This window comes from Haemaphysalis longicornis, unplaced genomic scaffold, assembly GCF_048455015.1.
Source record: "Haemaphysalis longicornis isolate Haplotype H1 unplaced genomic scaffold, Haemaphysalis longicornis Haplotype H1 scaffold_91, whole genome shotgun sequence".
NCBI classification, from domain to species: domain Eukaryota; kingdom Metazoa; phylum Arthropoda; class Arachnida; order Ixodida; family Ixodidae; genus Haemaphysalis; species Haemaphysalis longicornis.
In genome coordinates this window covers 108,132-179,837 of record NW_027526462.1, presented here as the reverse complement: position 1 = coordinate 179,837, position 71,706 = coordinate 108,132, and the positions used below count along the sequence as shown (strand labels likewise).

The window sequence follows — 71,706 nt, the reverse complement described above, 5'->3', positions numbered from 1 at the left end:
GGAACCAGCTTAGCTCTGGGGCGATTGGTGACGCTGCGCCGGAGCCGCTTGATAAATGTACAAGTGCCACATAATGCGTATACCGTGTGTGTATCATTGAAGCAGCAGTAAGCATGATAATCTATCCTAGACAACCAGGAAAGCTAAGAATAACCAGCTGAACCTTAACGCACGCTACGTATATCCTGGCGTAGCCGAGCTAAGACACTGCTATTTTTTCACGACGAACCACACCTGACCAACAGCTGCACTCCAGGTTTCTTTGTTTCACTCTTAACGAATTATAGTGAGACTGGGCGTAATGATAGAGTCGTCTTAGCGGAAATGCCAGCCTAATTTTTTCCCAAGATACCTATATTAGATTGAGAGCTACAAAGTGTTTTAGACTATTTATGGAGACTAATGAACTCATACTTCTAGGGAACTTTAGCACAGGACGAAGAAAGAAAGACGAAACACACGCTAACACACTAGCGTGCGTTTCGTCTTTTCTTTCTTCGTCCTGTGCTAAAGTTCGCTAGAAGTATGAGTTCATTAGTCAGCAGCAACCAACTCGCCCAACTCTCCGCTTTTATTTATGGAGCTGGCGGGTACGACTCTGTCGACGGAACTGTTTTATACGGTTCTAGAGTGGACAGTTGTAAAGTGGTATAGTCGTTCATTCATCGGTGGCACACGCCGCCGCAACATTGTCGACGTAAAAGGAATGGTCCTTCTCGGTGATCACTTCTCTTGGGTGGCTGAATTCCTGGTCGCCTTTATATCTAATTGTGGGTTTCTGTACTCGCACAAGGTCACCAACATCTCCTCTGGTTTCTCGTACAGCCGTCGGATCGTCCGTGTATCGTTTGCTGCACTTTTGCTTTTGCCTCAGCCGCTCACAGAACCTCCGGAGCTACGAGTCAGGATCCCCAAGGAATGTGACCGATGGATGCCCGACGACATCCAACCGAGTTCTTGGCTGCCGTCTCTCTAGCGGAAGTGCTGGAACACTTGCTGTCGTAGCATGGGGTGTGCAGCGGTAAGCACCGAGGTACTCTGTTACCGCCTGACAGAAGGGTCTCTGCTCCAGAATAGCCACTTGAATGAAGCTTGTTCAAGCTTCTTCAAGCCCAACTCAAACTCTGTTCAAACTCTGTTCAAACTCTGTTCAAGCCCAACTCAGGGGACCATCCTCTCGCCACCTGGATATCGGCAAAACGACGCTTCCAAGTTATCAAAGGTGCCACGAACCTCTGCAGGCCTTTATATGTGGGAGCTAGTGGAGGAATGTCTCCGCTTACAAGTGAAGGTCCTACCAAGAAACAACCACGCGGAGTCAGCTGGTGCTCCTTCGGCTACGCAAGCGCCAGGGTCTCTATCGGCTATGCAGTCGCCGAGGTCGCCCCCTGCGGCGCGGTCACCCAAGTCTCCTGAGCATTAGCGCAGCAATGCAGGGAGCAACGACCAAGATGGAGAGAGAGAGAGAAACAACATTTATTCAGGCCTGCGTAAACCCGGTGGGTTACCTACTGGTGCTACTCGCCGGACCCCGTGCAAGGGGTGGCGGAAAGTCGCACTTTCGGCCGCTGGCGTTCGATGGCCGCGAGCGCGAGCTCGGCAGCCATCTTTTGGAGTTCGTAGTTGACGCTGGTGACCGCGTCCCTCACGCTTGGTGGGAGCGGATCATCGTCCTCCTCCGTTGTTGTTGTCGGTGGTTGATTGAGGCAACCCCACAGCATGTGCTGCATGGTCGCACGAGCGCTCCCGCACAGCGCACACTCGTCCGTTGGGTATAGTTCGGGGCACACGTGCTTGGCGACCACGGGCGTCCATATCGCCCGCGTTTGGAGCTGTCGCACGAGCACCCCTTCCCTCCTGGTGAGTTTACGGTGTGGCGGCGGGAAGGCGCGCCTAGTCTCTCTGTACCACGCAAGCACATCCTTGTAGGAGCTGACCGGGGTTGCCTCCTCTTCTTTCCTGTAGTAGTCTTCCGCGTTCGATGGAGTAGGAGGAGGGGGCAGACTCGCCTCGGCCGCAGCCGCCGCCCGAGCCGCCGCCGCACCCTCCGCGGGCGCAGCAGCAGCAGCCGCGGCAGCGGCCGCACCAACGACGGCGGCGCCATCGTGTCTCGTTAGCACGCGCGCCGCTCGGTCCGCCTCCTCGTTGCGGTTGGTGCCGGTCCCCACCGGTCCCACGTGTGCCGGGAACCACTTGAGGACCACCGGTAGCGTCCGTCGGGGCAGGGCCCCGCACACCCTGTTCGCGCACTCCGACACCGAGTTCCGAGCGTAGCTCAGTATCGCGTTTCGCGAGTCACTGATCACTGTCGCGCACCGTGGGTCCACTAGGGCCAGCGCGATCGCCAGCTCCTCCGCTTGCGTTGAGTCCCGGGCCCTGACGCTGCCCGCCGAGCACAGCTTCCCTGAGGTCGCTGCAATCACGGCCACGGCGTACGTGCCCCGGCGGCCTGGGTATTCCGCCGCGTCCACGTAGAAGGCGTTGGTGTCCGCCGCGTGCACGTCCGTCAGGGCTTTCGCTCTGGCCGCTCGCCGCTCTCGATTCTCTTCTGGGTCCATGTGCTTCGGCAGCGGCGGCACGTGCATGAGGGCGAGCAGCCCGCGCGGCAGCGACCGCGCCGGCTTCGGCATCGGCGGCCGGCTCGCCGGCCACCCCCCGCCTCCACCACCGCGACCACCGCCACCGCTCCCGCCGCCGCACCCGCCGCTCTCGCTTTCGCCTTCTCGCGTTAATTCCGACCGGTAGCCTACCCTACGTAGAATAGCCCTACCAGTTCTTGTCTGCGTAAGCCTCGCGATCTGTGCGGTGCCCTGGGCCTCGGCTATCTCGCTGAGGGTGTTGTGCACCCCCAGTTCGAGAAGCCTTTCTGTGTTGGTATGTGCGTATAGGCCTAGGGCCGTCTTATAAGCTTTGCGTAGCAGAGCGTCCACTTTCCCTCGCTCCGCCACCGTCCAATTGTGGAATGCAGCTACATATGCAACGTGGCTGACGGCGAACGACTGGACCAGCCTGAGGAGATTCGCCTCTCTCATGCCTCCGTGTCTGGACGCCACTCGTTTGATCAACCTCAAGGCCATTCCGACTTTTGATTCCAACTTGGCAACGGTGAAGCCGTTGTGTCCGTGGGCGTCGATGTGTAGTCCGAGGACTCGCAGCGTCTTCACCCTCGGAATGGCCGTCCCGTCCCGCGTCTTCAGGTGGATGTTATTGTTTCTTTCTTCTTCTCCTCTCTTGTGGCTTCCTCTTCTCTTTGGTGTTAGTACCAGCAGCTCCGACTTGGTCGGGGAGCACGTCAGACCCGTGTCTTTTAGGTGATCTTCGACTGCGTCGATGGCCTCTTGCAGGGACGCCTCGATCTCGCCGTCACTGCCGCCGGACACCCACAGCGTGATGTCGTCCGCGTATATGGTGTGTCCGACTTTCGGGACGCCCTGGAGGCACTGGGCGACCCCGATCATTACGATGTTAAACAGCGTCGGCGAGATCACGGCGCCCTGTGGCGTCCCCGTGCTCCCCAGACTCTTCTTTGGCAGCTCCATGTCACCGGCAACGATCCTCGTGGTGCGGCCCGAGAGGAAGTCGCGAATGTACGCGAACGACCTCTCCCCCATGTTGAGGCGCGAGACCTGGTCCAGGATGGCTGAGTGTCGGACGTTGTCAAACGCCCCTTTCAGATCTAGGCCGAGCACCGCCCGGTTGTCCATGGAGCCGGCCGGCCAGTCGATGACTTCGTTCTTGAGCAGCAACATTGCGTCCTGGGTGTTTAACTTGGCCCTGAAGCCCAGCATGGTGTCCGGGTACAGGCCTTCCTCTTCGAGGTATGTCTGCCACCTGTTGAGCAGGACGTGCTCCAGCACCTTCCCCACGCAGGACGTCAGGGATATCGGCCGCAGGTTGTCTATGCTCGGTTCCTTTCCCGGCTTCGGGATCAGGACCGTCTTTGCCTCCTTCCAGCTGACCGGGAGCTTGCCGGTTCGCCAGCACTGGTTGTAGTACCCCGTCAGCGATTTGATCGCCGCATCGCTCAGGTTGCGTAGCGCTTTGTTGGTAACCCCGTCCGGCCCTTGGGCGGACTTGCTGTTTATCGTTTGGATGACTGCCCGCACCTCCCATTCCTCGATGTCGGCGTCGAGCTTGGCATTGGCCTCGCCCGCGTAACTCGGGAGGGGGGTCGGCGGGGTGGACGGGAGGTACTGGTCGTTTATGCGCCGGCGGACCTCGGCCTCGCCGAGCTCCCTTTTCGCTTTGTGCAGCGTCCGTGCGAGGGCGTGATGTTGGGCCCCTTTCGTTTTGCCTTCGTCAAGGAGGTGCCGGAGCAGATGCCAGGTCCTGCTCTTATGGATCTGGCCGTCCGCTTCCTGACAGACCGCCTGCCACTGCTGTCGGCAGAGCACCGCGCTGTGCTTCTCGATTTCGATGTTTAACAGTGCTATTCTTTTGCGGAGCCTTCTGTTGTGGCGTTGCCTCCGCCATCGAGCCTTCAGCGAGTTCCTCGCCTCCAGCAAGTGCGCGAGGCGGCTGTCCAGCTGCGGGGTCTCTTCGTCGACCTCGATTTCCTTGGTGGCTGTTTTCGCGGCCGCGTTAAAGGCTCGCGTCCACTTCTCGATGTCTCCATCCTCTTCTTCCTGAGCCTGTCCGATGATCAGGGCGTCCAGCTCCGTTCTGTATTTATTCCAGTCTGTGATGGCCTGCTTGCGGGTGACCGGGGGTCGGCCGTGCAGCGGCACCGCAATTTCCAGGACGCAGTGGTCGCTGCCCAACGTCTCGCCCGTGTTCCGCCAGCTTACTCCCGCAGTGGCTTTGCTGCAGAAAACGAGGTCCGGATTCGTATCGCGCTGCACCGACGTGCCGTGTCGCGTGTAGATGTTCGTGTCGTTGAGCAGGTGGAGTTCCGCCTCGAGAGCCTCGTCGTGCAGATTTCGCCCCTTGGCCGTGGTCTTCTGGTACCCCCACGCCGTGTGCGGCGCGTTAAAGTCTCCGCACACGAGCGCGGTGTCGTCCCCGGCAAGCTGCTTCGTTCTTTGCATGAGTGATCTGAACTTTTGTTGGGATTGCTTGGGGTTACTGTAGATGTTGATTAAATACGTGCTTTCTTTCTTCTTTCGGCCCGTCACGACTTCGATTGCCAAGTGTTCAATGGTACTGTTCTGCAGTAAGCCGTGTTCTATGTACGTGATTCCTTTCCTCACCAGGGTACACACTCCCTGCCCCGCGCCTTTCCCGGCCTTTCTTGCGCTGGGCGGGCTGGCATAGGAGCGGTACCCCGGCAAGCCTGGGGAGGGGTCTTCCATGTGCGTTTCCTGTATTAATATGACGTCTGGTCTCTTGCCGACACTCTTGATGTATTGTTGTAATGTTGCCTTTTTTCCTCGCAGGCCATTCGCGTTCCACTGCCAAACCACAAGCTCGCGCGCTAGCGTTGTTCCGGCCATGTTGGGCGAGTGACGTTGGCCACCTGCTGTTGCTGCGGCGGCTGTGGTTGTGGCTGTAGTGGTTGCTGTGGCGACTGCGGCGGCTGCTGTTGTTGTTGGTGGTGGGTGATGTCAGGGATTCTCGCTAGTAGTTGTTGTAACAGGCTTTCCACATTCGCTATGCGGGTACTCATGTCCGCTGTCACGGCTTCTACTTTAGCTATGCGGGTGCTCATGTCCGCTGTCGCGGCTTCCACCTTTGCCAGCCTCTGGTTGATGGCTTCCAGCTCTTTTTCCTCGTGGTCGACGCGCTCCTCCACCCGCTGTTGGCGGCATTCGAGCGCTTCTAGCATAATAACCCGCCTCTTGGTTCTGGGGCTGAAGTCTTCCATCTCCTCCTCTTCCTCCTCTTCTTCTTCTTCTGCAGTTGTAAAATCGTTTCTCCTCTTCGTAGCTGCCATTACTTCTTCTTCCTCTCTTTCTTCTTCCTTCTCCTCTGTGGACCCCGCCGTCTGCAGGCCAGCCGCGTACTCCGGCTCCGACTCTTCCTGCAGCTGCATTCGTTCTTCTCGCGCGTGCGCTCGCCTGGGCGCCTGTCTTCGCGCGACCTGCGGTGGTTGAGTTCGCAACTGCAGCGATGGCTGTTGTTTCAGCTGACATTGTTGCCGTTGTTGTAGCTGATTGAGGATCATGTCCATTTTGGCACTGAGTTCCTGTATTTGCCTGTCTTTTTGCGCTAGCTGCGCCTTGAGACGTGCAACCTCGTTCGTCTCCGCCATTGGTTGATGTTGTTGTTGCAGTTGCCTTTGCTGTGGCCTCAGCTGCGGCGGTGCTGGCAGCGGCGGTGGTACCGCCGCCGCCTGTCCTGCCACTGTCCTGGCCCACGTGATTCCCTCTTGCAGCTGTCCGCCACCGCCGCTGCTGCTCCCTCCGCGGTTTCCCGCGTTGCCGGTTGACCTTTCCGCCGCCGGAGCGCTGCCATCTGTTGCGTTTGTCGTTGCCGTTGCGGCTGCCGTGACCTTTCGAGCGGGCTTCGCTCCAGCTGGCCCAGCCGCCGCCTCTCTGCCGTTATTGACGTCAGCCGCATTCCTTCGTGGATTCGACTGCCTTGGCTGCTGCATTTTCGCGCCTTTTTCGGGTGCGTGCTGCTGCTGCTGCTGCAGCTGCGGGAAGTCAGCTAGGCCTAACTTCGGCGCGTGTTGCCTTTGTACCTCCTCTGCACGCCGGCGCTCCCACCTTCGTTGCTTCACCAAATGGGGGGTCTTATATCGGTTCTTACAACCCGCCTCCCCGGTGGGGTGAGCCCCGCCGCATAGCTTGCAGCGGGGGTTGCATTCCCGCTCGTGCGCGGGGCCCGGGTTGGACGCTCCGCACGCAAAGCATATCTTAGTGTTTGGGTAAGGGCACACGTCCGCGCGGTGCCCCAACCTGCCGCAGCACCGGCACACTTCGTAGTGCTGCCTGTATAGACTGCATTTGGTGATTGCCACTCCGAACTTTATTGTATTTGGTACCTTGGTGCCCTCGAAGGCTACGATCACCGTGGTGGTGTTGCCTATTCTGTGCGCTTCGAGCGCCGTTGGATTCTCCTCGCTGACTATAATTTCCTGCAGGTCCTGCTCCGTATACACGGTCGGAATGCCCCTGATGACTCCTTTCACGGTGCCCTCGGGTGCCGGTGCGTACGCGAATACTTCGTGCATCCTGCCCGCTATCCTGAGCGAGCTGATGCTCGAGTACTTCTGAGCTCTCTGCTCGTTCGGAGTGCTAATGACTATAATATTCTGCGAGTCGTTGGTGCAGATCGCGTCCTCCCTAGACTCTTGCAACGTGGTACCCACCATCTCGAAGATGGCCTCCATGAGTAGCGGTGCCGCCGTGCGAGCTACGTTAAGCCCGCCACGTGGCCGGAGTATTACTCTAAAATCACCCTTCGGTAGCTCGCGCGGCATGCGCGCTGCCTTCGTTAGCCTGGCCGCGACCTGCCTAACGAACTTTGCCTGATTCTTAACGGGGGCTGCGGCGGGCGCGGGAACGGACGCGACCGCGGAAGCGGCAGAAGAAGTGGGGACCGACTTACCGCCGGCCGCTTCCTCCCCGGTCGTCCGCCGCCGCATCCTTCGCCTCGCTTCCTGCCATCTGCCTTCTCCGCCCTCCTTCGGTGTTGGATCCTCGCCGGCAACTGCGACCGACATCCTCCCTTGCGTGTAGTTGACTTGCATCGTTGGCGCTTGCCGGTGGTTGCCGTCCCTCTCGAACTCGGGAACCTGGGTGGTTGTAGTAGCGGTGGTGGTAATGGTAGTAATAGTAGCATTGGTGTCCTCGATGTCGGTGTCCATGGAGGTGGACATCTCTCCTTCCAGGATGGTCTCCGTCTTCGCCGCAGCGGCCGTCAGGGAGGCGCCAGAAAGAAGATCGGTTTGCGCCAGTGGAAGGGGTGCGCTAGCGGCCACAGCCGCATCACACGCACTGTCCAGCATGGGGCACGTGCCGTCGGGCGCGAGGCTCGTGCCGTCGAGCATGGGGCCACCTCAGCGCTCTGCTCACGTGCTGCAAGCAGCCGGCGAAGCTCCTAGGCCTAACCCACCGAGTGGGCTAGAACTTGCCCGGTAAAGCGTCTACTCACGTGAAACGTCCGGGATTCGGTGTCGAGGTGTGCACTAGACAACCGCGCACTCAGAAATCACGCGTACATGAGCCTGAGATGAAAAAGACCATTGAAAAAGTCAAATTCACCGGAGACCGATGTGAGCGCATCTTCACTTTCCTCGCCCCCTGGCGGGCCATCGACCAAGATGGAGACGGCCACCAGATCGCCATGGTGACCACCACGTGTAGTGCGCGAAGTTGTGCTGTAGCGAATGACACTGAGTCTTCTTGTCATGGGTGGATTTCTTTAGTGAATGTTGTGATTTTGCGTTGGCCTATAGCTATGTCCACAGTACAGTTTGTTGTTATAGCAAAGAGAATTTTGTGCTTATGTACTCACATCCTAACCAAATTAACATACTACATTACTAATAAATGTAGCTGTTTTATAAGGAAGGGAATATGTTGTAGATTTGTATCTTTGGTTTCGGCTCCGCGATATCTACCACTGGTTGTGCCAGTGTTGCTTAGGTATATAAGCATGTTCACGTTTTAATAAAGGAGTATTTGGTTATGATGTGATCTCAAGTGGTCTAATTGTATAATCATCGGCGGCACGCACCGTCACAGCAGAGACTATATAGAGGTTCAGCGCGATTTTTGTCAGAACCCAGCGCAAGGCAGCTTCGCTACAAAATGTTGCAGAACTGCAAAGTCAAGATCTCACTTGCAGCTATAGAATCATAAGCGTGAAATCAGGTTCCAGGTGAGCTACCAACTCGGATGGCTGCAAAAAATTCGCTGCGTATCTGCTCCTTTCGTTGGAAATGTCAACACAAGGCGATAATCGTTGTCGACATTTGCCAAGAAAGTGCCTCGCTTCGCTTTCCCGCTCACATCTCAGGATTTTGCTCTTCCGTCGCGCTCCTCCCAAGGCAGGCACACTAAAGGTTTGCTCAAGTCGGTTTAAATTTACCACGTTCCAATACTCCAGGCTGGGTTCCTCGAAGCCAGGACTGCCGTACGGCGGAGAGGCGCGTGAATCGAGGCGCCGTACTTCAACGTTTATAGGACCATGTTGCCCTACTCCCCGTGCGTTCCAAGAAGAAGGTGGAACCGATCTAGTGGAGCCTTTCGAAACTATTACCGCTTGATTTCTTGAAAAGCTGCCAGAAGCTAGTGGCGCGGGCGACAGCAGGCGACGATGCGAATTTTTTTCTTCCGAGGCTGTAGTATTTCGTTTCGCAAAATTCAAGCATCTATGATTTTTTTATACAGGAACACCGTAAATATCAATTATGTATAATATTCTGTCCTATAGTTACGTAATGTCTAGTTCTTGTTCAACAATGTTAACAAGTATAAAGTACAAAACCAGTTTTAGTCATTTAAACCGGTTTAGACATTGTATGCAGACACCGGTTTTAGACATTTAGATTTTGCTTTGAATAGATAAGAATATTTCGCAGATTTAGTTTACCTTTGGCGCGGTGGCTGAATCAAGTCACAGACAGACAGACAGACAGACAGACAGACAGACAGACAGACAGACAGACAGACAGACAGACAGACAGACAGACAGACAGACAGACAGACAGACAGACAGACAGACCGAAATGTCTGAGCTTAAGTAGCACTGAAAACACTATCGTCTTTGAGACACCGTCCTAATTACAATTGAAAAACCGCCCTAAATACGCAGTAGAGAGCAATAACCCAAGGCATCACTGCGGATGTCGTGTTTGTTGAAATGTCACGCAACGTGCATGCTCACATGTGAAAAAAAGAGATGCGGTCTAGTTTTACATCGCCTTTCACGAGCAGCCGTTTTTGCAGATTATGGTACACGCCGCAAGCCGATAATTGTCGCCTGAAAACCGCGAAGTTGAAGCAGCACAAATAATAACTGCGGCATTTTTGGCGAAAAATAACGTTTTCACGACATGTGGAAACGGTTCCATCAAAGACGATGCGAATTGAAATGTAAGTTTGATTCAAACGCCTAAACATCGCCAGAACTTCTGGTTGGTGCAATAGCAGTGCCTTTTTACTATTTCATTGTAATCAATGGTTATAATTCCATGGTCATTCCCGTTGTCTTGTCCGCGCCAATCTTGCATCGCACTTTCCAGCTTTCTTAAAGGGGCCATACACAAAATACAAGTTAGTATTATTATAAACATTTCGCGTTTTGTAGGGCCCCTAGCACTTGTCCGGAGGCACACGATACTTTATTCACTGAAAAATTAATCAATATAAGTTAAAATATTGATTCTCCCGCCAAATCCTGTTGTTTCGTGATGTCTACAATGACCTCATATGTACGGGGGTGGTAGGGGGTACTTGTTTACCGTTAGCCAACCTAGATGGCGTCATCATACAACGGTGGGCAAGTTTCCACCTTTGCTTTGTTTTTGACCGTATTTGTATCTGGCTTCTATTTGTTAAAGTATTGTGGTGTAAGGTATCCCTGGTGTGCAAAAATAAAAAGTAAACAAGGAAAACATTCTAGTTTGGCTTGTTTGCTCTAGATGAACCCAGCTGCCTAGCAAGCGAGCGTTGAATGTTTATTTCATTACAGAAGGGGTAATTCTGAAATAAGCAACTAGGCCGTTAGAATATTTTCATAAAACTTTAGAAGATTTTGCATTTGAGCACGACGGTTTTGAAGCCCGTGGGTCATGAACGAGTAAGTCCCATGATCATGTGATCAGAGCAGTCCCCCTTAAGTACGGACAAAGGTTTCTTAACGGTACTATGAGCAAGATCGCCGGACGCTAGACAAATAGGTTTGAAATGCCTTGAGCGTGTGTAGAAAAACATAAAGCATTAAGGAACTTAATTTTTATTGCGACGCTTCAGAGAGCAAACAGTTACCGCATACGCAACAGCGCCAACTGCAGGCACCATCTGTCGGGACGCGTGGAGTGCGGATTAATACTTTTGTTTGAGTCCATTTATCTGCACGCCCTCAATATCACGCCACAATGCGTCCTGCGGGCACACAGATTGCGGAACTCATTTTCTCCCATTGTTTCCGGCTGCGCCGTCGGACCAATTACCTCCGTGCAAGCGGAGTAACGCACGCACGGGAGTATCAGAAGACCGTTTAGCGGCCCTGCCAAACCGTTCGGGCGGAAACGCAGACAACCTTGGAACAGTTTGCTCTGTTGTGCCTACTGTTTCGCTGCTTATACTATTGATTATTGTGCCACAGCCTCAATCACACTTCCGAAGTTTTTAAATTGGCCCTGAATGACCGTCGGCAAAAAAAGGGGCACACGGAAGGGTGCAATCATGGCCGTAGGCGAGGGACCTTGAGGAATTGGTTGAAGCTATACTGAAACCATAAAGGGCTGTTGAGTACAAAAGGAGGCTCACCTATTGGCGCTGATGTCCGAGTAAGCATTTGTATACGGGGAAAACGCGAAGCAACGGTTACCTACTTAAGATAAAAAAAAAAGGAACAGCGCGAACGATTCAGCACCGAGGAACAGAAATACGTATTGCTATTCCTCGGTCCTGCTTCGTTCTCGCTGTTCCGTTTTTTTTTTCGGGAACATGAACCCACTAACTCGCACCAGAGACCTACTTAAATGCGGCGGAAACGCTTAGTCAATCGTGCCATATCTCATTTAGTATTTCTCTATAACATGGCAAACAAACGAATAAAGTCGGTGGCTTATGAAGTATTATGTGCGCGCAGATATCCTTATCTTCCCATTGCTATATGGATATCCCCAATACCCCTACGGAGGCATCCTCAACTCCCTCTAATCTTGGCAATTTCATTACTACGCACTTTTTGCTCGATCAAACGTTGGTTAGTGTACAATGAATTACGGCCATATAGAGATATACGTGTAATATTCTGCGTATTCCTCGATGACCCAGTTTTATGATGGGGATACACATCCTTTGGATATGGGCCGCACAGTGTTAAGCGTATTTTTGTGTTACTTATCGTTGAATGAATTGAAATATAATGAAATGCTTGGTACAGTGAAACACGAGCATTCAAACTGGGGTTAAAACCAATAGTGAAACTTTTTCTTTACGCCGCCTGCTCTCCTGGTTCACAGAACCTAGGCTTACGTTTTATCGTCATGGTTATTGACCATAAAGATTATGCGTCCTTTTATATAACGAAAATCGTATCTTAAACACCATGCGGTGGTATAATTTGCAAGTTCGTCTTGCCGAATTTCTCCGCCATCATTCAGTGAGTGTTCAGGTGTTTCGTCCATGCCTGCAGCATTCTGTGTCTTCAGCCCTTTTGGAACGCTTTACAATTCTCTATGCTTACTTTTGAAAGCGCGCATTCGAAGTATGTATCGTCAGAAAGCTCCCTTGGCCTACCACCACTAGCAGTGCGACGACACAACTGCCTCTAAAATGTATCTGCCGCTTTGCTGTTTCTATCACTGTTACTTTCAAATGACACGTTATGGTGCTTAACATGTCGAATATACACCTGGGCTATATTATGCGCCGTAGTAGACGGCTCCGTATTAATTTAGTCCACCCGGGGAAACTCAACTAACGCCAAAATGTCGGCGCACGGGAGTTTCCGCTTTTCGCTTCTACCTGAAGAGCAGCCACCGTGGCCGGGACTAAAACCGCGTCCTTGGGCTCGGTAAAGCTGTAGACTGGGCTAGTTGGTAATTCATAGTGATCAAATGCAGCGCAGCAGAAGCACACGGGATGGAAAGAACACACACGGACGAGCGCTCACTTCCGACTGATTCTTTATTCACAAGACGGCAAACATATATGCTTAGCCTTAGCAGGAACAATAAAAAGAGGAAAAAACAAAACAACAAAAAATAAAAAATACAAACTACTGACAAAGAAACAGCGAGTACACCGAACACGCGCCAAACATTTTGACAATCACAGTGTCCTGTCGCGTATGGCACCACATTGCAGGAAATGTAATCCACGGTCAGATAACGCGACCGACGGTTCGCTAACACAGTCGTTCCTTTCACGCGCCATCTGGGCTGCCTCTCTGATTAAGCGCGCTTGCTTGTCTTTAATTATCTCGACTACTGTGGTACTCAGCAACACAAAAGCTTAGCTCCTTAGCCACCGCGGCGTGTACATTGTTATTTTTACTTCTCAGTGGACACATTCAGCTTCTGCCAACAGACAAATTTGCCCACGTGCGGGGCCCTGACACCTGCGGAATTCCCACCTGAACGTCTTCCAGGCCCACCAGAACCACATTTTCGGCAGCCCGGACATGGGCCGCTTTAAATAAAGTTTGATCTCTCTCTCTCTCCCACCATTTTTTTCTAAACTTCTTCATCTCAGTGCTTTCACTGTACATGTCAGGTTGTAGGCACTAACGACGCTATCGCGCTTCTTCTAATCAGCAGGGTTTGTTGTTGGGAAAGTTGGTACATCAGTTATGAAACAGCGCTACACACGGGGCAAAGAGAAGAACAAACGGTACAAACAGCGTCTGTTCTTCCCTTTGTCCCGTGTGTCGCGCTGCTTCGTTAATTTTTTCTAATCAGTTTCAACGTATCCACGAATATAACTTCATCCCTTTAATTTGCTATTACGAAATATGAAACTAGCGCGTAGGACGTGTACAAATAAAGACAAGTAAACTAAATGAGCGCTACTTGTCCTGGCTCGTCCTGGAGCGCTCGACCGGTCTTCTTGTGTCCCTTTGGCTACGTACTTCGCGCTCGTTTTTGTTTTTTGAAGCCAATATACAGCTCGCCCAACAAAGCATTTTATTTGTTTGCCATAATCGTTTTTCTTACGTTTTACGATACAGTCATTCGTTTCATTACCCACTGAGTGTTTCTTTCTTTAAATTCTCTGATTTAAAGTGCATATTTTATTGCTGATTTCGAATCTTGTTGTGCTAGTAAGCAACTACTTGATGTTCGAAAAATATTTGCCCTTCGCAGTAAGTCAAATGGACACAGTAAAATTTATTTTTACACATTGCGTGTAAGCCCAGCCTCCAAGTGCTAATAAAATAACAGCCCCAATAAAACAGTCCCAAACGCCCCGTCGTACCCCACTTGTGTAGGTTAAACAAACGTTGGTTATTTCACTTCGGAAGCATCGGGAGTTCAGTAATGATTGTTGTCGGGCTAGTTGGTGTAACATCTTTTGAAGGGAAACTGCTCTCGGTATTGCTCACAAAGTGCACCATCTTCACGTCAAAGTGTGCTTTTTTTCATCGTCCGTCTTCGTGAGCAATACCCAGCGCAATTTCCTTTCAAGCATCGGGACTGTACTGGAAATTTCGAAGAAAAGACTGACACGGAGCGGCTTACGAGCACTACTAATGTTCGCTTCAGACCTCTCCTCAGCATAAACAGAACTGCTAAATTCAACGCCATCCTGGCCTTATTTGTTTCCAAAGAAAGATTTACATCGGCATACGAATAAGGCTGTGTCCAGAGTGCCATCAGACGGTACTACAAGCACTCCACTATAGCGATGTTCACCGCCGTTCTGATGAAGGAGTGATGCACCTGGAACCACCTCGCCCTTCTTTAAAGGAGCCATGAAGAGAAAACACGAGTTTGGTTCATTCGAAAGGTTGCCTCGTTAGAACCATAACGACACCACTTATAACGCAAACTTCGCTCAAATAAGCTACATAATTAGGAAAAAAAGGAAATGAGCATGCGACCCACCAGCTCATTTTACGCAACAGAACCTATGATGTCACTCGAGAATGTTCTGCTATTGGCGGAGGCCGGCAAAAGCAAACGCATGTTAGGCAGGGCTTACAGTTTGCATAGCGAGCTATATGCCCGTGAAACATACTGCACATTCTTATTATGACAAAGAACGGTGGAGTAAACGGTTAAAGTTCCGAACGAACACGCAAGCGTGTGCGCCAATGCGTGCGAAACTACCACCGGCCGATCTCGACATCTCGCCGTCGCGCAGACGAATTTTCGGGTTCGAGGCTCTTCGGGGCCCAACGAACCGTTCCAGCACGTACAGCCGCGACCTTGCTTGGTATCTTAATCCCTTGACAGGAGGTTGGCCGTCATATCGCCAACCAGCAAAGGTAAAAATAGAAACGAGGGGAGTAAGGAACAGCAAGAAGCGACGAGATAGTGCCAGTCGTCGCATAAGTTTCGAATGGTGTTGGCTTGCTGCTGTCGTTACGAGCTCGTTTCTAGTTTACAACCACTGAAAACTTCAGTTTGTTCGAGTACTTTACAATGAAATTTCGTTGCTGCGTTTTGAAATGCCCATGTAGTACGGGCAAATCGTCGAGGGAGTGCGACATCCCCGCCGGTGAAGAGATCTCCTTTCATGTGCTGCCAAACGACGAACCGCGGCGAAGCAAGTGGCTAGGTTTTGTGAACTTTGCAAACGGAGGAGAAAAGGAGCTAAAGGAAGTACGAGTGTGCTCGCTTCATTTCCGACGAAGTGATTACGGCAGGGACCCTTACGTTAGCTCACTCCTGGGACATGCTGGCGCTCGTCGCCGACTTCGTCAAATCGCCGTCAAAGCGCTCTGACCTTGGGGAAAAAAATGCCGTACACACCGCGCATTGACGCTCGTATCTCTCTGGTCGGAGCAGAGAGCTCGCGCGAACGGCTTTCCACACACGACACCGGCCAACTGGCATAAGCGATACTGCTACTGAAATTCAACTATTATTAACCGTAATAAAAATACGGCACATACGTACCAGTCTGTATTCGTCCGTCGCGACGGGGCTGACGAGGCAGCGGTGCCGACGGCAGGGCGTTCGTCTGTTCTGGCTATCGCGGAATGGTCGCTTTCCCGTCCACCGCGTATCCCACAACTCCTGCCGCTCGTGCACTTAGAAGCATTGAGCGTTCAAGTGGTGTGAGGTTGTTAAATGCAAGCCCTAGCTCCTCGGCGAGAGTTTTGTTCTCCGGGTCAGGCGATTCCATTACTAGGGCTGCGGGTGCACTAGGTTTTACTAGTATTTTTAAAATGGCCGCCATCTCGGTTTCGGCACGAGTTTCGGTTCCTGTCTGACTCCCGCGTGTGGGTGCTATATGGAGTCGACATACTAAGTATCTGTTTCATGGACCGGCTCGTATGACGCCATTGTTCACGTCACCAAATGTGCAATTTTAGCGGGAGATTTAAAATTTTGGCTTAAATAGCCTTATTTCTCAGTGAATAAAGCATCATTTGCTTCCGGGAAAGCTCTTGAGGTACTATGAAACACCTAATCTTTCGAATAAAACAAACTTTTGTTTTCTCTTTATGGCTCCTTTAACGTGACGTAAGGTGAAATTATGTAAACTAACTAAATAATGTAAACTAATATAACCTAACAAACATGGAAAAAGAATTTAAATCACCGAAACTAATTAACCCATAAACACCAAATTTAAAACTAAATATGTGAACAAATAAATAAAGGAGGCAAGAATCTACAGTTTGCGTAAAATCCTGTATGCATTCTGTTAATTCTAGCAGCCTCCTTTTTCTTTTTTTCGTAAAAAACCAAACTTATTTCTGCTTCGAGGAATCCTTGGGGCACTGGGGTGTCGACATCCTGAACAGTACCTGCATTTGTGGCAATGACGCAGTTGATGTAGTTCTTAAGTTACGTGAGCACACAATTCTCGCCGTCATTTTAAATGCATACTTCGGATCGCCCACATCACGTTTTGGCTGGTCATTCTTCTCTCAGCCTTTTAATACGCCTCTCGATTCGAGCATACACCAGTACTATTTGTAGGTTTTCCTTGATGTAACATATTACCTGTTTCGGTCCTGACGAGCTTCCGAAATCTTCTATCAGAATCATACACTTTGCACCTTTTATAAACAACGTCCTCGTACATACTGTCAGTGGCAGCATCGTCGCTTAGTGGCTACCCCAGTTGCTGTATGTACTCACGTTTCCTTCAGTTTGTATCTCATTTTTAGCTTAGCTCCTCTCAGTAACCCCGCAAAATTACCCCTCCCAAATAGCGGGCTGCCTACCAACACGCTTCCAATCCATCCACTGGGGTCGAACGGCGAGAGCAATCAGTATTCTATGAACACCACCTTACTATGGCACTTCTGTCAACTAGATCGCCAAACTGGTGACCCTGAATTTGAACCTTCGCGATGAAACGCTGATGAGGCCGAGCACAAGATCATGCGTCGTTTAGTAGGGAGAAATATCCAACACTGTCGGCGCTCCCACAGAGAATATCCCCAGTTCACGAATCGCTACCCGAAGACTAGAAAAGATAATTCAGCGCCCTGCAGGGAAATAACTTCTCTCGAGCCACTACAACCTACACTGTTCGTCAAAAGGTTCTGGGCCACGCCAAACGTTTGCGGGTCACAAAGGATCCAATGTAAAAGCTTAACGTTTAACTGTGACCAAATTATTTTAGTAATAAAGAAAGTGGCTTTCTCCGACTTCCTGACATAAAACGTTCCAGCCTCGTTCAATAGCTAAGGTTACACTCCCAGTTTTTTGTGGCCTATGTCATTTTGGCGCGTCCTACAAAACTTTAACAACGGCTCTACCTATTTTCCCCCACCCTCACAAGTTTCACAGCTTTGAAGCTTCTCCATAGAAGTCAGCAAATTTAAACACATAGCGTCTTATTGCGGCGAGTTAAAACAATAATCCTCAACGCCACGTTTCCGATGAGCTTTGGGAGAGAGCTTTTGCAAGCCCTTACTTCGAAGACCAACTATGCCTCATCGGTAGGGCTGTCGACGCAGGCCGAGTTAAGGCGCATTGAAACAACGACGGCTCCTAGAAGCATTTGCCCCGATTTAATTAAAACGTTCATTATACCCTAATATTCAATTCTTGCTTCCTCGCAGACAAGCTATTCTGCCCAAGCACTACCTTATCTAGACGGAATCGGTAAAGCACAAGGATCTAAATATTCCGAGATTTCATTCCGCCACTAGTTCTTTTCACCTCGCTGCGCCTTACTTTATGAGATTTGATCTCTCTCAGACAGCTGCCCTATAGCGGTGTACATCAGTTGCTATCTATCGAGGGTATAAGGTTGCTAAACGTGACTCGGTTAGACTCCCAACCGCACCTGCACACTAAAAATTTTTACGCCCAAAAGGGTGCTTCAGCTTGTCGCCGCAGGAGCACCCTAAAAACTGAATATTTTACGCCCTTTAGGGTGCTTGGATTTTGTCGCCGCAGGAGCACCCTCTGTGAAGCACCCCAGAAGACAGGTGCCTTATAACACCCTTGTCCGCCTAAAAGTATCCTAGGGTGCTACTTAGCACCCCAATCTGTAGGAGCATCTTCTGCAAAAGCACCCACCTAAAGGGGTACAAAACGGGTGCGTCATCCTCGGTTCACAGGTGCAGCAGGTGTGAGACCACATATTGCACAATATCACACACGATTATGGTATGAAACATTCGTGCTTTCCAAGCTCGGTTCTGTGAGACATTCCATTGAAGCTCAACATCAGCTGATAATTTCCTTGAACTTGTGTCACCGATTGTTAAAACATCAATTTAAAAAGTCAGGAGCCACATCTCAGTACAGTTATAACTTTAGAGGTAGTTGATTACCCAAAACTTCGTAAAAAACCAATTATATGTTCACTTTGCCGAACTGCAGTACACATCCTTCGAGATTCACTGCAGAGCCTAACCATGCTGTGCAGTGAAAGCAATTAGGTGTGCAACACTTCAACCACACAAAACTTCCTTGAACCTTAAAACCCTTGGCTTCTTAGTATTGCATCAAGCTTCCAATCAAGGTAGCTACCTGCAATGTTTAGTGCCTTATTCTTGAGCTGAGCAGGAAGGTTCAATATCAGGGAAGACCAAATGCAAAATGTATAGTTTCCTCCGTAATGCGGCTCATAATATAGTTCCCTCCGTACTGCGGCTCATAATCTACGTATAAAAGTTGGGTACCCAAGCCATTTATTTTCGTTTGCATTATTCTTTTTGCTCTACGGAAAAATATTCATATGGTACAGCACTTGCAAGGTTTGGCGGTATTTGGAGTTTTACAAACATACCTTTAGACTAAATGACCCCACATAGCAATAACAAGAACTGCAAACATCACAGAACAATGCATACAAGTTCCCTGGTGAAGCCCATGGTTGAAATGTAATGCCATTGTTCAGAAAACATTATTTTATCATGAGGCTAGCTTGTACATGGTGCCTTGCATTATGTCCCTGCCGGTGGATGTGGGGTCATTTGTCACTGTTGCAAATGAAAAGCCAAGAGCCAGGGCCCATTAGTTTTGGCTAGTATTACGAGGTGCCTCACGGTAAGCATTCTACGTCGATAGACTTTTTTAGAGTTGACTAGAACTGAAATCAGCAAAAGATTCTCTACAAAACATTCATTCTATCCGCAGCTTTAGGGTTTGCTAATTTCCACAGTTGGGTTTCTTCTGCCTTTCTTAACAACATTTTTCTTTTGATAAGAAGGTGCACAACCAAAAGCAAAAAGCTTTTCTGTAAACCTTTGGTAGCTATATAATTGTTACAAAATATTTTACTCTAAATATGGCAGCTTAAACTGGGAATATTTGCATCTAAAAACATTAAAATAAGTTTAAATTGATCATAAATTTTTAGCTGTTTTTACGCAAAACTGTACATGGGATATGAAGTGCACCACAAGGAGGGCTTTGGATTAGCTTTAGCAAATTTGGGACATTTAAGGTGCACTGAAATCTCTACACATGCGCTTTTTCACTTTCTGTATCCACCAGGAAAATGGCTGCCAATTTAGACAGCGATTCTAAATAGTAGTTGACGTGCATTTTAAAATAATTACAAACATTATAGCCACAAAATTAATTTTTACAAGTTGTAGACATTGCCCGTTACACCAGACATTGGACTACACTGTCAAGAGCTTTGACATCTACAATGACGTCTACAAAGCAGGCTTATACTGGTAGAATGTTTCATACCATAATTACTGTGTGTTCAGAGCTCACGTGTGAAGTATGGATACTGCTGCTTCAGCAAGAACCGAGGATGAGCACCCTTCCTGGTTCTGAAAAAAAAATAACAGAGGAAATGCCTTAAGCAGGATTCTGAAACGGGGTTGAATGAAACAAGAATGAACAAGAAATTCTTTCAAAACATGTAAAGCAATGCAAACAAATATTTATTTCAACTTATTTCTACAAAAGACCACCTCATGAAGACTGGTGGTGGGGTATTGGCTCAAAAAAAAAGCAGAGAGCACTTATACAAATGCTACAGGGAGCCTTCGCAGCCAACAATTGTTTGAACACACCTAAACTAATCACTGTTCAACAAACTCATAAAAAATGTTTGAATGCATAAAAAACCAGTGGTAAACACAGGAAACAGTTAAAACAGAATGACGGCACAAGTTTGTCCCGTCGTTCTCTTCTGTGTCCTGGGTTTTCCTATGGTTTTTCATCCATTCAAACATATACCAGCTAGCCCAGTCCAACGCCTTGGTATCATAAAAATATGGATAGTCAATCCTTACACAAAGTTGAAAAAAAAAGAAAGTATTAAGTAGGTGACAAAATTAAAACGACAGCAAATTGGTTGGCTTTTAATTTTAAATGATAATATAAAAAATAATGGCATGAATGAAAGTGAGCAGCACGCGAAGTACCTTGTTGCTAGCCCGACATTCCACTTTGAAGCAAAATGTCCGCTTTCAACACTACATAGGCTAAACATGCAATGAGGCATTCCTTTAGGCACACAAAATATACCATAATTGTTAAAAAAGCTACGAATTAGTTGAAAAAACCTGACCACGACAAATTGGAATTAGTGACTAGATACAGTTTCAGAAATACACAGCGACATCATATAAAAATATATGGTTCCCATACAAAGATTGATCATAACAAAAATTCAGGACATTTATCAGACTGGCATCAATGTGCAAAGCAGCTTAAAGGGACACTGAAGTGAATTTGTCAAGCTCCCGTTTTTGCTTGCACTGCGTAGACTGGCTCAAATTAGCACACTTTTCATCGTTTATCCGGTTGACAAATCGGTAATTATTTTACAAAGCGCGAAAGAAGAAAAACTACCATGCGCGGTTTGCGGCGGCCGCACCAACTAAGGCTGTGACGTTGAGAGGAGGGGCGCAGTGATTGGACGATGCCCAAGGTTAGCAATCACACAAGTTTCGGTTTCGGTTCTGTAAAACATAACCAATGGCTTTGTTGGATGGGCATTCTCAATATCTCAGTAATCATCGTACCGCGCTTCTGCCATGTTGTCGGCTGTAAAATGCACAAGATAAGCCTCCCAGGACGGCTTGTAGTCGTAGCATTCACTAGCCGAGACCTACGCAGTGCATGAAAGCCCTCCGCGTACCCGCAGACGCCCAAATGTCATGCGCTTTTCCCCCATATTTGGAGCTTGCCTCCCTCATGCCTGTATCGTAAAAAGCGTGTTCGCACCAGGCCAAGGGTCTGTTCATTCTGGCCTGTGCCCACTGCCTGCAAGCAGTCGGTGCTTATGGCAACAGCACGCCAACGAGAACTCGCTAGCGCGCCAGTGCCAGCCTGCGCGCGTTTTGTGAACTAGTTCGTGTAGCCATGAACGTTGCGGCCCCAAAAAAGGTGAACTCAATATAGAAAACATCGGCGGAAAACAAAAAAGTTAACTTACAAAAAAAAAAAGCACGTGCCCGCGGGGATTCGAACTCGTGACTCGCAAAATATTTGCGGAGAATTCCGAGCGCCCCAGACCGCTAGGCCACGGAGCGGGACGCGAATGCTTTGCTAATATAGGGTATATATTGTACAACCGGTTTACACTTTTATTTAGTTTTGGCATTTCAAGCCGCTTAGGTGACTATTTGTTGTACTGCGATCGTGCAGTAAGCGTCGCCCGAGTTTCCACAGTAGCTCACGTCTAGCAATTGCATTTCGTAGACGGAAAAGCGTTCGCAGATGCGTAGTCGTGCTGCTGACCGCTGTCGCTGTGCTTGTTCGCCCAGCGCAAAAAAGTGCTTCCCGCGCCCTAGTTTTACGCTGTACGGTAAAAATATCAGTTGATTTTATTTGCTTAGTACCTATATTGACTTCGCTGACTCTTCTCCCGCCTTCAAGAGGCCTTATATTTTCTTACTGGTGTACCAGTCAGCGAAGCGTCGCATGTGCAGAGCTCGTGTGAAGCGACCTTGACTTGGAGCTAGATACAGTGCACAAACAAACCAAGTAAAGAAAGGCACGTTCTTCCATTCACAAACGTGTCCTGGCTTCGTTTCAACTAAGCGAACGAATTGCGACCAAGCAATTTTTTTTTAACCTCCTTGATTGCGACGACCCGCCGGCGGCCGGCGGACGAAACGCTGGGCCGACTGACTCTGTCGGCCGGGGAGCCGTGCAGTAGCGCAGCCGTGGCGCAGCCAATTGCCAGCTCATCCCCTCCTGACGTCACACGAAAACGCCACAGAAAATGGGCGAGCGTAAAGAGAGGAGGACAGCGTTTTCGAATTAGTTTTTCTCCTAAATAAAATCGCGTAAACGCGCCTAGAGTGGTCGAAACATGGCCTGGGGACTCCGGACTACAATTTGCGCTAGTAATCCCGCAATGTTTACATATCACTTCAGTGTCCCTTTAATGAAGGAAGACGGTCTTCACTAAAAACATGTTAATATTGGGAGCTCATGTGCTTCCCTGCAAGTTGGGTGTGTAAACCCACTGACATCTTAACTAACCCGCCTGAATCATCACTTGATAGACATTGAGGAATTTTACGAATTGGTTTATTGTAGCCAGCTGTCTAGTTTATTTCCCTATTTTTCTTGGCATTTCGTGTCTAATTCTAAATTTGGTGACTAGATAGCTTTTACTATGGTCATGCACTGGTGACAACGAATATTTGATTTTACTTTAAAAAAATTTCAGTTTTGTTTTATTGCTCACCAGCCAACGATCTGAAATATCAGAGGTGCTTAAAACGTATGTTGGCATTTCCTTCCTCCAGTGTAGTACAACTAGTCATGACTTTTACCATAATTTGTTCACAAATCGTAATATGTGGAAAGTATTCAGCTTAATGAAAATGTCGTTTCAGAAGCATGCACAATCAACAAGGCCTCAATGACTCTCATGACGTGGTCCACTTGTTTCTGTCACAAATAACCTGAGTGCAGACACATTCCACCGAAGACGAAGGTAACATGCCCTCTTGGGTGATGAATATTTAAAAAGCCTTACGAGTAAATTTGCTGCTGAGCACGTGAAATTGTGGCATTAAAACAAAAGATCCCTCTGCGGCATCTTTCACTTGGAGGAGCGCTTGATTACAAACTTTGAGAAGCTGGAAAATGCTCCATGAACCGCTCCAGCCAGCAGAAACGATGCAGGACACAAGTTGGTAGGCAGACCGTTGGCATCCTGCGATTGTGAAGATATTTCTGTTTAGTAGATGCTCTTCTTTTTGTACCACTGTTTATTTCACCTTTAACAAGCAGCTGAACTCCTTAACGTTCGCATAATAAAATGCTGCAATGCGGAACAGTTAGCAGGGTTACCTCAATTTTGCTTTTCTACGAATTAACACAATGTAGGTAATCTGCACACAACTACAATCAAACTACAATTTTCACCTACTTCACTGCTAACATCAGTGTTTGACTGCTCAAGCACAAATACAGGTTAGACATGTGAGCAATCTGCTAAACGTATCCCCACAAACTGAACAATCAGGCATCAGAAATCGGCAAGGAAGGAGGTGTCACGTTTAAATGGCACTTTTTTTGTTCAAAACATAAACAACACCTGGAAGCTTGAAGCGTGAGAGGGTGTCTTTCACGCTGACAATGTCAGATCATAGCTTGCTAGTGGCCACCTGCACGATGTGCACAATGTGTTTCTTGAAAATGCGTGCGAAAGTTTGATTGATGTGTAGGACGAGAATTGCAGCACGTTTTGACACAGGCCTTGTGGACGCTTCTGCCTGCTAATGTCAATGTGGATTCTTGCTAGTCGCCCTCTTCACTTCTTTCTGAATATAATGCTTTAGGCATTATATTCAGGACAACGACTGCATCAAAACGTGTAGCAATTACCTACGTCCCACACATCGGTGGTAAACTCTCGCACACATTTTCAAAACACGCAGTGCATACATTGTGCATGTGCCCACTAGCAAGCTGCGTTCTGACATTGTCAGCGTGAGAGACCCCCTCTCACGCTCCAAGCTTCCGGGTATTGTTTATTAGATTCCATGCACTGAATGCAAATCAGTGTACATTGGCGAAACGGGCAATCTGCACAGAAGATTATGCAGCACTGGAACGAAGTGAACAAGGGCCATGCAAAAACAAGTCCACTGGCAGAGCACCGTGAGAGGACGGGACACGTGGTCGACTGGAACAAGACAAAATTACTGACAACTGAGTGCAATCTATCTTCTCGATTACTGCTCGAGTCCCTCATTGTTCAGACGACGCCCAACATTATCAACATAATGGATGGCAATCTGCACCATATCTATGCAAACTCATTGCGCCGCGTAATGCCCAATATATAGCTTCGTTTTCCACGACACATGCTCACCGTGAACAAGCAACAAACCGTTAAATGGCTTTCTTGACTTGGTCAGTGACCTACGTTTCATCACTGCAATAATGCTTTTACCTGCCTACACGGCATTCCGTCAAACACTGGACTACACCACATGAGCCATTGGCGTTCTTAACCTGCACCAGAGTATATAACCTTTCACTACTGCTATGAGATAGACCCATAAACGCACTTCAATATGGCCTTTATATTTAGCTCTTGGAAACATTATGTATAATTTTACCTTTAAAGGGACACTGAAGTGATTTGTAAACATTGCGGGATTACTAGCGCAAATTGTAGTTTGGAGTCCGTAGGCATTGTTTCGACCACTCTGGCCGCGTTTGCGCGAATTTATTTAGTAGAAAAATCAATTCGAAAATGCTGTCCTCCTCTCTTTACGCTCGCCCATTTTCTGTGGCGTTTTCGTGTGACGTCAGCAAGAGATGAGGTGGAAAATGGCTGCGCTACTGCACGGTTCGCCGACCAGCCGACCTACCGATCGAGTCAGTCGGCCCAGCGTTTCATCCGTCGGCCGCCGACGGGTCGTCGCTATTCGCTCGCTCAATTGAAACTAAGCCACAACACCTTTGTGAATGAAAGAATGTGCCTTTCCTTACTTTGTTAGTTTGTACACTGTGTCAAACTCAGAGTCCGGGTCGCTCCACACAAGCGCTGCACAAGTGCACATGCGACGCTTCGCTGACTTTACGCTAGTAGGAAAATCTAAGGCCAATTGAAGGCGGGAGAAGAGTCAGCGAAGTCAATATAGGTACTAAGAAAATAAAATCACCTGAAACTTTTACCGTACAGTGCAAAACTAGGGAGCAGGAAGCACTTTTTGCGCTGGGTAAACAAGCACAGCGGTCAGCAGCACGACCGCACATCTGCGAACGCTTTTCCGTCAAAGAAATGCAATTGCTAGACGTGAGATATTGTGGAAGTTTGGGGGACACTTACTGCAGGAGTGATATACAACAAATAGTCACATAAAGTACTTAAAATGCTTAAAATAAATAAAAGTGTAAACTGGTCATACATTATAAACCTTATATATCCTAACCGGCCAGTGTGGGCTTGTGGCCTAGCTGTCTGAGGCACTGGAATTTGTTTGAAAAGTCGCAAGTTCGAATCCCCCAAGATACATGTTTTTTTTTTTTTTTGTAAGTTGATTTTTTCGTATGCGGCCGATGTTTTCTGAACTGAGTTCACCATTTTTGGGCCGTAACGTTCACTGCTCCACGAGCGAGATCGCAGAACGCGCGCATACTGACAATGACGCGCTAGCGAGTTCTCGTTGGCGTGCTGTTGCCACAAGCACGGACTGCTTGCGGGCAGTGGGCCCAGGCCTGAATCAGCACACCCTTGGCCTGGTGCGAACTAGTTTTTTACGAACAGACATGAGTGAGGCAAGCTCCGAATATGCGGGAAAAGCGCATGGCATTTGAGAGTCTGCGGTGACGCGGAGGGCGTTCATCCACTGCGTAGGCCTCGTCTAGTGATTTCTACGATTCCAAGCCGCCCTGGGAGGTTTATCTTAGACATTTGACAGCCGACGACATGGCAGAAGCGCGGTACGGCGATAATTGAGAAATCGAGAATGCCCATCCAACAACGCCATCAGATGTCAAGCATGTTGTTTTACAGAACCGAAACCGAATGCCCATCCAACAACGCCATCAGATGTCAAGCATGTTGTTTTACAGAACCGAAACCGAAACTTTTGATTCTAACCTTGGGCATCGTCCAATCACGGTGCCCCCCCCTCCTGACGTCACAGCCTTTAGTTGGTGCGGCCGCCGCAAACCGCGCATAGTAGTTTTTCTTCTTTCCGATTTGTCAACCGGATAAACGATGAATAGTGTGTTAATTTGAGCCAGTCTACACAGTGCAAGCAAAAACGGGAGCTTGACAAATTCACTTCAGTGTCCCTTTAAGTTGCACCTGCTACAGCAGCTGGTACTATACCAAAAACATGAAAAAAAAACGGTGGTTTAACACGCCAAAGCTACACTTGGGATATGGGGAGCACTGTAGGGGAAGGCTTCGCATTAATTTTGACCATCTGGGTATTTTTGTGCGCACCGAAATCTCCAAACACGGGCGTCTTTACGTGTTGCCTCCATCTGAAAAGCGGCTACACCAAGCGGTATCTAACCAACATTCGCCTCCACAACACACCACCCTAGCCACGGCAGTGGGTTAAACATATGAAATAAAGCGAGTTTTGGAGTGCAAATGAAAATATTAATCACACGTCTTATTTTCCCAATCGATGTACCTTTTGAAATCCACCATGCAATCCCCCCTCCCCTACCGGCCTACCAAACACCTTTGTCTCAAGAGGTTATCAGGCTGTTGTTAATGAAGTAAGTAATGAAGTACAATCCGAGACTTGCCACCGTTAAAGTCATGCACTTTGTTTTAGAGATAAGCGACATTAGCCATTTGCAGCACCAGGAGTTAATTGTGTTAAGATCAGATTGAAAGCATTGACAGTAGTAGTTGAAAGAAATTGTGTGATAAATTACAACATCATCTGCAAATAGACCTACATGGGAGGATATGCAACATGGAAGATAGACCAAGCAACCTGCCTGGGGGGACAACAAAGTGGCACGAGCAAAATAAGTATATAGTTATTAGAAGTAAACTGCATTTGAGAAGAATGAAAATTTTTTGCTCAAGTGAGGACATTAGGGTGAAGTTTGAGAAGTAGTCTGTGGTGTGCAATGCGATTGAATGCTTTAGAAAAATCGAGAAAAACTACCGCAGTTTGTAAGTCTGTGTCAATGGATCAATGTAGATCGTGAACTAATCCTGAAAGTTATGTTTCTCAAGTAACCCTTGTGAAAACCGTGGTGATACTCGAATGTGATATTGTGATTTTATAAATAATTAGCGACCTGAGAGTGGATGAAATGTTTCCTGACCTTGCATATGGTGCTTGTTAGGGAAATTTAATGGTGAAGTACCGTCTCCTGATTTAAAGACTGGTGCTACCTCGACTATCTTCCAACCATTGAGATTAGTGCCTGTCAGGAGAGACTGCGAAAAAAGCGCTGTCAGAATTCTACAGACTGCGGGATGTACTTTTCGGTATAGTATGATTATTACCAGTATGATCTGAAGTAGACCAGTTTGTATTGCAAGTTTAAAACCATATCGAAAGATCCTAAATGTTTGCTTGGCTTGATTACATACGAATACTTGCTTCAAAGTCAGTTCAATTTCTCTTCTTGCCCTTTAGTCGTCAGCCCCAGATTCTCTTCAATATCTCTGCTAAGCAATGACACGCTCCATACGCACAGCACTGCTTCATGAAAATGTTTCAAATAATCAGAGGCCACAGCACTGCTAACAGGTATACATCATGGCAAGTTCCACAACATGCAATAACTAACCTGAAAGTACATAATCGGTGGGTGCACTGATATGGCAGCAGTGCCTGGACCGATGTGTCGAGCAAATGCGCTGACTTCTGAACGGGTGGTCCAAGCGGCCAGATGATGGATGAATGACCATTCCTGGCGGCAAAGCGTACGGAGCACCAACGAAAGGCCAGGCAGTACTTGGGTACAGCAGGTGCAGTGTCGGTTGGCCAAGGGAGGCCCTGGCAAAGCCTTTGAAACTGGACGGGAAGGCAGCTGACCCAGGACAGCCAGCAGCAGCACCTGCAGGTGCATAATCTGTGAGTGTGCTGACACTTGTTGAAATACAAGAAGAGCACACACAAAGCACGAATGCTTACATCAAGTAGATTTTTAATCGTTTAAAGACAGTAACCTCCAAGGCACTAATAAGAACATTCCCGGAACACCCCAAGTGAAATTTAGGTCACAGTAAGAATGTATTTATTAGACCCGCAGGTACTGTGAGTGGGGTATGCATGATATATGCAAAGCTAGCTACTGAGCTAATTTGCATGGAACGCATGCTAGCAGCTCATCTGTATCCCTTGCTTTCAATCGGAACTGGTGTGTGATAGTTGAAGCTCCTCCATTTCAATGTCTGACTTGTATCTGCACGTTCAATTCTCCAATATAAATCGAGTTGAGCGAGTGCCTACAGCTTTCTTGTTAGTCTCTGTATGGCCTGCGGTTTTGCGAAAATGAGAACTTGCGAATTGGCTCAATTTTCTGCACTAATTTAAACAATACATATGCCTCTGATATCAAGCTCCAGACTTCCCGAGAGCTAATCACAGCATTGTGCCACTCACGCGAAATTGCGACTGCGATCTGCAACCGCAAAGGCACTGTTTGAGAGACACATAAACAAACGCCCCGGTGTTAAAGAGCCTTGCGTGATGTGAAATTATTAGCAGCCGTGTACCACAGCGCGAGCATCGTAGCCAAGGTCTAGCTTCAGCGTAAATTGATGCTGACTTCTGCGGAAACGGTGGACTGGGCGCCAAACAAGTATACTAACTCACGTAGGCTCTCAGAGCAAACGAGATGGGGGTCTAGCGAATTACTGACCCATAAACACCAGAACTCGTTCCAACCAAATACAGAATAATAAAAAATGCGTACTTACCCGAGCAGAAACGATGTTTCCAACGTACAATTCTCCTTCACTGTCGTCTTCATCTCGCGGACACACGAACACGCTTTGTTCTGATGCAATGTCATCCACTTTTGACGCGCAGTATTTTATCCGGCGATGATCGTTCTTCCAGGGTCCCCATGTTCAACACACGCGTAGGTTGGAAGGGTAGACATCACCCATAAAGCTTCTATAACTATGATTTAAGCTTGAAATAGATAAAACAGATTAAATCACGCCACCAACCACTCGGCACAAAACGCCATGAAAAAACACACACAAAAGTGAGAGATAGTTGCCAGACTTCAAAAGCAGCACCTCTATGTTTGACGAAAATTGTGTTACTACTGTAATGTTGGTAATTATCTTTCTGCTTTCAAAGTCTGAAATGTGTTTATAACTTAGATTTAAGGTTTTTAAACACAAAAAGTGAATACGCATAAAGTAATTGACATATATACTGATATTGTAAAGAGGTTTGACGTTTGTTTTGGTTTTGTTTTCACGGCGGGCTTCTCAAGAGAGAACGTGCGAGAAAACGAGCTACTTTGGGTTTAGGAAGAGGGCGGTAAATGTCGGCGTGGTAGAAAGCAAGGAACAGGTGCTTACCCTGGTCGTAAAAAAGGAGCTAATGAAACCCTCACGTAAAAAAAAAAAAAAAAAAAAACAACGTTCGACGAGGAATCGAACCATTGACCTACAAAACAGTAAACGGGCGCGTTAACAAACAGTTATGCCGGCGGGCGGTATTTGAGGCGCCTAAAACAACTCTATACTTACGTAAGTTGTCAACGAATATTGTCGCTTGTGTCTAGTCATCGCCTCCTTTAACGATGGTCTAGTTTATGCTGCATTTTTTAAATTCTGGCTGTCCTAACGCTTGTTTCTCACGCACCGGTCTTGCAGACGAGGCCGCATTGCTAGCGCTGCAAGCGATTGAGCCAAAGCTCCATTATTTGACTCAAGAAAAGCTATCGCAGTCAACCCGACCTTTTCTGCGCAAGCCACGGCAGCCACGAAATAAATGGAATGTGCCGTTAGAATTATGGCGTTGATAACGCTTGTTTGACCGGCACCGTCTTGCAGACAAGCAACGTCGCTCTAATACTACAAGCGATGTCACTCCTGGCGTGTCAGGCGCATCAAACCCATCGTGTAAAACGACTGCTAACAGTGCGAAAACCTCTGAGTTTGTAACAAATGGGGATTTGCGGTGGCGGCGACGTAATAGGTACAGCAAGCAGGTAGGCAGAACAGCAGCGTAGGGTTACAACCTTTCCCCGAAAAAAAAAACGGGCCTTCCGGGGGGGGGGGGGGGGGATTGTGTTGAAAAAAGACGCCATGTTTTTTAACATGCAGTGCCATTTATTGTAGTGTTTTCTTAGAGAGAAATCAACATAACGTTTGTACTGAAAGAGATTGAGGGCTTGGTTAATCGCTCTGCATGTGCTTCACTGAAAAGTAACCGCAATTGCTGACCGCGGCGGTAGAATTTCGTTATTTTGTTCTTCCCTTAGGTCCCCCTCCATCTGAGGCAGCGCGCTCACCCGCGTATTTTCTCCGCTCGCGTGTCTTTGCGCAGCTTGTCGACATAGGCGTGCGCAGAGTTCTCAATTTGGGGGGGCAAAGTCTTACCGCTGCGCCCCCCCCCCCCCCCCCCCCAGAGCAACTCCCGACCTCTTCTCACTGAAGGCCTTGCGGTGCGAACGCAGTGCAAAGAGGGATGGTTATAAAATTTTTATTTCAATGTGATGGAATTGCAACACACAAAATATTTCTGAGCAGAAATTTTGCTTTCATGTGTTACATCGGCAAGGCATGGGGCAAATTTGGCGCCCCCTTCAGATGATTAGGGGGGGCGGCCGCCCCCCCTGCCCCCCCTGTGCGCACGCCTACGCTTGTCGACACGTATTCATCGTCTTAGTTGTTGAATTGACGCTTATAAAACGCCAAAACGGGCATAATCACGGCACAAAAGCCAAAAAACCGGCTGATGACGGCTGGTTTTAGATATGGACCGGCAACCGGCCCGCTGTTTAAAAAACCGGTCGGGCCGGTCCAAAACCAGGAAGGTGGCAACCCTACGGCAGCGATGAGCGAAAATGATTCTACACGACCGCCCCCGTCGGCCTGCGCAAAAAAGGAAGATAGAACCCCTGCATACACGCCCTCGAAGAAAGCTGTACAGCCGATTCAGTTTGTTGTGGACGAAGAGCAACCGAGGCTGCAGCCACAAACCATTGCGCTTGCCGTGGTATGAGCCAAAGCATATCTTCACATAGTTATGTTATCGTCCGTCTGACTGTTACTTACTGAAGGGAAAATTCAGAACACAAACGTTGGCGTCTAGCGTCTATGCCAGACATAGACGCTGCTGTTTAGGCCCTAAAAACCACCTTCAGGGCGTCTGTCGGTTCTGTCTGATGGCGCGCTCGCGCCGCTGATTACGAACGAGGCGTCTGTTGGCGTTGACTTATCGTGTTGGCGAGCCGGTAAACGCCATCACGGTTAAACTCCCTGTTGGAAGACTACGCTGTTGGGATGATAGAGTGCCGACAGAGCTTCTTATTGGCCCCACAAACGCCATCAAGGTTAAACTCCCTGTTGGAAGACTAGGCTATTGGAACGATAGAGTGCCGACAGAACTTCGTATTGGCCCCACAGGCGTGCTGTGAGCCCAACAAGAAAGTCTTGTTGGAATTTTTGCCCGGGGCATAATAATACGGGAACAAATTCTTAGGTAAATTCGATTTCGTTGAGGACACCGATGCCTCGCGTAAAAGTTTTATTTATAGGACTACAAGAGGCATTTTGTAGCCTTTCCTTCCCGTGCACCCAGACATCGAAACGAACCTTGTGATACACTCGAAGCAGTAGATTAGTGCAGAGTGGAATTTAAACATTCAGCACGTTTTGTTCAATTTACGAACAGCAATTTTAGAGCCTTTCCCCTGGTCTATGTGGAGAGTTCATATTTATTCTCTCAACGGGCGGTGAAATAGTGCAATGTGCGGTTTAAACATTCAGCCGGTTTTTGTGCAATTTTGCATGCTTGCATTCACACACCGTTCTTTTAGGCACCCTAACGATAAGGTGCCGTGGTAACACCCCAATCGAGAAGAAAAACTTTTTAGCACCCCTTTAACGGTCGTAGCACCCTATGAAACTGTTGATTACACCCCTGAATTTCGGCACCCTCGAGGTGGGGTGCCCGAGCAATATTTGGGTGCTTGAAAGGTGCAAAAAGGGTGCAAAATGTTCAGTACACCCTCCTTGCACCTTAAAGGGTGTAAAAATGTTAAGATTTACACCCCTTAATATGTGGCACCCTCATGATTGGGTGCCGGAGCAATGTTTTAGTCCTTAAAAGGTGCAAAAAGGGTGCAAAATGTTGAGTGCACCCTTTTAGCACCTTTAAGGGTGTTAAAAAGTTTAGTGTGTGTTGTACCCAGGGAATTTTAGACGTCTTCGCTTAGTTGCCTACTTATCTGATGCCCTCGTGTTCGGGTGTTATAAGCTGTTGGGAAGCGTAGGCGACAAGGGTCGTCACCGATTTATCGACATGTAGAGAGGTAGGAGTTGAAAGTGAATTTTCTGAAAATAAACGTGCGATTTCTAATGCAATAGTGGATGACTGAACGTATAAAGCAAGCAGTATAGTTGAGGCTTTTGGAGGGAAGTGAAAACATACATCTCAGCTTGTTTTTTAGATTTATTTTCGTAATAATGATGGCAGTGGCTGTTTGCTATTTTAAAGCGACTATCACAGGCGCGACAGTGCGAGGAAATACTTTTCATTGTCATGATATGCACATGAGCCTAAGGGGACCATGGAGACAGCATACTACCCTGCATTCATAAAAATGTCGAGGCATTTTGTGCGTGTTTCAACTCCGTCCTTTTCACAAGAGATGTCCTTTTCACACACAAAAATCATCGCTGATATTAACAAACTTTCAAATGTAGAGCTTGAAACGTGAACAGTGACTTCCTTGGGGACGTCTCAAAAACAGACCAATAAGCATATCATGCGCGATAGATACGTTTCGAAGAAACAATTGTTAGTTCTTAATGCCGCAACTACACTCTAAACTTTTTTTCCTCCCAAATACTCCCTAGAGGTTCTTTTTGGCTTGTCCTCTAGTGATCCTCCTTGTGGGAGTTTTTTTTACTCCATGGAACAGGGAGGTTTTTTTTACCTCCTAAAAACAGGGCGTTTTTAGGTGATAGAAAGGAGGTATTTAGGGAGTGTTTAAAAATGTTTGGGGAAATTTAAGGAGATCAAAATGGAGTATTTTTTACTTCCTCGAGGGCGTTTTCAAGTGATGTTTATGGATTTTTTAGGAGGTTGAATAGGAGTCTATTTTTGCTCCCTTGGGAAGTACTTATGTTATTTTAGGGGCGTTTTTAGGCGGTTCAAGGGAAGCATTTATTTCTTTTGAATGGAGTTTTACGAAAGCTTGGGGAGTTTTGTAGGCCTCGCGAGGGGAGTTTTTAGGGGGTTCAAAGGAAGCATATATTTCTCTTGAAAGGAGTTTTTTTGAAAGTGTGGGTGGTTTTATAGGCTCCCGAAAGGGTTTTTTTTAAGGCCACAAGGGAGAATTTCTAGATCCCCCCTGCGGGAGTATTGATTTCACACGGTTTTTCTCGGTTTCAGGTTTATTTCAAACGAACTTTTGCACATCAGTACACAGTACACAGAGTGAAAAAAAAAAGGTTGCAGTGATTTACAGCAACAATAAAAAAAAAGTCAGAAACGTAATACGCAATTCTTTTGCACATCAGTACACAGTACACAAAGTGAAAAAAAAAAGGTTGCAGTGGTTTACAGCAACAATAAAAAAAAAGTCAGAAACATAATACGCAATTTTTTTTGCACATCAGTACACAGCACACAAAGTGAAAAAAAAAGGTTGCAGTGGTTTACAGCAACAATAAAAAAAAAGTCAGAAACATAATACGCGATTCTTTTGCACTCAGTACACAGTACACAAGTGAAAAAAAAAAAAGGTTGCAGTGGTTTACAGCAACAATAAAAAAAAGTCAGAAACATAATACGCAATTCTTTTGCACTCAGTACACAGTACACAAGTGAAAAAAAAAAAAAGGTTGCAGTGGTTTACAGCAACAAAAAAAAAAAGTCAGAAACATAATACGCAATTCTTTTGCACTCAGTACACAGTACATAAAGTTAAAAAAAAAAAGGTTGCAGTGGTTTACAGCAACAATAAAAAAAAAAGTCCGAAACATAATACGCAATTCTTTTTGACAACTCAGGATTGAAACTAAAATATTAATGAGTAATATTGACGCGGTAAAAGTTAATCAGCTCCAAAGCCTTCACACGTGGTTTGGTGCTGGCGAGGTCTAAAAAGGCATGTTCAACAAACGTCATAACTCTGTGTGCCTTCTTGGGATAATGAATGTTGAAGACCCAGAACGATGCGAAGAGACTACACAGTCCTGCCAGTAACGACGATGCAGTGAAGACCCGCTGGCCATCGATGTGGAGGCTGACTTCCCCGTTGTCGGAATGAAGGCAGGGGGTCAAAGGAACGTCTCCCTACAAAAGCAAAAAAAAAAAAAAAAAACGAAACCCATAAAATTCAAAACAGACATATGGTTAAATGAACTTTAATAATTCGATATAGTAATAAAATTGTTAGCCAACGTTCCCTGCGAATTTCAGTACTTAAATTATGAATGCAAAGTCTTCATAAAACCATGTGCCAATACATTAACCGTCTTGGCTTTTGGAGCAATAAAAAAGACATTACTACCGCACAATACACTCGAGCACAACTTTAAATGACAGTGAAGTTAAAATGCAAGTCTCTCTAGGTTGATAGATTAGCTCACGGAGGACACTATTATACTCCTAATACACCTGGCGTTTTTAAAAAATAAGGCTAAAACTAGAAAAAACATGCAGTTTCACCGGAAGGGCTTAAATGACCTGACGCGCACAACTTCTTTCTTGGGTGCCCCTGGATGGTGCTACTCGTCCCTACTTGGTGTGGCAGTACCGCTTTCCAAGAGAGGATTCGTTCGACGCCAACACTTGCGGGGCCTCAAAAGGCTAGTGTTTTTTTTCAACGAAGCGCAAATACTGACCACGGGTCCAATGGAGAAGCATTTTGCTTAGTGGCCTCTAACTGCAAATGACAGGGGAGTTTGGGAAAGCATGAGCGATTTGACTAAAACTGGTACAGGGTAATGTTGTATTCAGTTGCTTCTATACTGCTATAAACCACCGTTGCTTCACTTGCTTCCGGTTTATCCTTATGCAAACAGTGACTGCAGTCACTGTTTGCGTCCCGTTTGATGAGCATTTGAACAGCAATTTCTCAGCACTTCAAGCATCTTGGCACTAAATCAATGCTGAAATGGCCATGGGGAGGTTCGACTTCCGTTTGAAACCAGCTTGCTGGTTGCCTCCAGTGACTCTTTAAGAACAACAAGTTACCCTTATGCCTCATCACCGCAACCGATTGTTCCTCCGTGCCGCGCAAAAAGTGTATTACTGTGAGTATTTTCAACGTGAAATGAGCCATTTCTGTGATTTGTAGGACTGAGTCTCCTATTAATTACTGCAGTGACAACAAACTATGCAAGAAAAAGCAAAAAAGCACACAATGTGACACATTAAGTGCAAGCTGCTTTCATAGTGTGCATTGACATTAGGATATGGCACCCTGGCAGACTGATGCACTACGCGAGATTTTGCCGTACGTATAGAAGGACAGGCAGGAAATGAAAGGTTTTCAATTGAAACACTTTAGACTGAAACAGTTTTCCTGATAGGGACCTAGAACATTTCAGAATGGAAAGAGGACAGTAAGTTGGTTTCAAATGAAACACACCTTCCCATAGCCATTTTAGTGTTAATGTGCTGCCGAGGGATGCTTTTTGCTAAGAATCCTTAATCAAACAATGCATTTCCTTTCTTCATTTTCTTCTCAGCAGTTTCATGATGCAGCCCCTGTTTGCATTAGAATAAACAGGAAGTGATGAGGCGCGCCGTAGTGGAGGGCTCCGGATTAATTTTGACCACCTGGGGATCTTTATCGTGCGCCGAAGGCGAAAAGCAAAAACGCCCGTGTGTACGAGATTTCGGCGCACGTTGAATAAACAGGAAGTGAGTCAGGTAGCTGTGATGTATGGCGGTAAAGGACCAACTGAATTCAACGTTACCATGTACCAAGAGGTTTCGTCACTTTCAGCTAAACCAGTCGTGCTTCCCCAAACTCCCACGTCTTTTGCTGCTCTGGACAATTACGATTTTTTTTTAAAGGAACCCTGGACAATTACGATTTTTTTTTAAAGGAACCCATGATCATCAGTATTGACACTTTGTTGAAGAAAAACACATTGTCCTTTTCAGGCTCCGTGAATGTTGAAGTGGCCGCTGCACAATGGCCCCCCCACAATGCCTTCCATAGCCGCACAGCCATCCTTAACTTGTGACCGAGTAGTCGCATTTACGACCAGTCTCAGTAGCCATCTCAGCTTGAAATGTAACCACAGAATATGTTAAATCCAGTTTCTAAGCATAAAAGTTTCTATTGTACGGTATTCTCCCAACGTGTCGACTGTACCAATGCAACCTGTTATTCACTGAGAGACGACTTGCCCCTAGGAGAGGAACAGGAGGAGCAAGATCGCTATGCTTTAAAAGAGATAGTGACAGGTAGTGTTTGTTTCACTCGTTAGTTTTATGAGAATCAGAATCACGACCACAGTTTTGATGGGTCAGTGGCTTTTGATGAGCAGTGGCTGATGACGATGAGTATGACTAGCCTTGGTATCTCTCGAGATGCAGGAGGGTGTGTTCAGATAAGGACCGTCAAAGTGGTGCCATGACCATTTTTTGTTTGAGATGAAACTTTAATATTCTGTAGAACATTGCATCCCCACCATGGAACTGGCATTAGTTTAGTAAGTAACGCCACAGTTGATTTATTAAAAAATTATTTCGAGCACGATCTGGCCGGGCTACTTTCCACAAAGCTTGGTGTGGCAACTTTAGGCACCTGTAACACCAAGAGAAAATTTTTCCAAAGCCTCTTAATTTTTTTACCAAATATTTCCAAACTTTTCGGCTGCATTCAGAAAAATTGAACTTGTCATGTTTATATTGTTTGAGAAAATATTTCTCAAACTTAGTAGCGAGAGCAATGTCGTTCAGAAGTGCACTTGTAAAAACTCTTTTTACCTGTAGGCTTAAATGCTAAGCTGTCTGGTTTTTTAGACTTGCTTACCAGGGGCTGCTGAATACTTCATAGCTTGCTCATTGCTCTAGAAGAAAACATGTTCAACATAAAAGTCTGTAAAGTGCAACGAAAAATGAAAATTTGGAAGAAAGGGCCAACTTTCGACGTCGTTTAAAAAAAAAAAAAACACTGGTCCTCAATTTTCGCAATATTTACTGAAAATGGTACTAAGTAACTGAGTATTCCAGAAAGCTAAATATGCATTGCATTATTTTTGTTCTAACGTGTAAAAATGAGGTCACATTACACCTTTTTTTTTAATGTCCAATCAACAATTCAGTAGCACTCTGCAGTAAAAAAAATACAAATAATTATGGCTGTATTTAAACATTTTAGGAAAATAAAATGACATATATAAAGAAAACTAATCAGAATAGTCATATTTGCCCGTTGTTAAATTTGTTAGTTGCGGGAGGCATTAAAATAATTGAGTTTTTTCCAGCTTGTGTCTTTGGCAGTGTAAAATTGCTGTTTCAAGAATATTTTTTTATCCCCTTGCCTTAGCTGTCTCATAAACCCATACTTTACGTTTGTGACGCTGCTTAATCACACATAATTTGTAATTTATCCCATTTACAAGCCAGTAACTACGCTGATGTTACTGAGAATACTTGACGTGCGAAAGTCGTGGCCGAGGGGGTATCTCCATTTCACCTGGTACATGCGAAGTTCTAATGGCAAAAAGTTCGTCTTTTCAACTGTCTGACTTGAAGGCTTCCTGGAATACTAAATTAAATTGTTTTCTGAAAACCATTGTTTTTAGTTCCTAGAAAGATAAACTAACACTACAAAATCTGTGTACCTGTGCTTTGCACACTTAAATGTTAGCGGCAAGGTACAGCTTTCTACTTCCAAGGACCTTCAAAGTGTTGACAAGCACGGTTCAGAACCGTCGCTGATACTCGAAATCGGAGTTGGGTGTACATTTGGGTGTACAGTGTACATTCAAGTTCTTTCGTTTTATTTCGCTATTTCCGTGAGTATGTGTGATGCCGACTACCGGCAGAACATTTTTTTCTTTTAGTTTGTTCTTCCCAAATGTGGCGAATTGGCTATTGTCAAGATGTGGCACGACGAAGTTCTTTAATTTTTAAGGATGTGTCCACGGACTCTTTCGCACTTTGTGTGACTTCGCTTGCAGGTCAACGCCAATTAATCAATACTCAGTTGCAGTTGCAGGTCAATACTCAGTTACTTAGTACCATTTTCGGCAAATATTGCGAAAATTGAGGACCAGTGTTTTTTTTAAACGACGTCGAAAGTTGGCCCTTTTTTCCAAATTTTCATTTTTCGTCGCACTTTACAGACTTATTTTGAACATGTTTTCTTCTAGAGCAATGAGCAAGCTATGAAGTATTCAGCAGCCCCTGGTAAACAAGTCTAAAAAACCAGACAGCTTAGCGTTTAAGCCTACAGGTAAAAAGAGTTTTTACAAGTGCACTTCTGAACGACATTGCTCTCGCTACTAAGTTTGAGAAATATTTTCTCAAACAATATAAACATGACAAGTTCAATTTTTCTGAATGCAGCCGAAAAGTTTGGAAATATTTGGTAAAAAAAATTAAGAGCCTTTGGAAAAATTTCCGCTTGGTGTTACAGGTGCCTAAAGTTGCCACACCAAGCTTTGTGGAAAGTAGCCCGGCCGGATCATGCTCGAAATAATTTTTTAATAAATCAACTGTGGCATTACTTACTAAACTAATGCCAGTTCCATGGTGGGGATGCAGTGTTCTACAGAATATTAAAGTTTCATCTCAAACAAAAAATGGTCATGGCACCACTTTGACTGTCCTTATCTGAACACACCCAGGATGGCAATTCTTATTTATCTAGATGAGAAATCATGATACCTCTTCAGCAACGACATCCCTTTCCTAGCAAACGACTGTTATTTTGAGCCATTATTGAGTGACCAGTGAGCAATCTGCAGCTGAAGCCCAGAATCTGCTTCTGTTATTGTTGTTTGTGCTACACCTGTATGAAATGGATAATTGCCTTTTTGTTCAGCCTGGTTAATGGCCATGCTTTACCCATTTGGAATAACCGTTGTCAACTGCCCATCACATTCGTCGCAGCAAGGCAAATCAGTCTATCAGTTATGCTAAATTTAGCTAACAGCATCCTTTTAACTTCCGATATCTCTATGCTGCACTTACTTCTTTACGCCTAGGCTCAACTGTTACGTAAAACTTACCTCGGTCAAAATGGCGTCAAAAGAATCTCCACACCTGTCGACGATGAATCCCAGCAAGGCACGAATGCCATCCTCTGCAAATATTTTGAAAGGCAGTTTTATAATAAGGCTAAACTCCATCAAAATGTTACACTTGCAATTGTGCCAGGATATGTACAATAAAAAAAAAAAGTCTCTTGTCATATTTTTAAAAAACATGGCACCATAAATTCCTCTTTCAAAACTGAACTCCATATCGCTGATCTATAATAGAATATAAAACAAGCATTCACCCATTGCAATGCTTGCTTGTAATACTTTGGAATACAAAGATAGCAGTTTTACTGCTCCTGAAAAGCATGTGCTTAAAAAGCCACAACGAACCTTCTAAGCAAGCAAGCAAGCAAGTCGGCAGGCAAGTGGAAATATGTGAGTGTCTATCAACAACAGAATGGAAGGAATCAAGCCATCAGTTGTACCCATGCCAGCAAGAAGAGCACGTTTTAGAAGATTCGATGGGAGCTCAGGTGTCTTAGTACAGACAGCATGACCCAGCCTGTTTGTACTACCCAAAAAGAACCCCAGCCTGAATTCAAACCCACACAGAGCGATACCACATGCCTAGTGCTCCATATTGACTAAGCTATGGGCACATGCACAACCCCTCAGAGATAACACATGTACATGCCAAGGCCTATCCAATGTTGCACATTCCTGTTGACTTGTTCACCTTTAGCACTCCGAGGTGCCTATCTGAGCATTTCTTGAACAATGCTTGTGCAGTAAGCATCCCTCTAGTAGGCACAAATATCTGATCACCAGCGAATGCATTCCTTCAGGCAGCAAAAGCAATCACACATGTGTGGTCGTGCTGAAGCTGGTCTGCTACTTCACCCTGCAAAGGGCTTCTCATACCTAGGTTTTACGCCTCATGATAAAATATTCAGTTTATTTTATCTCGTTAGTACCTAGATCAGTGGTTCTCAACTATGAATGTACTGTGGAGCTTTCTCAAGCTTGCAAAACAATGGAAGGCTCCACGATGAACTATATAGATCCAATTCGTAATGTAGAGGAGTTCGCAAATGCAGCTGAGGTCACCCAAGCAATTTAATGTCTGCCTTTTGAAGCTGACTTCTATGCTGATGCATCTCTAATTGCCAAAAGATTTGCTCTTGCAACTAACAGTTGCCCAAACACCTATATTCTGCCTCTTGTGTGTCTGGCTTTTTGCACCGCTGGCATGTTGTGCAAAAAGCCAACTCTAAAGGATGCGCTACATGGAGAAAAAATAGTCTTATGCAGCAAAGCCACAGCAATGATTGGGGGGAAGAAAGAGCTTGGGGAAGGCTTTGCGGACCCCTGAAAGGCCCTTGGGGCCTACGCACACCCATTTGAGAATCAGATATAGATTAACCCCACCCATTTTTTTCCTGCCTGTAACTAGTCAGATTTTGTACAGGTGTACCAGTCATACAGGCATAAGCAGCTACAGCTGCAGTGAAGCATGGTAAGCCAACATGCGTATTGCACATGCGCTACTGGGAAGTTATTTTATTTTTATCAACTTTACTGAGCTGAACACAGTCTCTGCAAACTAAGAAAATACAGGCATGCCATTCCAGGCACAAATCCTGACGGGGCTCAGTTTTCACTGTACAATCGAATTGTGATGACCCGTCGGCAACTGGCCAACTGATTTTGCCAGCACTGTGGTTGGCAAATCGGTGAGGTGCGCAGTAAAGCCAATTAAAAAGAGTACATGTCATCAGAAATGCCACAGAAAATCAGCAAGGCAGATGCAGAAAGGAGAAAACATTTTTGAATTGGTTTTCCTACTAAATAAATCCACATAAACACACCTAATATGGTAGAAGCTTAGCCTAGGAACTCCAGAGTATAATCTACACAAGTAATCTCACAATGCTTACGACCTTTTAACAGCTACCTCAAAAATATACCAATGAAATTTTATTGCCTATCACCTGAAAGACAAAGTTTTCAATGACATAAGCGAATATAAAGTACAGAAAAATGCGCCAAGCTTACCTTCTGCTGCCTCAATGAACAAGGCAACCTCTCGTTCAGTGCCATACTTCAGAACAATATCAGACAGAGAAGCGAAGCCTGCTTCCATTTTATCGGCGATTTGCCTCTGAAAGACAACTTCAAACTCCATCAGAAGCTGAAAAGAAATAATAATAGAAATTTAATTCATTATGCATTACACAACATGCATTACCCCAAATGTAATTGACGTACCGTGGACTCTACACACAAAAAAGGAAACGTAGTCAGCGCCTCCTGCAGGGTCATCGTTTGCAGCTGCTTGTGCCTCCTGTTCGCTGTTGCAAGGAGACGCTGACGCTTTGCTTCGTCCTCTGTGGTGCCAACATTCTCCTCAAGCCATTCGCTGTGCCGCATCATAGCTTCCTCTGTCTTACCATACACGACAAGGTGACTTGAGTTCTGCAAGGTAAAGCCACACTAAAGCTTGAAAAATGCACTGATTGCATGACCAATGGCAGGGAGGGCATTATGCCACTGTGTATGCCTCAGCTTGTCCTTTGGCAATGCATGGAACAATACTTGCTCTGTAAAAGCAGTGCTATGAGGTTTGTCTAGCCCATTTCTGCAGCCAACCACATGGGAATATTCAAACCCCGCAATGACGAAATTCCACGAGCACGAAATTCCCGCGGCAACAAAATATTTCTACATCCCCGGCGAACGTCCATGGTGGCGACGAAATGTTTTTGGAAAGCGATCCCACGTTAGCGAAATTCGCTGCAAGTCCAGTTGGCATTTTACCTACCCATTTGAGGCTAACAGTGTCCAAAAAGTGCTTAAGTGTGCTGTTTTCAGACCCAATGTGCGTAAACTTTTGCCTCAGCATGCCTGCACGGCCACCACCATATTTGTTCACAAAATGAACCGTGCAATGGGCCAAAGAGACAGCCTTGCGACATCACCACCAGGGGGCAATGACTTGCCCCCATGATGGTGACATGATGGCTCGTGACATGATGCCAGCGACAAGACAGCTTGCGGCATGGCTAGGAACCATTGCACGGCTTTGGCTCAGGCCAGGGCTACGCTAGCCCGCTACTGCTGAACAGCGCGGATGCGTTTGTTGTGTGTGTCGCGATTGGCACATTTGCTCTCAGTAAGATGCCTCCGCCAGCCTGAAAGTGGAAGTTTTTATCGCCGCAAGATAAGGCAGCCATCATTGCCAATTCAGTGGTCCAAGTGGAGGAAGGGAGGATAGCGTCAACGAGCTCTGAACCACCCTGCAGCTTGCTCCACCATTTTGAGAAGCATGGACGCCATTCTTCAATGGTGCACATGCGCAAAACAAAAACACTGATGGCGTGGCCTCTGTGGAAGTCAACAAAGCGATGCTCACATATCTTTGTGGAAAGCATTGGAACAAGGAGGTGCCACTGTCTGTCAAAGTTCAACAGCAGAAGAAGCTGGACTTTGCCCTGCATGCTCGCACATACTCGGTGCCGAGAACAAGGGAGAGAAACGTGCGGAGAAGCAGAGCCCGCAAAATAGTTTGGATGCATTTGATATGATCCCGTCGTTCTTAGGCGCACACAACGACCAGCAACGAACCACTTCTGGTGGCGTGAGAGCTGAGCTGTGAAGTTGCAGGAAGGTAAGGCTCGCAAAGTAATATAACCAGTTTTCGATAATAAATTTTTGGTTTGTGGCTGATTTTCCTGTTTTTTGTTTTTTTTCATTTTTGCGGTAACTAAATTCTCCCAAAGGTGAATTTTTTGGCTTTCACCAGCGGTTTCGTTATTGCTGGATTCGACTGTAGCGGGGCATGGCGATTCTAAAATACTACCTATGAGCGACCAAAGACAACATTGAAATCCCTGCACACGTTGCACTGAACAAGACAATGTAGACAACTCTACAAAAAAAATTTTTAAAGGGTATAAACACAAGAACTACACTCCAACACATATACTTGTTGCCAACACCACTAATGTTTTTCCTAAAGGAAGATAACACTGGCACAAATGCTAGAGCATATGCATGAACCTTCAAATCTTGGCCATCATCCAATCACATCCCAAGAAGAGTTTGTGTAGTTTGTCACTGGTGTAGTTGCTGCAGCCAGCACAGATTTCACAAATTTTTTTCTCTTTTAGGCTTTATAAATTAAATACTGCTTTTAGCAACCGGACAAACTAAGTATATTTATTCAATTCTAGATTTATAGTTATGCCATCAGAAGATGAGGAAAATGGCAGTTGTGCATAGCATCGTGAACTGGCATCTGCGATAATGACAAAGCTTGGTGGGGCATGCTACTTGGCCTGGTCTGACCCATGGCCACATTGTACATTCCGTATATAGATCGTTACATCTTTCATTAATTGTTTGTGTCACCATCCTGCTGCCACATAACAATATTTATATTTGAAACCGGATAAACGCTGAAAAGCATGTTTATTTGATAAGCATATTTATCACAAGCAGAAGTTTCACAAACTCCCTTGAGTGTTTCTTAACATGCACCAAATCCCCGACCCACGGGCATTTTCCGTGGTGACTTGGCAGCCACTCAAATACAACGTCGTGACCATTCACATAAGCCTGCTGAAATTCTTTCCCAGGTCTTTCAACAAAGTGTGAGGACAGTAGTGCAGTACTGCTTGCAAGCTAGCGGCCACAAAACAAACACTCAAGTAATTTTTGAGTTTTAGTAAAAACTGTTCACGAGAGTAGAATTTTGTAGGTCAAGTACAATGGCTAAAATACTGTTGATGGCGCCTATAGGCTTCCCTTTTTGTTCTCGTAATGTCTTGATTTTCGACATACAATGACAAACACCAACAAGCTAGAGAGCAAATTAACGAGGCATGCAATTGAACTTACAACTAGACGACAGAGCTTCTTCTTCGGTGGTTCGGTGTCGGAGCCAGTTTCCTTCTGTGTCTTATGGTAGTACTTTTGCTTCCGGGCCAGCATTGCTGCTGAGCAATTTTCAATTTTTTTTCGCGCATTCTTAAACTTGTTTCGAAGGCATCGCACCCACGAGTCCTGTTAAGAAATGAAAGAAAACAGTTTTAACCCTTTCACTGCCACTCCTCAGACAACTTGGAAGATCACACACATGCACACCCTCTGCACCACCTAAGCATGCTCATGTTGCCTTTAGACATTTTGTGTACAAAAATGTCGCACCACCTCTTGAAAGTTCACTAAAACCCATAAAACAAATACGGTAAATTTCGGAAAACAGATGGGATGCTTATAGCATGATAGTACTGGTGAAAAAATGACACACTAGAAAGAAGACACAGACAGGCTAATCTTTAAAGGAGTAGTGACATGAAATTTCAAAGCTGAGATAGCTACGTAAAATGCTTCCTTTTTATCAGGAGATATCAAGTTTCAACAGTAGCAGTTCAGTATAACATATTTTAAATCAATTTTAATCTCTGCCCACACGAGAAAGCCCAGAGCGGGCCAGCACGACGTCATCTGCTACTTGCCCCAAACTACCGACGTCGGGGCTCCCGTGACGTAGCCGACATGATGGCTGCAGTTGGCACGCGCTGCTAGTGTGTACACGTCATGGTTTTGGGACTATCATGCTGCCCGAGTGCGCGGGGATGGTGAAGACCTGGGCCGGTCTCGTTGAGCGCATGCACTTGCTTGCATGTGCGTCCAGACCGGTAGCAGCGACGCGACAAGAATGGTGACGTCAGGTGCTACCTCCGGTCATGGCAGCCGCTCGGCGTTCGTTTTGTTGAAACCGAAACTGACACGAATAAACAACGCCGTAAATGACTGTTTACACTGCGATCGACTGTCTAATGTGCCATTCTTTGATTAGTGGGCTAATGGGCACCCATAGCATAAAAAAAAATTCAACACGAAAATTTCGTGTCAGTACTCCTTTAACAAAAAGTTTGCAGTTCTTGCAGGCCACTGTAGTGAAATACTAGCACAAAATTTCCAAAGACAAAGATGCAAGGAAAACCTGCAAGGGAGTTAGGATTAACTGCAAAAATACTTAACATTAGGGTAAATACTGTCTAGAAGTTAAGTATGTGAACACACACATGCATGCATGCACATGCACATAGAACAATCAAATTAGTATGAAGTTATAAAAGCTTCGTACGAGAACTGTAGTACTTAGGACAGTTATGTTCTCAGGTAACGATTTCCGGAGACTAGTACTTCAATGAAAGAACTGGAGAATTGCTTGGTTTTGTAAGCAGTATAACATTAGAGCAAATCGTCCTTCAGAATACAAAATTCCTGATAATGAAAGAAATATCACGTGGTCGGGTCAAATTTGATCATGCCGTGATATGAAACCAAGGTGCCAAATTTTTTTACCGCCACCAAAACTACAATGTTCTATAAAAGTGCTCTTTATCCTCAGCAGACTGCAATGCTGCAATAAAGAGTAATTTTAAACCAGAACTGTGAAACCGGATAAATTGGCTGAAAGATTTTAAGATGGAGTGCTCACCAGACCATTCCGACCATCAAGACGATCGATAAGGTGCGGGTAGCGACTGACAAGCTGCTGAGCAGCAGTCTGGTAAAGTTCATGTGTTGGGTACCTGCAACACAAGATCAAAACAAGATGCGCAGGGCCCAGAAAACAAACAATTCACACAGCCATTGCCAACTTACTAAAAAACATTGTCTGCGTATCTGCCTACTTTGGACAAGATAGTGGCCTCAGCCCAGTACCAGCATTTCGACAAGAAAATTGTCCTGACGAAGGCATGTCTTGTCAACATGTTTCATCGCTTTCTCTATGATGATATAGAAGTCTATATATACGTAGCCTAGCGTGATTGAGAATCAGGGGCTCACTGAATGAATACGGAAAGGAAAGCCAGCCATCTAGAATGCCAAGGAAGACGTAAGGAAGTAGCTTGACATCTTCTTTTGTTTGTAATTTGGGGGAGGTGGGAGTGCAGATTAAGGTTTATCTTTTTTTTTCCATACTGCTGGGAAAGCTTGTGGAGAAAAGCACCCATTTAGAGCAGGGACAAAACCAACACGTTGGGATTAAGGGAATGATGCCTTGCCCATTTGGATTACTATAAGTACAACTGAGGCGTTTTTTTTTTTAATGAGCCAGGTCCAGAAACCAAAACTAAGTCGGACAAAGCTGCAGTGACGAAGAAAACTCGGCACCTTTCCCCTAGGAAAGAAATGGGTGTAAACATGTACGCAGATCACAGTTCGTATTGAAAATGAGCCAGATCCTGCTGTTTCATGGATCAAAATGTCCCGAATCCTTTATTTATATATTTATATTATACTTATTGGAAAGGAATTGCCGCAGCAACAATTCAAAGTAAGAACAAACTAGAAAGGAGAGCTCTCATTCATGCAATCTGCTTTATATACTAGTCACTTCATTCTAAGGCCTTAGAATGGGCCAAAAGCTAAAGCAAATCACCACAGGTGACGTAACGCTCACAACAGACAATTACCTTTCCTCTGTATGGCTTCGCTCAGGGGCACGTCAATTTTACCTATGAGCTTCATTAAGAAAAGAAATTGTGACAGCCTATTTGTGAACTTACTTTTAGTTTACAGCACCCATCTTTCAAAAGCAAAAACGGCGTGGAAGGAAAGGATAATTTTAGCACCATATGTTTTGTTAACAATGTGTTTGCCAGTGTTGCACAAGTTCAAAAAGACCCAAAGAACACATGGCAAAAATTAGCAAAATGACAAAAAAAAAAAAACTCCTTTTGTTCAGCTACCAGACCGCAAGTTGTGTATCTACAAGGGTTACAATGAAGCCGCATAACATACCAGGTAATCTTCCAGCATACTTGAAAAAGCTTGTTCACAATGAAGCGGCGCAGGTTGCCACTTATGGCTGTCTTCCGCTGAAGCACTTGTTCGTAGGGTTGAAGATCTGGCATCCGAAACTCCAAAAAGTCACGTGGATTCTCGAGTGGTACATTTTCAACCCCGAAATGTTGCCTCTCATGGTTAGGAGATGAAGTACCACTCCTGAAAGTAAAGTGAACTCGTTATTCAAATTCCCCGTAAATGGTAAACCTGATTGCATGTATTTAATTTGCCCGAGTTGCACACTGCTTACCCTCCACTGCTTAGCAAAGACTCTGGTGAGACAAAACTGCTGCTTGGGCTGCTGGGACCAGAGTCACTGCTAGGGCTGCTGGCACTAGTTGGCTGCATACAAGATCTTTTGGTGAGGTAAGATTCTTGGCCAAGGTTGATAATGTTTCATCATTTTTCCCACATGCAATGTCATTATACGCAACGGTTAGTGCAACACAATGTTGTCTAGCAGTAGATTGTGACACGTCAGAATAAGTGTATTGGCATTTGACAATGGGTGGCGGTCACCTGCTGTTGGTACCAACACTCTTGGGGGGGACATGTGCGAAACCATATTCCTGAAGAGTTTTGTTTTTATACTCAAGCATCTACCGAGGCTAAGTTGTTATTTGACATGACTATAATGCTCAATTCATCAACATATCTTCATCTAACAAGTTTTTATGGGCACAGACCAAAATCAGCAAAGTTGAAGGACTGCATGGCCACCTATCAACTTTACAGCATCATCCCCATACACACCATGGAAATGCGGCAGCAGGCAGCCCACAAGTGGCCAGCCAGTAGCAAAGCTCAGGGCCTATGCTAATGCACTGAAATGTCGTGAATACAAACACACTAACTGTAGCAGCAGCAGTTGTATGTTAATCTAGGAAACAACAGATGTGTGAAAACCAGTGCCACTGCTGCATAAATTTTTTGGCATGACTTTAATGCGAAAATCCTTGGCAGTGAAACAGGACTTTCTTCCTCAGACACCATACGGCACATAATAAAAAAACAGTTATTCGATGCTTGAGCACATAGCTCATGCTTGTAAGTAATTGCCACTGTTTTATGTCATTGTAATCAAATGTAACTGGAGCAATATGGGCAATACTCACATCCGTTGCAAAGGCCACCTTTCGTGACAGCTGAAGCTTTGCTTTGTTTGGCACAGTCTGCCCGACCTCAAGGTCGATGTAATCATCAACCTCGGCATCATGAATCAGAATCTGCAGAAAAAAACTTATCACAAATACTGAATTTAAACACAGTTTAAAATTGACTTCAGTAGTGCATGCAGGCCCATTTGTTACATGTTTCATTACAAGCTGATTTGTAACAGGCTGTTCGATCACAGAGATCAGTCGTTGCAGGACAGTATGCCATATGGGAAAGTTCTATGATTGGAAAAATAGTTGCCTTTTTTTTCCACACAGCAATGAGAATATAGACTCGAGTGAAACACAGCTAACCACATTCTAACATTGCTCAGATTGTCACACTAAGGCACAAGCATGATAACTAAATAATATATTTTATAGTAATAGTTGCTTGTAGCCTTGTTAATAAACATCAACACATGTCATAATTGACTTAGGAAGGCTTATTTATACACCTCACAAAAATTTTTGCCAGTTGAAATTGCAACCTCAGTGTTGAAAACCTTCCTATCCATGTTGGAGACCAAATATGTCCATTGTTATCCTTAACAACAGGGTTGGAGTATCTACAATGGCGACACTACGTCAAGGTACCAACTTTGTCAAAATAGAGGATAAATAAGGTCGTTCACAGAACTTCAGATTTTAAGGTAAAATTAGTACTACCTAGTGCAATGCTACAAATGATTTTCCTTTTATGCCCCGCAGACATTTGTCATTATAAAGCACTCAAATTTACTCATAGAATGAAAAGAAAAAATTTTGTTACTCTGAAATACATTAACCTCGCTGGGAGCTTCTATAGGCAACAACTGTTTGCCGGACCCTGACCATCATCCTGATCATTTTAGGCTCTATTCCCAGACAGTACGTGCGATTGACCATCTCTGAGAGAGAGAGAGAGAGAGAGAGAGAGAGAGAGAGAGAGAGAGAGAGAGAGAGAGAGAGAGTAAACCTATTTATTGTTTTCGAGGGTTCCCCGGAAAGCAATTCGGCGTTTCTGGGCCATATTTAAACATCTTATACGGCTGTAACAACGTCTGCAGAGGCAATTTAGCCGCATAATTTGTTTACGCTGGTAAAGTGCGGGAAATAAATATGGCAGTGGGGAAGCGAGTATTTTCAGAAAGGTAAACAAAAGTAGCAATATTTTGTTCATGTTCAAGGACTTGTCGCAGTGTGTGGCGGTCTATGTAAAACTACATTCTTAGGCTGATTTGGAAGGGCATACAGAGGGCATTTATTTCTGAACGTTTAATCGGCGCACTTTTAGTTTCAAGCGAGAAAATATTTCTTATATTGAGCGGCCCCCAAGGCCTCCGTTAGAGTCACTAAATAAGGTTTTAAAACCGTATTTAGTGACACTAGCCTCCGTCGGTGGTGCGTAGGTTCGCTTCACTGCATGCACCGTGAGTTCCCAGGTGCGGCGGCCACGCTGTTCGAGGGAGCGTATGTTTTTTCTCCTTCGGCCGTTGTCGGCTTGGTGAAAGTGATTCCACATGCATCTTCGGTCCTCCCGCGGTGCCGCACACGAAGGGAAAAGCAGATGCCGGAAAGCCTTCGAAGGGCGACGTCCGCCGTCAATTAGTGATAGTGTGGCGTGGCAGCTAGGGAGGAAACGTACGTAGCTGGATCGCAGGTGTTCGCTGCAGACTAGAAATACATTGTTAGGTTTTGCCGAATTTCCGGATAAGTTAGACGCATTAAAATGTCTCAATTAGGCTGCACCCCTATTGAAGGATGATCAGATGACTCGTCATTTAGACTTCGCAAAAAAGAATTTTCTCGTGCAAGACCAATGATCTTGCACGAGATTTACCGCTAGCAGTACGATTATAGGGATTCCCTAATTGTACTACTGGGCAAATACGCAAGCTACGGTACTTCCCTTCGATTGTTTAGAAAAAATAGGCCGTTTGTGAAAAACCACGTGCAGTGCTTCCGGGACTAATTTTCTGGGCAGCAGAAAATTCGTGTTTTAGGCCATTATAATCCTCAGCCTGAAAAACATATATCCACGGTCGCTGTCATGCGCGGTCAAGACAGTTTGAAAGCACTGCACGTGGTTTTTCACAAACGGCCTATTTTTTCTAAACAATCGAAGGGAAGTACCGTAGCTTGCGTATTTTCCCAGTAGTACAATTAGGGAATCCCTATAATCGTACTGCTAGCGGTAAATCTCGTGCAAGATCATTGGTCTTGCACGAGAAAATTCTTTTTTGCGAAGTCTAAATGACGAGTCATCTGATCATCCTTCAATAGGGGTGCAGCCTAATTGAGACATTTTAATGCGTCTAACTTATCCGGAAATTCGGCAAAACCTAACAATGTATTTCTAGTCTGCAGCGAACACCTGCGATCCAGCTACGTACGTTTCCTCCCTAGCTGCCACGCCACACTATCACTAATTGACGGCGGACGTCGCCCTTCGAAGGCTTTCCGGCATCTGCTTTTCCCTTCGTGTGCGGCACCGCGGGAGGACCGAAGATGCATGTGGAATCACTTTCACCAAGCCGACAACGGCCGAAGGAGAAAAAACATACGCTCCCTCGAACAGCGTGGCCGCCGCACCTGGGAACTCACGGTGCATGCAGTGAAGCGAACCTACGCACCACCGACGGAGGCCTTGGGGGCCGCTCAATATAAGAAATATTTTCTCGCTTGAAACTAAAAGTGCGCCGATTAAACGTTCAGAAATAAATGCCCTCTGTATGCCCTTCCAAATCAGCCTAAGAATGTAGTTTTACATAGACCGCCACACACTGCGACAAGTCCTTGAACATGAACAAAATATTGCTACTTTTGTTTACCGTTCTGGAAATACTCGCTTCCCCACTGCCATATTTATTTCCCGCACTTTACCAGCGTAAACAAATTATGCGGCTAAATTGCCTCTGCAGACGTTGTTACAGCCGTATAAGATGTTTAAATATGGCCCAGAAACGCCGAATTGCTTTCCGGCAAAGCACATATATTTTGAGGTTGCAGCTTGGAAGCGCGGTTCATTTTTTCTACCAACTAGAATTTTTTCCCCGCGCTCCGTACAGTGTGGTATTTTTGCGAGTTTTATTATTTCATATTATTATTTTTATTATTATTATTATTGCAACCTAGGCCCCGGTCACTGTCATATGCTATTCAACTTGCTTTAGGAGAAATTTCTTTCCTCCAAAGATTGGTTAACAGGACTAATAGTGCGGTGAACGGATAGGCCATGATTTTTTTTATAGGGGAATCGAAGATAGTCGTGGGAACGTTTGGCGTGGAATTACCCTTAAGTAACTCAGCAACTGCGGCAGCTGTCCCAACAACGAAAAAACCACGTTGCTCTGTGACAAAATGCCGCGCGTGGCGAATGATTTTATCACGAACTGGTCCCCCTGTTACGAATTGGAATACTGCGAAACGCGAATTCGTAGCATTAAAACGCATAGGCGTTTAGAAAATAATTTGAACATTTCCTGGCGTGTTCACGTACACGCTTGCACCATTACTACAAACCCCTGCCCCACCGCCACCCGCCACCCCTGCAAACACAGGATGACAAGGCACTTACCAGCGTGTTGTCCGTTATCGGGGCGAGTTTCTTCAAAGCCGCCAACACCTCGTCGTATGCACCTGTTTCAAGGTGGACTTTCTTTCGCTGGCCACTCTCTAAAACTACTAAGCAAACAATTCTGTCTTCCATTATGTGCAGTGATACACTTGGCTTCCAACGCTGCCAGCACTAACGGTCTGCCGAAGCGGCAAAAGCTCACACGTACTTCTCTGGAGAATATCTCCGAAAAAGGCGCCAGGAGAAAAGCGATTGAGATTGGCGCCAAACCTCCGCGCCCCCGCACCACAGGGAGGTTGCCCGCACCGAGAAAGAGAGAGGAAGGAATACAAAGGAGAACGATTTTATTGCGGGCAATGGTATCGAGAGTAGCGGTTATACCCTCGACATCTCTCCGGCGGCGCGCGGACGGAGGCTAGTTTCACGGAGGAACTTGGCGGAGGCACTCGGCGCTTGAGCAGACGACGCTATTCCGATTCAGGCGTGTCCCGAACTTATTTGAACGGTCGCTTTGCGCACTTAGAACTAAAGTCAAATAAACGTGGATAATGAATGTTAGAACAACATTACTGTGTTTAAACCGAAATAATCAAAGAAACACCTATGCGTTCGTAACATAAAAAAACACCTTCGTTCTTTCTCCTCTTAGTAAACAAAATCATAACGAATTAAGGTTGAGAAACGCCTCGAGGGCCAATGCCTATGCGGATGCGGGATCGAAAACGTGGGCATGCTAACTAATATGCTCCTGCAAGCCCGCTACAGATGTTCTTGCGATGAGATTTTTTATTATGAATATTTCCCCGCTGAAGCGAGCTCGCGTATGTGGTGTCGGCGCCGCAAACCAGCTGAAAGCAATTTGGAAGCGCTCAACGTGGCTGCCGCTTTGTAAATGCCTTCCAGCAGCACACCGGCCTTCTGTTTTCATTTTTCCACTTCCTCTGAGCAATCCGCCTTTCCTTTTAGGCTCTGGCAGTATGACGGCACGCGCTGTGCGATCAAAGGCTATGGCGCTGCAACAAGGCGGTCGCGCACGACATGTGCGGCGAGTTTTGCGGGGCCTCTTTGGTGCTTGCTGCACTTCCGTTCGTTTTTCGCTTCTGGATTTTTTTTTTTCCTCTGTCGTGCGTAAGGTTTTCTGAACGGTTCAACCTGCGGACGTACAGCCCGCCTATATATATAGTGCGCACCGTACTCCGCAATGTGAAACCCCGAGAAATCGCAGCTGTCGCATCGTGCGACAAGAGCGCTCACTTCTTCCATCGCCGAAGTCCTGAATGAGGTCTCAGCTACGCATCATCGCCAACCTGCTGCAACCGTTTGCTGAGCTGCTTCGGCCCTGCCACTGGTGAACCAAGTCTGACAAGACATCCATGATCTTCAATGCGCGCCTGTGACGGTAAGTGGCACTCGCCAATCACCTCCGCTCTCTCCATCTCTTTTCCGTTCAACCTTTTTTTTGTTTATTTTAGATTAAGGTGAACAGTTACCGAAGTGCTTTGATTTCCCTTCACCCAACGCTGCTGCTTTTAATTATAATCCACTTCGCGATCTCTCTTCCCCCCCCCCTCCTTCCCGTCAAATCGCCGCGAAAAAAAAAAAGAAGAAAGGAAACGATCGAGCTAGCTTAAGCGCGTGTGCATTCCCTTTTAATTATTTTAGACTGAAAGTCTAAAACTTGAAGACTACTGTCGCAGCTCTCGTGATACGTCCAACCATGCAGCCTATTCATTTTTTTCCCCCTTCTTATAAGTAAGCGATCCAGGTATGTCTGGCGTGTCTATGCTATGCTCGACTTAAGGGTTAATGCCGATGGGGCGACCGAAGGCGAAGAAAGAGCGATTCCTGGAGAGGGCGGCCGTCGGTATGACCGCGACGCGCGAAAGTGTGTATGGGGGCGACAGGCGCCAAGAATACTCATTGTGTCCTCAGCGGCTGCAAGTTCGGGTGGCTTAATTGAAATGTTGAAATGCTGCGAAATGTATCTCGAGCCATCACGGTCAAATCAGAACAAAATAAACGAAGACGCACCTCGCACAACTGCTTCACTTGCTACTTGATTTAACCTACGTTCATGAGTTAAAATTGTAAGCAAAACAAATTTCAGCGCTTCTTTGATGCTCAGGTTACCGTCGAACGTCATTTGTTGGTTAAAAGGCAAGTTACACTGGCACCCTGTCTGTACCCTTAAAAAAAACTGATCAAACAATCGCCACAAAAAAAAAAATAAATAAACAACCTTGGCTTTGAAATGAGTCGAACCACGGACTTTCAAAACGGAAATCCGACTTTCAACCGCTTGACCACGCGGGGAGACGACGTAGAATTTGGTGTACCAACCGAGGCTGCCCACGAATAGTGTCGGGTGTACTTTCTTTTGGTCGTATTTGAGAGGTTTGAGCAGTGGTAACGCTTGTTTCTTGCGCACCGATCTTGGAGCCGAGGACAATAATGCTACTGCTACAAGCGTTGTAACCACAGCTCCATTATTTGAGTAAAGAAACGCTATCGCACATCCCCGGTCTCCCCTGCGCAAGCCATGGGAGCTACGAATAGAATGGAATGCGCCGCTAGAATTCTGGCGTTGATAACGCTTGCTCGTCACGCACTGATCTTGCAGACAAGCCGCATTATGCTAATACTGGATGCGATGTAACCAGAGCTCCCTTATTTAACTCGCACAAAGCTATCGCAGATCCCCGATCTCCTCGATGAAAGCCGAACAAGCCACAAATGGATGAGCGCCTGCGAACAGAAATAGCTTGCAATTTGTCTCAAGGCAACCGATTACGACAAGTTAAAAAGAAATTGATTGTTTTCTGCTGAAAGGAGTGACCCCAAACCACGCGAAGACGGACGCCGCCCCCCCTTTCCGATGCTCTCTCGCGCTGCGTCGACGCCGATATCTGGCGAGCGTAGACATCGGCGTCGCTCGGGCGTCGGGTCGCGTCGCCATGCATTTCTGGCGACGCGCGCTGATGCAACGCCAAAAGTACGCTGCATGTGGTTGGGCCTTTAGAGAGGTTGTGCGAGCTCGTGTGAATGTATAGCTTTTTCTTGCATCAGTGCGCTTTCAGGTGTTCAGGGGAGTGAAAAAGAAGTGGGGGAGATTGAAACCTAAATATGAGGTTGGGGAGGGGGTGGGTGGAGGCTGGGACAAAGAATTAAAATGAAAAGAAGGCTGATTTGCTGGCTGCAACGCCTTGCCACAAATTAAAAAAAAAAAAAAACATAAAGCAAACATAAAACCGTAATACGGGAATGAGTGGTATTTGTATGCACAACCCGCACGAGCTTTATCAGCTGTTTCCAAAAAAGGCCCGTCAATTCTTCCTCCACGGTAATACCCATATATACTTGTCTGTAAAAAAGCTAGCGACAACAGTGTTCGCAAATTCATTTTAGCGTGACAGTGCAGCTTACATAAAACTTTTCCATGAGATTTTCTGCATTTTGGAGAGCAACCGAATGTTTGTAAAGCTGCTTTCTTTGGTTAGTGAAAGTGTGACTTTCATTTAGAGAAACTACATAAAAATGCATTACACCAGCGTAAACACTGGCTAATTGTCTTAGCTGATTTGCGTGCTGCAAAGCGGAGCGAAATAAATTAACGCCTTGCTACAAATTAAAAAAAAAACACAAGCAAAAGAATTCAATCACTTGGCTGCATAACAGGTGTTCTCTGAACAAGGTAGTAAACAAAAATATACAAATGTTTAATCTCTAACAATAACTGGTAAGAATCAAACACGGCATCAATGCCTGGCATGAAGCCAAAGCGCGTCGAAGTTGTGCCAAGAGCGCCATTGTATTTTCTGCCGAAATGAGGCGTCGAAGCTCATTTGGCGCATTAGCAATATTAAAGAGTTGCAGCAGAGTGGAGGAGGTCACAGTACGCTCTGGTAGGCGACCGGTGCTACTGCGCGTGCGCAGAAACGGATATACTGGTTGAGCGCATGTCCTGTCCCGCGCCCGATTCAACAGTCAGTACCAGGTACTTATAAAAGGCGAGGCCCAATTTCAACAAAGAAATAATTATTTTCCCATAATTCGCCACTCTTTCGCCACATATCACGCTCCTGACCACTCGACCGACGGAGAACCGGCGCTGTCAAACATGTTACCTGCCTGCGATTTACTCATTCTGAACCAGTTTGGCCGTAAAGCAGCAACCTATGTGTTTTAGAATTTGACGTCATGTATCGTACAACCGACCATTTCAATCATGTTGCGTGTAGATTACACACATAGAGCATCGCGGTATTTGGTGCCGTCAGCTGTAAAAATTTTTGTGTGCTTTATGTTACGCCGGACGTAACTCAAATCATTGGCCTAAAGTTCCCTCGCACGTAATTATAGTTTTCAATTCTGGGTCCCGTCGGGCGTAGCTCTAGTTTTCAATTTCGGGTTCCGTCAGACGTAACTCTAGGCACTGTGTATTTTTAATTGGTTAGCAGGAGTAGTTCAAACTTAAAAGTTATATTTATGTAAACAATGTAAACATGTATGTGATTGCAAAACAAAAAAAAACTGCTTCCCATATTTTTTCTACACAACTTCTGGCATCTATTCATGTCTTGCTGGTAATTTTTTGTTGAATAGTTTTTTTCCTATTGTTCTCAAGAACAATCAAGGAAATTTTTTTAACTAACTAAGACACTACTTATCTCACATAAAGACTAATTAGATATTTGAAATCAGCTACAAATACTGAACAAGCCCATGAAGTTTTGTCAAAATTGGTTGGAAAGCAAAAAAAAGACCAGTGTGCTTCCTTGAATTTGAATTCTTTATTATTTCCAACGGTGTGAGATACATACAAGTTAGTATACAAACAAGGAGAATGCTTCAGATCAATAGAGAATGTTTCAGCTCAATAGCAGTAATACCAATTTAATCACAGGCTTCTAACAAATAATCCACGTAATAAAAAAATAAAGCAGTAGCGACTCCACAGCCACATTTTGGCGATTTCTCAATGTCACAAAGGCTTGTTTGTAAGATTGGTTGTGGCCGATTACAGCCCCCGCAACGAAACATGACTGGACAATCGTAGCAGAGCGATTCCTTGTAATTGGATCGTTTGAATGTTAAAAAAAACACTTAATGCAGTGATAACTGTGCTTAATGCTGGTACATATAATGTCAATGCTGCCCATATTATGTCACTAGTGCGAGATTTGAAAGGCGTTCAATATTTCTTGCTTTTATTTTTGGTTAAAAAATCTTCGTGGCTGTAATGCAGTTGAGTGAGTTACGGAAGGCTAGTTATTCCACACAAGTTATTTTTTGTCTTGATACCCACTCTAAGCTCAGAAAACACCACCGTGCTACTGTCAAAAATCCCCCTCCCCCTCCCCATTTTCCACCTTCCAAACACTCCCAAAGCCTCTGTGCTCAGTGGTTCCACATTTTACACTCCCAGGCTGTGTGTTAGCCCACTGCTTTCCTCAAAGCTACCTAAATGAGCAAGGTAGAAACAAATTATTGTTTTGTCGCATTTTTCATTTCAGATGGAGCACGTAGCTACTTACGTCTGCAATCGGTGTCAACAGAGGACACCTTCTTTCAACCACCTTTTCCGTCACTACTGCACATGGCACGGCACTGAAGGTGACTGGCAATGTAACCTGGAAGGCTGCAGCAGAACTTACAAGCTCTACAGCTCCTTTCGCAAGCATGTCAGCCGTCATCATGGTCACCTGTTTGCTTCGAGCAGTACAAGCAGCGCACCTCCTACTGAGCTACAGCAGCCCCAGGATGATGCAGGCGAGGAAGTGGCATACAGTGGGTCCACCGTGTCTGAACAAGCCACCGACGAGGTGCAAGTTCATGATGCTCAAGCGGCTGACCCGACCACTCAATGCACCTCACATCTTTCTTCTTTGCTTCTTAAGTGGCAGGAAGGCAGACAGTTACCAGAAAGTACCATAAGTGAGATAGCAAGCGATGTAATTGCCTTCACCACAGAGTTTAAAGAGACTCTAGCATCAGTTGACACATCTAAGCTTGGAAAATTGAAAACCAGGATAGGCAGAGAAAACCACTGGAAGGCCGTGCACACATTTGTGTCTCCTCGCAGAGTGAGTTGCTCTGACGAAAAGGGCGACACTTATGAGTACGTCCCAATTTTAGAGACAATACAGGCTGTTGCAGAGGCTCGTGGTGAATTTGAACGTATTCAACCACACAAGGCCCACTTACTGCAGGATGTGCCAGATGGCTCTTATTTTCAACAGCATTCATTTTTTTCGAATGCTAACAACGAAGGCCTGCTTACTCTCCAACTTTACTTTGACGAGTTTGATGTTTGCAATCCTATAGGAAGTAAGCGTGGAAAGCACAAGGTGTTAGCTGGGTACCTCACAATTCTCAACTCATCCCCTAAATTTCGCTCAAAACTGAATGAGAAGTATCTTGTACTCATTGCAAAGGACGTGCTTGTCCAGAAAGTCGGCTTGCACAAAATTTTTCAGCCACTCCTTGCTGACATTCACAAGTTAGAGACTGAAGGGGTTGAGCTCAATGGAGAAATAGTAAAGGGGTCATTGTTGTACGTGTGCGGAGACAACTTATCCAGCCACCAGATTGGCGGCTTTCGTGACCACTTTTCATCGGGCCCCATCTGCCGCTTCTGCATGGCCACTAAAGATGAAATTGATGCAAAGTGGCAGGAGCATGAATACACTCTAAGAACCAAGGATGCCCATGCACGTCATGTGGAGCTCATAAAGACAGACAAAGATTTGTCCAACTGCTATGGTGTAACTGGCGAAAGCTGCCTAAGTGCCATCCAGTCGTTTGATGCCACACAAGGTTTGCCACCAGACATTATGCATGACCTCTTTGAGGGTGTCATTCCTTTCGTAATGAAACATGTGATCAAGCACTTGATTAATAGTGATGTTTTCACCCTAGACGAGCTAAACAAGAGGCTTAGTTCATTCCCACTTCAAGGTGCTGACAAGAAAGCTAGGCTACCTCCTCTCACACGCCGAGTTCTCTTTGGGAGCCAGGTCATTAAGGGCTCAGCTGCGGAAAAGCTTTGCTTTTTTCGCTACTTTTCCCTCATCATCGGTGACTGCATTCCTAGGGACAACGAAGCCTATGGTGTCTACCTTGCATTGCGAGTTGCGGCTGACATTATTCTTGCACCTCAGGTTCCCCAAAGTGTTGCAGCGTACCTAAAAGTGAAAATCGAAGACTTTTACAGCAGTTTTAAGGAAGTATTCCCAAATGTTTGTGTCATCCCAAAAATGCACTATCTGATTCACTACCCCAGACTTCTGCTTTTGTATGGCCCACTTTCAAAGCTCTCGTGTATGCGGTTTGAAGCGAAGCACCAATATTTCAAGTCTCTAGCAAGAAAAACGCGCAACTTCAAAAATGTTTCGGCTACACTAAGCCGTCGCCACCAGCTGAGTTTGATGTATTCCCTTGCTCAACCAGTTCAGCTAGTAACCACCGTGGGTGGCAAAAACAAAGACTTTGACTCACTGCCTCAACTGCTGAAGGACAGGCTTCAGGAACTTGGCACAGCAGGGATGTATGTTGAATGTTTTTCAACAGTCACATTGTCAGCAAGGACAGTATGCACGTCTGGTGTGCTGCCACTAATTGTCCAAGCAGACGAACTTCCTCGGTTCGCCCAGGTACAGCTGATTGCATGTTGCGACAACAAGTACTTTGTCGTTGCATCTATCCTAGAGACACAATATTTTGACAATCACCTCCACTGTTTCGCTGTAGCCCACACAGATCATAAGGTTATAATAGAAAACATTGGACATCTTGAAGAGTATTTTGAACCAATGTACTTGTACAGTCTGAGAGCTCACAGCTATGTAAATACCAGATATGCCTTTTTTACAGAGAATGACTAACAAGTTTTGGAGGCTTCTGTGTATATACTGTTTGTGTCTACCTTGTTAAAGTTTCTGTTGTACAGTAGTTGCATGCTTGTTATGTGGGCAAGCACTAGGATTTGACCAGTTAGGAATTTTCGCTGGCATGCAGGTGCCAAGAAACTGTGTTGCAGCCAATGACTTGAATGTTGCACTGTCAATATAAGAATGTAAAGATCTTTGACTTTTTGAGCTAATGAATTTGTACACTTTGTCTACGTGTATAGTGTTATTGGGTGTATGATAGCTTGTTAGGTGATAGAGACTATCTTTATTGCGGGATTAAAGCATTCTCTTCATGTAAATAGATGCTTGATTTAATTTTATTGATTGTGGGGGTTTAACACGCTGACGCTACACAGGCGATGAGGCAAGCCATAGTGGAGGGCTCTGGATTGATTTTGACCACCTGGGGATCTTTTAACGTGCGCTGAAATCTCGTACACACGGGCATTTTTGCTTTTCGTCTCCATCAGAAAAGCGGCGGCGGCGGCTGGGAATCGAACCCGCGACCTCGGGCTCAGCAGCGCAACGCCTTAGCCACTCGGCTACCGCGGCGGGTGGATCTTTAATGTAAATATGTAAATAGATGCTACGCAAGCTGGCATAAGACCTATGAAGTAAAAACTGAGTTTTTCAAGCTTCAGTCTTTCAAGTTCACATTGGTGTTTTGAAATACTTGATAATGCAGAGAATCTGTCACTATTTTTGATTCCCATGTGATAGCTTTAGTGTTTTGATCAAAGTTTGTGTCAAATACCGGACTGGATTACCTGACCACGAAGACTACTATATTCATCCACCTGGCCACCGTTCTAGTAGAACAAACCAGAATAAATGCTGTCGTCATTTCGTGCCCTTCAGTGCACATTGCAACGCACTGTGAATGCTTGGAACACGCTATCAAGCGATGCTGTAAATGGCACAAACATTGATCAGTTTTGTTTATTTATGGAACGGCTAACAGAGCCTGTATAGTTATTTTTGTTGTGAAAGAGGAAAAAGTGTCTTGCAGGGTTGCATTGTACCTTCTTTGTGCATTTTTTTATCATGTGTAGCATGGGATTTCTAGTATATTTCTTCTTCGTGTACGCGAAGATGTACTTGCTATTAAAAAAAGTGTTCCTCTGTTCCGCATATTGTCCCTCATAGTACTGAAGTTCTTGACCTTGTTGTACCTTATTTGATCCATGTGATGCTGTATGCCAACTACCTGTGGTGACTGTGAAGACCTACCCTATTTATAAATGAATAAACTGCCGACATTGAGAAAATGTCCATTGCATTATTTAAGGCGTTCGGAACCAACACGGAGTTTGTTTATTGACTCTTTCATACGGTTGCATATACGGTTGCACATAGTGGCATGATCAAAGCCTTGCCTAAAATGCAGAGTAACAATAATGGGTCATAATGGCTGCCCATCACAGTGCAAGCATAGCCACGGTATGCTTACAGTTCCAGATATCTTATGTGAAATGTGGTAAAAATGTAACTGAAAATCGTATCAGGTAATCGAACTTGTCATCTTCAAGTAGTCGTGGTGAAGTTTGGTAGAGGTAGAAAATTCTCGGGTAATGTACCTGTAACCCCAATTATGAAAATCTGAAGTAAGGTCACTTAGCATTACTGCCGAACCTCTAGTTAGGTCACTTAGCATTACTGTTGAACTACTTTTTCACCAAATAAATATTTAACAGCCACCTGGTTGTAGTAGCCATCCAAATAGGCTGGAATACACTACAAAATCGTCGAAAAATGCTTAGAGTAAAACTTTTGCACAACATATATACTATTCTAAAACTGGCCTGGCAGAACCACGAAGCCCGGCAGAATCGCGCTGCTAACAGACTCCCAAGATGCGCAATCGTGCGCCCTGCAATGCCTGTCGCCAATAGATTGGCTTAATTATGAATATTCTAGTGCGAAGTTTTTGCACATTAGGCACCCCCCCATTCCGTAATCTCGTCCAGTGTCACACGGGATGCTCTTTCTCAGTGTCACCGGATTTGCAAACGCATTTTCAGGGGAGACCACAAAGCTGCTGCTAAGTGCTTTCTCGCTCTTACTAAGTCAGCAGACGTACGTAAAGACTCGCTGCCTCGTACAAATGCGAAAATTCCTACACGTTTCACTCAGAATACACCAGCGTGCGCGTCCGACTTGCCTGTGCTGTCATTTACCCGCTACGTCCGCTGTACCCGATGGATCATGGTACTTACGTTCGCCGTACCTTAGGCACAGTGATGTGTTAAAAGTACGAAAAAAAAAAGATTAGAGGCTGCTTTATGCTGCAGCAAACGGTGGAGCGGTGCGTAGGCAATGTATGCGTGTGTTACCTGCTCTCAAGCGCAGGTTTTAAAAGGAACAACGTTTAGCGAGACAACGACGCTGCTGCGAGTAATGCAACACCGCAGGGCAATGCGTTGAGGGCCGTTCCTCGCGTTATAGGAGCACCTAGGAATGTTCGTATTACCTCACATTACTCGCCCTTCCCCACAAAAAAGAAAAAAAAAGAACACGCACGTTTCACCACACCGACTGCCCGCACAACCACCGACACGAAACCCAGTGTTTGCTGTGCAGTTCCGCAATTGTGCCGTGTTGAGCCGGCAAGGGTCGCTCGGTTGCTTGAGCGCGCATTCGCGCGCTATTTAAACCGACTAGTTGTGCACAGGCAAGTTACGTTAATGAGCTTTGCAACGACCAGCATTATGCATCTCTTGTTGCCGGCAGCGTGATGAGGCAGCAGTTATTGTTAAAATAAACAGATCAAGATAGACGATCGCGCCGGCTGTGGCATGGAATATCAGCTTTGCAACTGCGTTCAGCCATCGCGTGCTACTCACTCATTTAATTAGCAATAAGTGACGGTTACAGTTGACATTCAGCGTGAATTAGCAGCCGGAACATAGGACTAACATGGCGACCGCCCGCTTGAGATGATTACACTCTTGATGGCGTTTTTTGTGGACGTGGAGGTACTGCAGGGACCGAACTCCATCTTACCAATGGTGTTATGTCATTCTAAATTATCCTGTTTAGTTCTCAGATGGTCAACGGTAGTACCGTGGAGGTACGTCCACATTTTTACGCCATGCCTAGGGAGGAAATTTTTTGCTATAGGTACTTTTCATGGCACATTCCTTCTTAAAAACGCCATTTCCGGCTAGTTTGCGTTTACAGTGTACCTTGAAAGGGCATATTACCCTGGAGCGTTGTTTGCGATCCCCAGTCTTCTAGAAGCATTAGGCTTGAACAGCTTTCCAGAGTCATCGGCTTGATCGCGAGTTAATACGGTACTAGGAAGCGTACACATCAGCGCGGCCTCTTCCGTACATTCCAGTGAAGGTCGCGTGACAGTCACGCGCGCGAAGCGACAAGCTCGACCCTTCGTGTCTGCGTGGATATTTTATCTTTATTAATTCAATAACTTTTACCCACGCACTCGATCGACACGTCTGGCCTTTGAGGCCGTACCACGGAGACTCCCTGCCTGCCCTTGCCGCTGATCTCGTGTCGTCGCTAAGGTCGTCGCCTACTGGGCTGTGTTCTCTTGTCGTCGCTAGTGGGGATTAGCCTCCGATTACCGGCTTTTCGATCCTATCAGTGCCATCCGTGAAAGGTCACTTCCGAGCCGATGTGAATACATTCAATACTTGCTCGCAACCAACATGTACGTCTGCGGCTCTGCCATTCCTGTGGATAGTGGCGTTACGTTTAGAACGCAGCAACCACAGGAACTGGGAAAATGACCAAAAGCAGCTTTGATCTCTTGGTAACTACGCAGCGGACGAAAAAAAAAGGGGTTTAAGATTTACGCATAGACGAAGCCGGTATTAAAAATGCCAAGTGCGATCGCCCGTTTTTATTGCTGCAATCATTTCCCCGCAGGAGTTGAGGATTACCTGCTAGTCACGACCTAATAAGATAAACTAATTACGGAAGTGAAACGCCCTCATGATAAGATGAAGAGACCAGAGCACGCGCTTCAGAGAATTACTGTTGCACAGCACGTCATGGAAGGTTAGTGACTTCCATCATATTCAACGATGGTGCGGTCGTCGGTTTTCCTAGTTCTCAGGGAAAACACCGGAACAGAAGGCATGAATGTGCTTCATCTTTGTGCACGGGGAAGTTGTCGGCGATGACCCTTGCCGTCAGCAGAAATGCAAGGAAGGACATTCCCGGACCGTGCTTCGCCGATCTACGACCTTTAGGAACCTTGGAGACGCTTGACCACGGCCAGTCAAATGAAAGTGACGCGTGAGAGAGAGTTGCGGCCTTCGTTTTAGAAACCTGTTGCGTTCTACGTGAGTATTTTGACCGTGGTAATTAGAGAAGCGGAGATTTAAAGTTCTCAGGTTTGTTCCGCTCAATGTGCTGCGATATTCTGTTTCCAACTCAGTGCACGCCGGGCACTTCCGATTACGTCTAACGCTGTCCAGTGGTTAGCTTAGAACACTGCTGTAATCTTCCTGATCAACTGCTTGATGAGCTGCTGTTCGGCTGTTGCAGCCTAGCGGTTCGCGTTGATGTGTTTTAACGCTTGCTTTCCGGTTCCGAACCCGAGCAATTCTGCGCTTAAATTTTCAGAATTTTTTGTTCGGAAAAATTCTTCCTTGGATTATTTCCCCGCATGCCTTTCGCAAATAAGAGTGGATTAGTATCTGTTAGGCCTGTGGAGGTGTGAAGAGAAGCCTAGCACCACATGGAGTAATATACGGCGTTGGACCGGAAGTGTCCGCCCTGCACTGACTGGGAAGCGGAAAGTCGTGTATGAGCCGGGCGCTGCGAGATGCAAATGCGGGTTTGATAGAGACTTCATACCCGGGCAAAAAGAAGAAGGCGTAAAGATAAAATTATAGTGATAATGAAAAGATATGTTCGTAAACAAAGACTATATTCCGTAAAAATACCTTTCGAGACACGTGATGTGTAAGGAAGACCGGTCGCGTTTCTCTTACAGAAGTTTTAATGCGCCACGCAGCCACCACATGTAGCCTATATGAAAGGTAGAGCGAAAGCAACTCCAAGAGCCCACGTTTAATTCCACGCTGACAAGCTCCGTTTATTTCTTTCGACCCATCTGTGCACCGCAGTGCTTAGAAGCATAAGGTGAATTAGGTGCCCGAATAAAAGTGTGCACTAACATGTCATCTTTGGGTTCAGTAATACCTTTTGGGTTCAGTAAATCGCAATAAAAAACAAATTCTCATCAAAGCCTCCAAAAACATCTTTGGGGCTCTCTTTCAAGGCTTTCGCATCGCGCATGCTTACAAAGTAAGTGGTGACATTGGAATTGCGGATACGGACAGCCAGAGCCAAAGACCTGCAGTTTGTGACATCTGTAAACCATGTTCGTGGCTTTCTTCCGAGGTTAAAAATTTCGATGAGATGCATGCCATGTCTGCGAGTTTTGTTCTCTAATGTGCGAGAACCATTCGTGGAGCTTTGGGGCTCTGTAAATGAGTCAGTGAGCTCTTTGATCAAGAGAAATTCGAGCACCACGTTTCCTGTGTGCGCTTTTAAGTGCACCCCTGCTACATCGTAGATAGCCTTTGCATGATCCTGTTCCGAACGTAAGAAGCAATGGCACAAAAGAATTGAATGTCATCACATGCAAATTTCTCTTAAGGAATACGTATTTCCAGGATAAAGAACGAAGGAAGCGCCAGGTTATGGCAAGAAACGGCAACGGGGTTTGCACAAAACTGACAGTCGAAGTAGTCGCAACCTTGAGCAAAGTGCACTTATGCTACAGCCGGCACAGCGCAGCCTGGTTTCAAAGAGCTACACAACTCATTAAAATGATAATACAAATCAATGAAATAAATGTTGAATACTAGAATACTTAAACCTTAAATCACCGCCGTAGAGACAATAGCTCTAACCATAACGAAAAGTCATTTTTAAGTGCGAATGCACTTCTTAAGCGACCGTGAACCTGCGTCCACCGGCGATGTCCGCGCACGTGGAGATGGGCGCGCGCAGCCTGGCCGCTGACATGGCACATACCCACGTGGGGGATTGGCCAGGAATCTCCTCGTCTTCCTTGGCAACGGGGGGAGATGGGCGCGCGCTGCCTGGCCGCTGACATGGCACATACCCACGTGGGGGATTGGCCAAGAATCGGGCGTGAGAAGGGCTAATGCAGAGTTACTCAATATAGACAGTTGCGAAACTCCGCTTCAGAATCCGGGCGGCGTTAGCCCCCCCCCTCCGTGGAAGCTGAGGGGCAAGTCGACGCGCGCGGCACCTAGGAGATTAAAACGGAACTTTGCTAAACTATTATTATTCAAAATTTTTCTGTAAAATAAAGATTGCTTTTTAAATTAAAACACAATAATTACGTAAAATTTACTTGTGTTTTTGCGGCTTTTCTTTTTATGACTTACGGCAGCAGCCGCAAGCATTTGAGTACTGCTTCAACGTCCTGCCGACAGACGACAGGCTAGTCAACTTGCCCCGTGCTTGCCCCGGCGCAGGGGGGCAACCGAAGACCGGCTTTGGATACATGGGGCCTATGGGGAGTTTCGCAACTGTCTATATCCAGTAACTCTGGGGCTAATGCACCTGCTTAAAGGAGTACTGACACGAAACTTCAAAGCTGAGATCCGCTCTAGCAATCAAGTACAACGACAACACAAATAGGTGTCTGTGAATAAATGCATCTTTCTTTCTTTGTAGTTGTGTGTGTGTGTGTGTGTGATCTCTCTTTCGCGAACATTACCGAACCGCGCAAATTCAACTCGTGCATTCGCACTTTCACATTCTTCCCCTCGGGGAAATGCGGGGAAGTTTTTCCCACAAGCAGGAAAAATCAAATCCCTTCCGTCTACCGACTGCGATGGCTTAATCGGGAAGCTTCCTTGTGCCCGAAAATCGAATGGCGAAGTTCCAAAGTCAAAGCTTCAACGATCAAAGTGCAAGCTTCCTGCTGGTCAGAGTCTGAACTCAGACGATAGCAAACGAGGCAACATCCTCATAAAAAAGCTGAAAGCCCCCCCCTGACCCTCCTTCCCCCACCCCTTTGTCATTAGACCTGGGTGTCATAAGACCCCGACCTGTAACAGGGAAAAGAAAGTATTTCGGGCTTAATAAGCCTTAGTGCCTGCCCTAAGCAGCGCTAGTATTAAACCAAGAGTGTAAAACATGGTTATATTAGTCCTTTTTGGTAAGATGACATGTCATCACCCCGCTTCAAAGGGGAAACCAATAGCAATCATCATCATCATCATCAGACCATCGTCGTGTTGCCCGGAGGGCGTGTGAACTTTCATTCAAGAGAGAATGCGCTAATGGTGTAGTGTATGGTGTAGTCTAAATGCCAACTCCCACGCAATAAACCGAAAGGAAATGACGAGCGGCCCGAATGCGATGATGCCGCAAACGGATTGACGTCGGCTTCACAACACACCCGCCGCGGTGGCTTAGTGGCTAAGGCGTTGCTGTGCTGAGCACGAAGTCGCGGGTTGGATTCCCGGCCGCGGCGGCCGCTTTTCTGATGGAGGCGAAAAGCGAAAACGCCCGTGTATACGAGATTTCGGCGCACGTTAAAGATCCCCAGGTGGTCAAAATTAATCAGGAGCCCTCCACTACGGCGCCGCGTCATCGCCTGCGTTGCGTCGGTGTGTTAAACCCTACAATCAACCATCAATCAATCTTCACAACACGTGAGTACCAGTTCGATTCCTGCCAGGAGAAGGCGTTTTTTCTTGTTTCATCTTTATCATGTGCTTTCCATTTGCATGAAGTTTGCTTTCCTGCAGTATGTTTTGGTAACGACATCGTCATCAGTGAGACGAAGTTTTAATAAATGTGGCATAAAACAAAAGTAGCACCTTGTTGCACAGGCCAGCCCTGTGGCCTCTTTCACAGCGTGCAATAAAACAAGAACGCTGAGAAGGCAGAGGTTACATTCTCTTTCCTGTGGAAATGGCCTAGCAGCTCCCTGGCCTAGCCTTCAAGACGTGACAGCTAGAAATGCTTCGTGCTAGTAGATGAGTAGGGAGATGAAGCATTATATTTCATCCCAACTATATTGGGGATATAAAAGCTTAAATTCTATGTAAACTCTACTCGTAACCCGATCACTACCGCTGTATTCAGAAGGAAAAAACGAATATTGTGGAATCTTTAGCACTTCGCAGCTCCAACTACAAATTTGGCAAGCCGGTGACTCGCGTATTAGGGGAAATCTGCACTGTCGTGACGGGAAAGCGCAACTCTGGTAGCCTTGATTCGATAGGGGGTATTTAAATTTTATAATAAATTCAGCAATACACAAACTGGACTAAATGGTGTTGCGTGAAAAATTAGTTTTACCTAAAATGCATCGATGAATGTCACCTTAGCTGGACGTTTCCCTTCGATGCAGTCAGAACCATAGTTATTGAATGTACAGGGTTGCGAAACTCCTCAATTCTGAAGTATTCAACATCGGTCCCTCGTATTCCCCCTGTCGTTCAACCGGATTAGTTTGAAGTCCATCTGTCGACAAAGAGAGGAAGTTGAAATCATGTGTTTGCAGCTATTTTCGCTAGCCATACACGAAATGACATAGAAATATTAGGAATGATTTCTTGATTCAACGCTCCCTAATTTAAAAATGAAGATTTATTATATAAGTTGTGATATTACAGGTCATCCAAATTCAACTTCGTTCCCTATATGCGGCACCAATGCACTTCCTCTCCATTAACTAAAAAGGACGAATGCACCCATGATACGGATTCTTAAGCGGAGCTTCCAAACAAGTATAAATTGAAGAATGCTGGTAGGAATGCGTGATGTCGACTTTCATTAAACCCAGTGGCACGCGTGTTCACATTTAACATGTGTAACTCCTTTCAATCTGCTCATCTCTGTTATATAAAGACTAATCTTTTCAAAGTTGATATGGTTTCTTTCCGTTGACTTGAAAATTACGTGTACACACGGGCGCCCCGAGAACTGCTATGGTCATTTGATTAGGTCTGTGTGATTTCGTTAGGTGCCCTATTTTACTGACATTTTTCTGAGTACGCAGTCCTTATGAGCTAAAGTTTTCTCAAAAACGGAGCGAAAGAAAATAGTTGTGTTTCTTAATACGGGCTTGGATAGAAAATACCCGAAGTCATGTCTCGTATTTAAAATCCCGTTAAAAATCACAGCAAGAGTCGCCTGAAGACATGCGTCTGCATATATTCAATAAATGTGTCACGGACAACGGTTGAGACGTGATAACGAAAGCCACGCGGCGGCCACTCCGCGCTAGAAAGCTCGCTAAAGGACAGCGTAGAGAGACTGGTGTAACCTTACGTGTTAACTTGGGAAGGCTTCTTTTCTCTCCAAGGCGATGAAAAATGGATATACCGTACCAATTTCAGGCTCATCATAAAGAAGAAAGAAGGAATAACGTAAAGGGAATTCAAGATAGTGTGGTACATTCCCGTTGCTTATACTGCTAGTAGGTTGGAATTCACGCATCTTCGCAAACGCTTTCAATTGAAGGTAAAATTAAAGGAAGAAACGCAGCCGTATCGTCTTCCCCTCACCGCTCTCCTTCAATTCCTTTCCCTCTTTGAAAGGCGTTCTCGGTGGTTGAACGGTCGGAAGCATCCTCGCAAAAGGTCATGAATACTCCGGTACATTTTATGGGGCATACCTGGCTCCCATCGTAAAATGCTCTCTCCTTGTAGATGGCGCCGATAGAGCGTAATGGAGTCGGCCGCTGCGCGTCGATGATTCGCTCGTAAAGCACGCGTCGCGACATTGGTGTTCCCCTTGGTTAAAGTAGTGCGGTTCGATTTTATCGTCGATTGCTGTTGCGTTCTCTGATGATAGCGAAGACTGAGCTTCATTGCAGTGGAAGATTTGAGATGGCGTACAACTGTGCAGCTACCGTTATGGGGCTACGACGACCATTTGCGGGCATTTTTGGTTCGCAAGCTTTGGTGTAGTTAACGAAAAATGTAGCAAGGTTCGTGTCCGGTAGACAGCATTATGGCAAGGCCGCCGGCGAAAACACATACTTCAACTTTGCATCTAGTCAGTGTATCTGGATTAACGCAATGAAATATGAAAAAAAAATGGCCTTGTATCTGCTCTTTTTATTGACAATGTCGACAGAATACGATAGTCGACTGGCACACCTGGCAAGCAAATGCATCCCTTCTCTTTCCCCCTCACCTCTCATGCTGTTCCTCTCCGGTCTCATTCCTCCCACGATAACACGCCAGAGGTTTGCTCAAGTCACGGCCGGGCTCGAGTCCGGCCGTGCTCAAGACAATCTAAATTTACCGCATGCCACTTCTCCAAGTCGGGTGCCTCGACGCCAGCGCTGCCGTACGGCGGGGACGTGCGTGAATCGAGGCGCCCTACTTCAGAGTTTATAAAACCACGTTGCTCTTCTCCACGTGCGTTCCAAGCGGAACGTGGAAGTGATCTAGTGGAAGCTTTCGTAACTGTTGCCGTTTGATTTTTTAAAATGCCACCAGGTAGCGTCGACAGGCGACGGCTTTGTGCAGTTGATGTATTTTATTTGCTATGGCAAAAACCAAACACCCGTAAATTTCTAATAAAGGAACACTGCAAATATCAGTCGTGTGTTGATTTTATGCCTCACATTTGCGTAATGTTTTGTTCTTGTTGAACAATCTTGACAAGTATGAACATTTAAAACGGACTTAGATGTTTAGATTTGGCTGTGGGTATACAAGACTATTGCGCAGTTTCTGTTTCCCTTTCGCCGGGTGGCTGAATCGAGTCACGGACAGGCAGACAGACATACAGACCATGCAAAATTTCTTCGTTTAAGTAACACAAGAAAGGCTCTCGTCTTTAAAAAATTCCCGGGGAACGTAAATCCGCTACGTGCTTTGAACACGAAATCCATCGATTATTATAGACTTAGTTCCACATTGTTACATTGTGTTCGCGTCTCTCACTTTGCTTCCGTTTCTTCGTTTTCTGACGGGAGTTACTTTTATAGGCAGACTGGTAGCCATTCACCCAGAAGCATCCTCACAGCTCTCCTCCGAGCGCGCCAGATTTACTCACTTGTTGTCACGTTCATTTGTCATGCGGCGCACACCAGCGTAAACATTGTTCCACTTTCCGGCCATGTCCCCACTGCGCTAACGCGGCAAACGCAGTGGTGACGCGCTCATCCCCTGCCCTGCGACCAGGGTTCAAATCCCCCCGAAGCGTAATGAGTTTTAACATTTAATTACTTACAGCGGCTTCCTTGCGGTGACATTTGTGTGGACGACGACGACTCGGTCACTTTCGCGTTTGATTAAAAGATTCTGCAAGATAATGAAAGCACTCCGAACGTCCCTTAGTGTAAAGGTGCTCAGTTGTAACGCAGGAAGGCGCTGAGTGGCTACTTGCCGTTTTGTGCGCTTGACGTGTGGAGGTGGAGATAAAGAACATCTAAAGTCTAGATAAATAGGAGATTCTTATTTATACATTAACTGAGAAATGGAATGAGAACACGAAAATATGAAGCAAAACACACAAGTAGCAGAAATATTTTCATGAAGTCCATCTGACGCGTGGCTTTATTACTCCAGTTACAAACTTGGGAAATGTGGCTTTACAAATATACGAATAGCGCGCCATTACGGCCCTCCACGAACAAGAATTTCCGGTTTTGCGGGTTCTGCATCAAATTTTCGCGTTGGAATTTCATTTGTCCATTACGTTACGTCACGTCAACCGGCAGAATAGGTCTGCTT

The 71,706-nt window shown here is 45.9% G+C and overlaps 2 protein-coding genes and 1 long non-coding RNA gene across 3 annotated transcripts; all 3 read right to left on the bottom strand.

Annotated features, from left to right (window-relative positions):
* Positions 1–22,549: 22,549 nt before the first annotated feature.
* On the bottom strand, positions 22,550–29,328 carry LOC144154783 (uncharacterized). The gene is made up of 3 exons (XR_013319452.1): positions 29,052–29,328; positions 27,917–28,186; positions 22,550–23,342 (listed from the first exon to the last, which is right to left on the bottom strand). It is a non-coding gene; the product is annotated as an uncharacterized LOC144154783 (long non-coding RNA).
* A 4,638-nt stretch (positions 29,329–33,966) lies between these two features.
* LOC144154785 (uncharacterized) lies at positions 33,967–41,934 on the bottom strand. Its single transcript, XM_077685886.1, has 4 exons — positions 41,769–41,934; positions 41,556–41,691; positions 39,528–39,601; positions 33,967–34,623 (listed from the first exon to the last, which is right to left on the bottom strand). The coding sequence occupies exons 1-4, from the start codon at positions 41,931–41,933 to the stop codon at positions 34,354–34,356; spliced, it is 645 nt and encodes a 214-aa protein (XP_077542012.1). The 5' UTR covers position 41,934; the 3' UTR covers positions 33,967–34,353.
* Positions 41,935–43,740: 1,806 nt separating this feature from the next.
* On the bottom strand, positions 43,741–53,529 carry LOC144154786 (uncharacterized). The gene is made up of 6 exons (XM_077685888.1): positions 52,080–53,529; positions 48,482–48,592; positions 47,322–47,525; positions 46,012–46,105; positions 44,400–44,564; positions 43,741–43,797 (listed from the first exon to the last, which is right to left on the bottom strand). The coding sequence occupies exons 2-6, from the start codon at positions 48,580–48,582 to the stop codon at positions 43,741–43,743; spliced, it is 621 nt and encodes a 206-aa protein (XP_077542014.1). The 5' UTR covers positions 48,583–48,592; positions 52,080–53,529.
* Positions 53,530–71,706: the final 18,177 nt, after the last annotated feature.

Excerpts from the sequence above, each read along its gene's own strand:
- LOC144154785 (XM_077685886.1), bottom strand. The coding sequence starts at position 41,933 with ATGATGCGGCACAGCGAATGGCTTGAGGAGAATGTTGGCACCACAGAG. Across the intron at positions 41,692-41,768 it reads TTTTGTGTGTAGAGTCCACG|CTTCTGATGGAGTTTGAAGT; the intron begins GTACGTCAATTA and ends ATTTCTTTTCAG. Across the intron at positions 39,602-41,555 it reads GTTCATTGAGGCAGCAGAAG|AGGATGGCATTCGTGCCTTG; the intron begins GTAAGCTTGGCG and ends AAATATTTGCAG.
- LOC144154786 (XM_077685888.1), bottom strand. The coding sequence starts at position 48,582 with ATGATGCCGAGGTTGATGATTACATCGACCTTGAGGTCGGGCAGACTG. Across the intron at positions 47,526-48,481 it reads AGGTGGCCTTTGCAACGGAT|GAGTGGTACTTCATCTCCTA; the intron begins GTGAGTATTGCC and ends CTTTACTTTCAG. Across the intron at positions 43,798-44,399 it reads AGAAGCTCTGTCGTCTAGTT|ATGCCAGTTCACGATGCTAT; the intron begins GTAAGTTCAATT and ends TCATTATCGCAG.